The sequence below is a fragment of the Chlorocebus sabaeus genome, chromosome 17 (assembly GCF_047675955.1).
Source record: "Chlorocebus sabaeus isolate Y175 chromosome 17, mChlSab1.0.hap1, whole genome shotgun sequence".
Taxonomy (NCBI): Eukaryota; Metazoa; Chordata; class Mammalia; order Primates; family Cercopithecidae; genus Chlorocebus; species Chlorocebus sabaeus.
The window spans coordinates 26,021,731-26,092,430 of NC_132920.1; the positions used below are offsets into that span (position 1 = coordinate 26,021,731).

General features: G+C 41.3%; 7 protein-coding genes across 12 annotated transcripts in view; 5 read left to right on the forward strand and 2 right to left on the reverse strand.

Moving 5' to 3' along the window:
* Window positions 1–645: 645 nt before the first annotated feature.
* HFE (homeostatic iron regulator) lies at window positions 646–10,234 on the forward strand. Of its 4 annotated transcripts, XM_007973492.3 has the most exons (7): window positions 649–932; window positions 4,274–4,537; window positions 4,746–5,021; window positions 6,115–6,390; window positions 6,549–6,662; window positions 7,615–7,647; window positions 7,823–10,234. In XM_007973492.3, the coding sequence occupies exons 1-7, from the start codon at window positions 857–859 to the stop codon at window positions 7,828–7,830; spliced, it is 1,047 nt and encodes a 348-aa protein (XP_007971683.1). In that variant the 5' UTR covers window positions 649–856; the 3' UTR covers window positions 7,831–10,234. The 4 variants fall into 4 exon arrangements, with proteins under 4 accessions (XP_007971688.1, XP_007971686.1, XP_007971683.1 ...); XM_007973495.3 differs by having other exon boundaries at window positions 648–932; window positions 6,157–6,390; window positions 7,615–10,234; XM_007973497.3 differs by lacking the exon at window positions 4,274–4,537 and having other exon boundaries at window positions 646–932; window positions 6,157–6,390; window positions 7,615–10,234.
* A 5,899-nt stretch (window positions 10,235–16,133) lies between these two features.
* Window positions 16,134–16,556, forward strand: H4C3 (H4 clustered histone 3). The gene has a single exon (XM_073005706.1). It carries the CDS (start codon window positions 16,161–16,163, stop codon window positions 16,470–16,472), a length of 312 nt encoding a protein of 103 aa, XP_072861807.1. The 5' UTR covers window positions 16,134–16,160; the 3' UTR covers window positions 16,473–16,556.
* Window positions 16,557–18,957: 2,401 nt separating this feature from the next.
* On the reverse strand, window positions 18,958–20,400 carry H1-6 (H1.6 linker histone, cluster member). Its single transcript, XM_007973486.3, has one exon. It carries the CDS (start codon window positions 20,139–20,141, stop codon window positions 19,515–19,517), a length of 627 nt encoding a protein of 208 aa, XP_007971677.1. The 5' UTR covers window positions 20,142–20,400; the 3' UTR covers window positions 18,958–19,514.
* A 14,962-nt stretch (window positions 20,401–35,362) lies between these two features.
* Window positions 35,363–35,840, reverse strand: H2BC4 (H2B clustered histone 4). The gene has a single exon (XM_007973484.3). The coding sequence runs from the start codon at window positions 35,803–35,805 to the stop codon at window positions 35,425–35,427; it is 381 nt and encodes a 126-aa protein (XP_007971675.1). The 5' UTR covers window positions 35,806–35,840; the 3' UTR covers window positions 35,363–35,424.
* Window positions 35,841–36,066: 226 nt separating this feature from the next.
* Window positions 36,067–50,777, forward strand: H2AC6 (H2A clustered histone 6). The gene is made up of 2 exons (XM_007973483.3): window positions 36,067–36,650; window positions 49,861–50,777. The coding sequence occupies exon 1, from the start codon at window positions 36,134–36,136 to the stop codon at window positions 36,524–36,526; it is 393 nt and encodes a 130-aa protein (XP_007971674.1). The 5' UTR covers window positions 36,067–36,133; the 3' UTR covers window positions 36,527–36,650; window positions 49,861–50,777.
* Window positions 50,778–68,356: 17,579 nt separating this feature from the next.
* H1-4 (H1.4 linker histone, cluster member) lies at window positions 68,357–69,166 on the forward strand. The gene has a single exon (XM_007973482.3). It carries the CDS (start codon window positions 68,444–68,446, stop codon window positions 69,101–69,103), a length of 660 nt encoding a protein of 219 aa, XP_007971673.1. The 5' UTR covers window positions 68,357–68,443; the 3' UTR covers window positions 69,104–69,166.
* Window positions 69,167–70,097: 931 nt separating this feature from the next.
* H2BC5 (H2B clustered histone 5) overlaps window positions 70,098–70,700 on the forward strand; it is an 18,233-nt gene continuing 17,630 nt past the window's right edge. For all 3 annotated transcript variants that reach the window (XM_007973481.3, XM_007973480.3, XM_007973479.3), the window contains exon 1: window positions 70,098–70,546. In XM_007973481.3, coding sequence (XP_007971672.2) covers window positions 70,157–70,537 — 381 coding nt within the window. In that variant the 5' untranslated portion in view covers window positions 70,098–70,156 and the 3' untranslated portion in view covers window positions 70,538–70,546. The remainder of the gene's footprint in view (window positions 70,547–70,700) is intronic.

Genomic DNA, 70,700 nt, shown 5'->3' on the forward strand with positions numbered 1-70,700 from the left:
ATGATGGTCATGGGTAATATAATGAAGGACAGGGTTTTGTGTTATTGGGCATGTGCCACTTTGGGGAATTTCCACCTGTACCCTCCTTTCTCTTTCTCCAGGATATTTTAGCCACAGACTTCATCATAAACTCCATCCCTTAGGGTGGCGTTAGGGTAGTCTTGGGCCTGAACTTAGGTGAGCCAGTGGCTGTCTTAGTGACAGCCTTTCTGTTCTCTTCTGTCCTCCCTTCCCAGCTGCTAATGTCTAACTACCTAACAATTACCCATTAAATCAGTGTGTCTGGGGTTAGGAGCAGGCCTCAATATGTTTAATCATTTTCCAAGTCATCTCAATACTGCAAAGTTTGTGAAAAACTTGTCAGATAATTCAATTATGAAGGCTGTGGAAGGTGTTTCAGTAGGATCTAATTGGTTAACGTTATGATTTAATTAATTTGAATCAAAAAACAAAATGAAAAAGCTTTATACTTCTAAAACAAATAAGACACAAGTTGGTCTAAGGTCGAGATAAAATTTTTAAATGTATAATTGAATTTTGAAAATAATAAATATTTATATATCTAAAGTTTACATCAGAACATTGCAAAGATACTTTCCCCAATCAGCAACATCCCTTCAGGATTTAAAAACCAAGGGGGACACTGGATCACCTAGAGTTTCACAAGCAGGTACCTTTTGCTGTAGGAGAGAGAGAATTAAAGTTCTGAAGACCTATTGCTTTTCACCAGGAAGTTTTACTGGGCATCTCCTGAGCCTAGGCAATAGTTGTAGGGTGACTTCTGGAGCCATCGCCGTTTCCCCGCCCCACCAAAGAAGCGGAGACTTAACGGGGACGTGCAGTCAGAGCTGGGGAAATGGGCCCGCGAGCCAGGCCGGCGCTTCTCCTCCTGATGCTTTTGCAGACCGCGGTCCTGCAGGGGCGCTTGCTGCGTGAGTCCGAGGGCTGCGGGCCAACGAGGGGCGCGGCGGGGGTGGAAAAATCGAAACTAGATTTTCTTTGCGCTTGGGAGTTTGCTAACTTTGGAGGACCTGCTCAACCGTATCCGCAGTCCCCTCTCCCTACTTTCTGCGTCCACACCCCGGGAGGGAATGCCTGCCACTGAGCTGCATATGGGGGTCCCTCGCCCCAGGACCTGCCCCCTCCCCCGGCTGTCCCGGCTCTTCGGAGTGACTTTTGGAACCGCCCACTCCCTTCCCCCAACCAGAATGCTTTTAAATAAATCTCGTAGTTCCTCACTTGAGCTGAGTTAAGCCTGGGGCTCCTTGGACCTGGATCTCGGGTTTATTTCCAATGTCAGCTGTGCGGTTTTTTCCCCAGTCATCTCCAAACAGGAAGTTCTTCCCTGCATGCTTGCCGAGAAGGCTGAGCTAACCCACAGCAGGATCCTCACGGGGTTTCCACCGCGGAACGAATGCGCTGGATGGTGGGGGCGCGGAAGAGTGGGGTTGGGGATCTGAATTCTTCACCATTCCACCCACTTTTGGTGAGACCTGGGGTGGAGGTCTCTGGGGTGGGAGGCTTCTGAGAGAGGCCTACCTCGGGCCTTTCCCCACTCTTGGCAATTGTTCTTTTGCCTGGAAAATTGAGTATATGTTAGTTTTCAACGTTTGAACTGAACAGTTCTCTTTTCAGCCAGGCTTTATTGATTCGCAATGTGCTGTGTAATTAAGAGTCCTCTAAAGAACGTCAAAGTACTGATAATGAACATGTAAGCAATGCACTCAGTTGTAAGTTACATTCATATCTGATCTTATTTGATTTTCACTAGGCATAGGGAGGTAGGAATAATATGTTTATTTACTAGAAGTTAACTGGAATTCAGATTAAATAACTCTTTTCAGGTTACAAAGTATATAAGTAAAAAGGTTTTCAGATATTATTTCAAGTACTATAGCTGCTTCTAATCTTAGTTGACAGTGATTTTGCCCTGTAGTCTAGCACAGTGTTCTGTGGGTCACACACCGGCCTCAGCACAGCACTTTGAGTTTTGGTACTATGTGTATCTACATTTTACACATGACAAGAATGAGGCATGCACAGCCTGCTTCCCGGCAAGTTTATTCAATGGTACACTGGGCTTTGGTGGCAGAGCTCATGTCTCCACTTCATAGCTATGATTCTTAAACATCACACTGCATTAGAAGCTGAATAATAAAATTTCAGGTTGAGCAGAAATATTCATGTTTACAAGTGTAAATGAGTCCCAACCATGTGTTGCACTGTTCAAGGCCCAAGGGAGAGAGCAGGGAAACAAGTCTTCACCCTTTGATATTTTGCATTCTAGTGGGAGAGATGACAATAAGCAAATGAGCAGAAAGATATGCAACATCAGGAAACGATGGGTTTTGTGAGAAGCAGAGAAGTCAGGACAAGTCACTCTGGGGCTGACACTTGAGCAGAGACATGAAGGAAATAAGAATGAGATTGACTGGGAGCAGTATTTCCCAGGCAAACTGAGTGGGCCAGGCAAGTTGGATTAAAAAGTGGGTTTTCTCAGCACTGCTCGTGTGTGTGTGTGTGTGTGTGTGTGTGTTGGGGGTGGGAAGAGGGACTACCATCTGCATGTAGCATGTCCAGCAGTATCCTGTTGTCTCTACTCACTTGGTGCTAGGAGCACTCATCCTCCCTACTCACTAGGTGCTAGGAGCACTCCTCCAGTCTTGACAACCAAAAATGTCTCTAAACTTTGCCACATGTCACCTAGGAGACAAACTCCTGGTTAAGAAGCTCGGGTTGAAAAAAAAACAAGTAGTGCTGGGGGTTAGAGGCCAAGAAGTAGGTAATGGGCTCAGAAGAGGAGCCACAAACAAGGTCGTGCAGGTGCCTGTAGGCTATGGTGTGAATTCTAGCCAAGGAGTAACAGTGATCTGTCACAGGCTTTAAAAAGATTGCTCTGGCTACTATGTGGAAAGCAGAATGAAGGGAGCAACAGTAAAAGCAGGGAGCCCATCCAGGAAGCTGTTACACAGTCCACACAAGAGATGGTGGAGTGGGCTGGGTGGGAACATAAAAGGGAGTGAGAAACCGTTGTCTCCTGAATATATTCTGAAGGAAGTTGCTGAAGGATTCTATGTTGTGTGAGAGAAAGAGAAGAATTAGCTGGGTGTGGTAGCTCATGCCAAGGAGTAGGCCAAGGAGGGCAGATTCTTGAGCTCAGGAGTTCAAGACCAGCCTGGGCAACATGGCAAAACCCCTTCTCTACAAAAAATACAAAAATTAGCCGGGTGTGGTGGCATGCACCTGTGATCCTAGCTACTAGGGAGGCTGAGGTGTGGGGGATTGCTTGAGCCCAGGAAGTTGAGGCTGCAGTGAGCCATGATTGTGCCACTATACTTCAGCCTAGATGACAGAGCAAGATCCTGTCTCCCTCCATCCCCTGAAAAAAGAGAAGAGTTAAAGTTGACTTTGTTCTTTATTTTAATTTTATTGGCCTGAGCAGTGGGGTAATTGGCAATGCCATTTCTGAGATGGTGAAGGCAGAGGAAAGAGCAGTTTGGGGTAAATCAAGGATCTGGATTTGGACATGCTAAGTTTGAGATTCCAGTCAGGCATCCAAGTGGTGAGGCCATATAGGCAGTTCAGTGTAAGAATTCAGGGCCAAGGCTGGGCACGGTGGCTCACTCCTGTAATCCCAGCGCTTTGGGAGGCTGAGGCAGGCCGATCACTTGAGGTCAGGAGTTTGAGACAAGCTTGGCTAACATGGTGAAACCCCATGTCTACTAAAAATACAAAAATTAGCCTGGTGTGGTGGCACATGCCTATAGTCCCAGGTTTTCAGGAGGCTTAGGCAGGAGAATCCCTTGAATCCAGGAGGTGCAGGTTGCAGTGAGCTGAGATTGTGCCACTGCACTCCAGCCTGGGCAATAGAGTGAGACTCAGTCTCAAAAACAAACAAACAAAAAACCTGAATGAATTCCTCAGGATTTGGGTCTAATTTGCTCTGAGCACCAACTCCTGAGTTCAACTACCATAGCTAGAGACACCTTAACATTTTCTAGAATCCACCAGCTTTAGTGGAGTCTGTCTAATCATGAGTATTGGAATAGGGTCTGGGGGCAGTGAGGGGATGGCAGCCATGTGTGGCAGAGAAAGGCACACAAGGAGAGAGCAGCCAGGACTGTCAAATGGAAGAAAGACGGGACTGCAACTCACCCTTCACAATATGAGGACCAGACACAACTGATGCTATGAGTTGATGCAGGTGTGTGGAGCCTCAACATCCCACTCCCCTCCTATTGCACATGGTGAAGGCCTGTTGCTCTGTCTCCAGGTTCACACTCTCTGCACTACCTCTTCATGGGTTCCTCAGAGCAGGACCTTGGTCTTTCCCTGTTTGAAGCTTTGGGCTATGTGGACGACCAGCTGTTCGTGTTCTATGATCATGAGAGTCGCCGTGTGGAGCCCCGAACTCCATGGGTTTCCGGTAGAACTTCAAGCCAGATGTGGCTGCAGCTGAGTCAGAGTCTGAAAGGGTGGGATCACATGTTCACTGTTGACTTCTGGACTATTATGGAAAATCACAACCACAGCAAGGGTATGTGGAGAGGGGGCCTCACCTTCTGGAGGTTGTCAGAGCTTTTCATCTTTTCATGCATCTTGAAGGAAACAGCTGGAAATCTGATGTCTTGTGGGAGCAGGGAAGAGGGAAGGAATTTACTTCCTGAGGTCATTTGGTCCTTGGGGATGGTGGAAATAGGGACCTACTCCTTTGGTTGCAGTAACAAGGCTGGGGATTTTTCCAGAGTCCCACACCCTGCAGGTCATCCTGGGCTGCAAAATGCAAGAGGACAACAGTACCGAGGGCTTCTGGAAGTACGGGTACGATGGGCAGGACCACCTTGAATTCTGCCCTGACACGCTGGATTGGAAAGCAGCAGAACCCAGGGCCTGGCCCACCAAGCTGGAGTGGGAAAGGCACAAGATTCGGGCCAGGCAGAACAGAGCCTACCTCGAGAGGGACTGCCCTGTGCAGCTGCAACAGTTGCTGGAGCTGGGGAGAGGTGTTTTCGACCGGCCAGGTATGGTGGAAACACACTTCTGCCCCCGTACTCTAGTGGCAGAGTGGAGGAGGATGTAGGGCATGGAATCCCTGGTTAGAGTTTCAGAGGTGGCTGAGGGTGTGTGCCTCTCCAAATTCTGGGAAGGGACTTTCTCAATCCTAGAGTCTCTACCTTATAATTGAGATGTATGAGGCAGCCACAAGTCATGGGTTTAATTTCTTTTCTCCATTCATATGGCTCAAAGGGAAGTATCTGCAGCCCTTGCTTTTTATTTAACCAATAATCCTTTGTATATGTATACCTGTTAAGAATTCAGAAATGTCAAGGCCAGGCGCGGTGACTCATCCTTGTAATCCCAGCAATTGGAGGCCAAGGCGGGTGGATCATGAGGTCAGGAGTTCGAGACCAGTCTGACCAACATGGTGAAACCCGTCTCTAAAAAAATACAAAAATTAGCTGGGCGCAGTCATGCGTGCCTGTAGTCCCAGCTAATTGGGAGGCTGAGGAAGGAGAATCGCTTGAACCCAGGAAGCAGAGGTTGCACTGAGCTGAGATCACGCCACTGCACTCTAGCCTAGGCAACAGAGTGAGACTCCATCTTAAAAAAAAAAAAAAGAAAAGAGAGAATTCAGAGATGTCAGCTATCATATGAATACCAGGACAAAATATCAAGTGAGGCCACTTATCAAGTAGCAGAATGCTTTAGGTTAAAAGTTTATTTCACAGAACATAGCAATAATCACTGAAGCTACCTATTTTACAAGGCCCCTTCTTATAACAATGCCTCCTAGGTTGACCCAGGTGAAACTAACCATCTGTATTCAATCGTTTTCAATGCACATAAAAGGCAATTTTATCTATCAGAACAAAGAACATAGGTAACTGATATGTACATTTACATGTTAGGAGAGCAAGCTGATCTGACTGCGCTCCAACTGACACTGTGTTATAGCCCAATCTTAGGACACAAAATGGTGTCTCTCCTGTAGCTTGTTTTTTTTTCTGAAAAGGGTATTTCCTTCCTCCAACCTATAGAAGGAAGTGAAAGTTCCAATCTTCCTGGCAAGGGTAAACAGATCCCCTCTCCTCATCCTTCCTCTTTCCTGTCAAGTGCCTCCTTTGGTGAAGGTGACACATCATGTAACCTCTTCAGTGACCACTCTACGATGTCGGGCCCTGAACTACTACCCTCAGAACATCACCATGAAGTGGCTGAAGGATAGGCAGCCAATGGATGCCAAGGAGGTCGAACGTAAAGACGTATTGCCCAATGGGGATGGGACCTACCAGGGCTGGATAACCTTGACTGTACCCCCAGGGGAAGAACAGAGATATACTTGCCAGGTGGAGCACCCAGGCCTGGATCAGCCCCTCCTTGCTTTCTGGGGTATGTGACTGATGAGAGCCAGGAGCTGAGAAAATCTATTGGGGGTTGAGAGGAGTGCCTGAGGGGGTAATTATGGCAGTGACACAAGGATCTGCTCTTTGTTAGGGGGTGGACTGGGGGTGGCAATCAATGGCTTTAACTTGCTTTTTCTGTTTTAGAGCCCTCACCATCTAGAACTCTAGTCATTGGAGTCATCAGTGGAATTGCTGTTTTTGTCATCATCTTGTTCATTGGAATTTTGTTCATAATATTAAGGAAGAGGCAGACTTCAAGTGAGTAGGAACAAGGAGAAGTCTCTTAGTATCTCTGCCCCAGAGCACAGTGGGAAGAGGGGCAGAGGGGATCTGACATCCATGGGAAGCATTTTTCTTATTTATATTCTTTGGGGACACCAGTAGCTCCTTGGGAGACAGAAAATAATGGTTCTCCCTAGAATGAAAGTCTCTAATTCAACAAACATCTTCAGAGCACCTACTATTTTGCAAGAGCTGTTTAAGGTAGTGCAGGGGCTTTGAGGTTGAGAAGTCACTGTGGCTATTCTCAGAACCCAAATCTGGTAGAGAATGAAAATGATAGCAAGTGAATGTAGTTAAAGAAGACCCCATGAGGTCCTAAAGCAGGCAGGAAGCAAATGCTTAGGGTGTCAAAGGAAGGAATGATCACATTCAGCTGGGGATCAAGAAAGCCTTCTGGATCTTGAAGGAAAAGCTTGATTCCATTAGGTGAGGTTGAAGATGATGGGAGGTCTACACAGATGGAACAACCATGCCAAGTAGGAGAGTATAAGGCATACTGGGAGGTTAGAACTAATTACTCTACCTTAACCCCGAGTTTGCATAGCTATCGCTCACCAATTATGCATTTCTACTCCCTGAACGTCTGTGGTGTGGGGAAAAGAGAGACAGAAAGAAGCCAGCTCATACAGAGTCCGAGGGTCTTTTGGGATATTGGGTTATGATCACTGGAGTGTCACTGAAGGATCCTAAGAAAGGAGGACCATGATCTCCCTTATATGGTGAATGTGTTGTTAAGAAGTCAGATGGGAGGTGAGGAGACCAGTTTGAAAGCCAATAAGCATTCCCAGATGAGAGATAATGGTTCTTGAAATCCAATAGTGCCCAGGTCTAAATTGAGATGGGTGAATGAGGAAAATAAGGAACAGAGAAGAAGCAAGATGATGCCTAGGTTTGTGATGCCTCTTTCCTGGGTCTCTTGTCTCCACAGGAGGAGTCATGGGGCACTACGTCTTAGCTGAACGTGAGTGACACGCAGCCTGCAGACTCATCGTGGGAAGCACACAACACTAGAGATTCAAAAAGGGAGTGTACTTATGGAGCTCTTCATGTTTCAGGACAGAGTTGAACCTAAACATGAAGAACTCCTTGCTTTTAGCTTTCTCTGTTCATTTCCTCAAAAATATTTCCCCATTTAGGTTTCTGATTCCTGCATGCCAGTGATCCCCAGCTGTGACCTCTCCCCTGGAACTGCCTCTCATGAACCTCAAGCTGCATCTGCTTCCTTCATTTCCTCCATCACCTCAGACACATACACCTATGTCTTCATTTCCTATTTTTGGAAGAGGACTCCTTAAATTTGGGGGACTTACATGATTCATTTTAACATGTCAGAAAAGCTTTGAATCCTGGGACATGGCTAGTCATAACCTTACCAGAATTTTACATATGTATCTAGGCATTTTCTGGACCTGTTCTACTTTTCCTTTGAATCATCCCTCTGTGTTACCCAGTAACTCATCTGTCACCAAGCCATGGGGATTCTTTCATCTGATTGTTATGTGAGTTGTAGGCTGTACACTGCACGAATGGAAGAGGCACCTTTCCCAGAAAAAGCATCATGGCTGTCTGTGGGTATTATGATGGGTGTTTTTAGCAGGTAGGAGGCAAATATCTTGAAAGGGGTTGCAAAGAGGTGTCTTTTTCTAATTGGCATGAAGGTGTCATACAGGTTTGCAAAGTTTAATGGTGCCTTCATTTGGAATGCTACTCTCATATTGCAGACCTGAAGTATAACAATAATTTTCTCCCTGATCTCTCCTTGTTCTGATAATGAAAATTATAAGGATGATGATAATGATGATAAAAGCACTTACTTTGTGTCCCACTCTTCTGAGCACCTACTTACATGCATTATTGCATGCAATTCTTACAATAATTCTATGAGATAGGCACTATTATCTCAATTTCTTTTTTAGATGAAGAAAGTGAAGTAGGCCAGGCACGGTGGCTCACGTCTGTAATCCCAGCACTTTGGGAGGCTGAGGAGGGTGGTTCACGAGGTCAGGAGATCCAGACCATCCTGGCTAACACGAGGAAACCCTGTCTCTACTAAAAATACAAAAAAATTAGCTGGGCGTGGTAGCAGGCACCTGTAGTCCCAGCTACTGGGGAGGCTGAGGCAGGAGAATGGCGTGAACCCGGGAGGCGGAGCTTGCAGTGAGCGGAGATCTCGCCACTGCACTCCAGCCTGAGTGATAGAGTGAGACTGTGTCTCAAAAACAAAAGGAAAGAAAAACGAAAATATAGAGTATCACACAGCTTGCCAGTGATAGAAACAGGTTTCAAACTCAGTCAATCTGACCGTATGATACATCTCACACACCACTACATTCAGGTAGTTTAGATGCCTAGAGTAAATAGAGACGGAAGGAGATGGCTCTTCTATTGTCTCATTGTATTTCTTCTGAGTGAGCTTGAATCACATAAAGGGAAACAGCAGAAAACAACCAGCTGATCCTCAGCTGTCATGTTTCCTTTAAAAGTCCCCAAGGAAGGTCCTGGAATGTGACTCCCTTGCTTCTCTGTTACTCTCTTTGGCATTCATTTCTTTGGCCCCTACGCAAGGACTGTAATTGGTGGGGACAGCTAGTGGCCCTGCTGGGCTTCACACACACTGTCCTCCCTAGGCCAGTGCCTCTGGAGTCAGAACTCTGGTGGTATTTCCCTCGATGAACTGGAGTAAACTCTTTCATTTTGAGATGATAAATGGAAGCCACCAAGTGGCTTAGAGGATGCCCAGGCCCTGTCATGGGGCCACTGGGGTTCCGGTGCACATTAAAAAAAAAAAAAAAAAAAAAAAAAATCTAAGCAGGGCACTCAAGAATTGCTAGATTCTGGGAAATCAGTTCACCATGTTCAAAAGAGTCTTTTTTTTTTTTTTTGAGACTCTATTGCGCAGACTGGAGTGCAACAGCGTGATCTCAGCTCACTGTAACCTCTGCCTCCCAGGTTTAAGAGATTCTCCTGCCTCAGCCTCACGAGTAGCTGGGATTACAGGCATGCACCACCATGCCCGGCTAATTTTTGCATTTTTAGTAGAGACGAGGTTTCACCATGTTGGCCAGGCTGGTCTCGAACTCCTGATCTCGTGATCCGCCCGCCTCGGCCTCCGAAAGTGCTGGGATTACATGCATGAATCACCCTGCCCGACCATCAGAAGAGTCTTAATATATATATCCAGATGACATGTGTTTACTTTATGTTGCTACATGCATTTGGCTGCATAAATGTGGTACAAGCATTCTGTCTTGAAGGGCAGATGCTTCAGGATACCATGTACAGCTCAGAAGTTTCTTTTGTAGGCATTAAATTTTAGCAAAGATATCTCATCTCTTCTTTTAAACAATTTTCTTTTTTGCTGGTTAGAAAAGTTATGTAGAAAAAAGGAAATGTCATTTATGCTCATTGTAGAAAAGCTAAAAAATGAATACAATTAAAGCTGTTATTTAATTAGCCAGTGATAAACTATTAAAAACTTGTCTATTACCTGTTAGTATTATTGTTGCATTAAAAATGCATATACTTTAATAAATGTACATTGTATTGCATACTGCATGATTTTATTGATGTTCTTGTTCATCTTGTGTATATACTTAATTGCTTTGTCATTTTGAGATATTTATTTTGCTTCTAATTTCTTTACATTTTGTCTTATGGAATATTTTCATTCAACTGTGTTAGCCGAATTGTTTTTCTTCACACTAGGGACATTGTCGTCTAAGTTGTAAGACATTGGTTATTTTACCAACAAACCATTCTGGAAGTGTATGACAAATTCTTTCTCTCTTAATATGGTACCATACTGAAAGCAGACTGCTATAAGGCTTCACTTACTCTTCTACCTCATAAAGAATATGTTACAATTAATTAATTAGGTAAGCATTTGTTTTATATTGGTTTTATTTCACCTGGGCTGAGATTACAAGAAACACCCCAGTCTTCATAGTAACACATTTCGGTAACATATTTACTAAACATCAGCAACTGTGGCCTGTTAATTTTTTTAATAGAAATTTTAAGTCCTCATTTTCTTTCAGTGTTTTTTAAGCTTAATTTTTCTGGCTTTATTAATAAATTATTAAGGTCAACTACATTTGAAAAATCAAAGACCTCATTTTAAATTCTTTCTTACTCACCTCTGGCAAAACCACTCACAGACCATGGGGGTAAAGAGAAGTGTGACACCTGGTGGCCACAAGTAAACATACCACGGTGGTCCGGTGACCAGAGGTGCAGAGCTGAGGGTTTTCCTGAGAGTAAAGGAATAAACAGTGGGTGGAGGGATGTGCACTAGAAATCACTTGTAGAGAAAAGCCCCTGACAATTTCAGAAAACAAATAAGAAACTACTTACCAGCTATTTGAATTGCTGGAATCACAGGCCGTTGCTGAGCTGCCTGAACTGGGAACACAACAGAAGGAAAACAAACCACTCTGATAAGAATTCAGTCAAGTACAGCAGATGATTGAGGACTGCTGAGAGGTACAGGCCAAAATTCTTATGTTGTATTATAATAATGTCATCTTATAGTACTATCAGTATTGTATAAAACATTATTCATAAACTCACACACATTTAAAAACAAAACACTGTCTCTAAAATCCCCAAATTTCTCATAAGCTATCAGTTTTAAACGAACATTTTTCAAACCACAATCTGATTTAACCATGACCATCACTTAAATATTACTGACTTTCAAATTAAAGATTTTCACATACAGGCTGATATTTTTAATTGCGATTCTCTCTGTAGGCTTTGGGTATAATGTGTTCTTTTCCTTTTTTGCATCGGTGATCTACACTGTAACACGTAGAATGTTAATACAATATTAAAGTATTTTGTATGACAATTTTATTTGAAAGCCTAGGATGCCTTGACATCCTGCATACATTTATTACTTGATATGCATGCATTCTGGTATCTCAAGCATTCTATTTCTGAGTAATTGTTTAAGGTGTAGAAGAGATAGATATGGTAGATTTGGGGTGGATACTTATATATTTTCTATTTCTTGGATGAATGAATTTGTATATTAAAAGTTTTCCATGGCAGAAATATTTTCAAAGACTTTTTTTTTCCGGTATGGATTGAAGGCCCTGATTTCACCACAGTGTAATATATCAATGTAGCAAAATTTTACTTGTACCCCATGAATATATATAATTAAAAAAACTATTTTTTCCAGCCAATTATTATTACTTACTAGATATTAGGCTCTGTTCTGAATCTTAATTTAATTCCTTCAAAGAATCTTATGAGATAGGCAGGAATAATGACTTCTATTCTGTTATCCTTATGTTGCTGTTATGAAACCAAGGCACAGAAACGTTAGTTAACTTACTGAAGAAGATGATTGTGCTAGATTTTTATTCTAGCCATTCTGGAATAACAACTACATAACCTTGTCTGAGCCAAGGAAACATATGGTGTGGCAACTGTTACCATCTTTTTAGGAATAGCAGCACTCCTAATGTTTACTGCAGGGAAAAAGGAATCTCAGAATTTGCCTGATCCCTATGATTTTTTTCCTAAATATTTTGAAATATCTTTTAGATGTATTTTAAAATTTAAGGATGTTTTGTTCCATTCATACAGAATTTTTTTTTTTTTCTTTCTTGAGACAGAGTCTCACTCTGTCACCCAGGCTGGAATGCAGTGGCATGATCTCAGCTCACTGCAACCTCTGCCTACTGGGTTCAAGCGATTTTACTGCCTCAGCCTCCTAAGCAGCTGAGACTACAGGCACACACCACCATATATGCCTAATTTTTTTGTATTTTTAGTAGAGATGGAGTTTCACCATGTTGGCCAGGCTGGTCTCGAACTCCTGACCTCAAATGAGCCGCCCTCCTCGGCCTCCCAAAGTGCTGGGATTACAGGTGTGAACCACTGCTCCTGGCCAAATTTTTAACTTGTTTTGTTATTGTTAAGACAGGTCTCAGTCTGACACCAAGGCTGGTATGCAGTAGTGCCACCATGGCTCACTGCAGTCTCAACCTCCTGAACTCAAGTGATCCTCTCACCTCAGCCTCCCGAGTAGCTGGGACCACCACGCCTGGCTCATGTTTTTCTGTTATTTATTGAAACGAGTTCTGGCTATGTTGCCCAGGCTGGTCTTGAACTCCGGAGCCCCGGTGATCCACCCGCCTCAGTGTCCGAAAGGTTTATCAGGCGTGAGACACCATCCCTGGCCAGATTTCTAACTTTTGAATTCACATATTCATTTATTCTTTTTGTCATTCAGGAAGAAATGTGGGGATGGGTAGCCTTGAAGCATCATCCACCAAGTTATTTTACACACTAGATTTAGATACAAAGTATTTTTTTATTTTTATTTTTTAAATCAAATTCTAACTTTTACCCTGAAGATTCTAAAAAGAATTTTGGAGTCTTTAATTCATACTTTGGGGGCAGAGGTATAAGTACCAATATTTGTTTAACTTTCAGTGCAAGTCAGGTAAGCTAACGTTAGTCTATTGAGTTAAATATCCTTGATTTATTCCTTAAACTGAGTCACCACATGGGCACTTTTTTTTTTTTTTTTTAGACGGAGCCTTGCCTTGTTGCCCAGGCTGGAATGCAATGGCGCGATCTCGGTTCACTGCAACCTCCGCCTCCCGGGTTCAAGTGCTTCTTCTGCCCCAGCCTCACATGTAGGTGGGACCACAGGCACACGATACCACGTCCGGCTAAATTTTGTATATTTAGTAGAGACGGGGTTTCACCATTTTGGTCAGGCTGGTCTCAAACTCCTGACCTCGTGATCCGCCTACTCCGGCCTCCCAAAGTGCTGGGATTACAGGCGTGAGCCACCGCGCCCGGCCGAATGGCACTTCCATAAAACAGCAAATAACCAACTTCACTACTGCCCCAAGAGATTTACTATTTATATGAGGGCATCTGTTTTAAGTATGAGTATAATGTTACACAAAGAAGTGTAAGTTTGGGTTCACAATTTCATCATTAAAACAAGTATAAAATACTTTGTGCTTTCTGTGTGCTATTAAGGAAGTATTCAAGGGAATTTTGAAAATCATATTTAATTACTATCATGTTTGTAAAATTTTTGAAACAAATGTTTAAGAGAGGATAATGTTAAAAATTATCTTTCCAGCCAGACCTGATGGCTCACGCCAGTAATCCTAGCATTTTGGGAGGACAAGGTGGGCAGATCGCTTAAGCCCAGGAGTTCAAAACCAGCCTGGACAACATAGGGAAAGCCCATCTCTACAAAATACACAAAATTAGTCAGGTGTGGTCGTGCACAACTGTAGTCCCAGCTACTTGGGAGGCTGAGGTGGGAGGATCACTTGAGCCCAGGGAAGTGTAGCTACCATGAGCCATCATGGTGCCACTGCATTCCAGTCTGGGAAAACAAAAACAAAACAAAACAAAAAACAAGAAAAGAAAAAGAAAAGAAATTTTCTGTCGAAATATCTTTATTTTTAACAAATCAAAATGTATTAATACTGTTTATGGGAGAGTGCCCACACAAGTACAGCAAGCCTAGGAAGTTCAAGTTAAGAAACCTTTAGTAAAATAATTTAAACTGAAAAGAAAAAGCAGAGATTTTTTCCTAGAATAGTAAGGAGTGGAGGTAAAAAAAAAAAAAAAACCCAGCAGAGACATAGGTTATGCTACAGAACCAAAGATGTGCCAATGGCAATGATAGTTTAATTCAGAAAAAAATAAACCAGAAAAATGGGTATTTTAAGATTGAGTATGCCTGAATTCTTCCCAGAGTGGAAGAATCCATTTTAAATATATATATATACACCCTTTAATATTTGTTCTAACATTCATTGTTTTTGAGTCACTGTCATTGAGAAAAGTTTAGAAAGGAGATATTAGGAGCAGGAAATAGAAAGTAAACAAAGTATCAAAATAAAAATGGGGTTTTATAAATAATATAATAGGCAAAATAAAGAAAAGGCATCCCAGACCTCTGGTTTAAATGAAGATGGCACTTGGCGAGATGAGTTCCAGGGTAGTTCACATGAGGTATGTTTTCAGAGAATTGTCATATTGCATATGCTGCTATATTTTTTATTTTCATGAATTAAAAGGCATGTTGAGATTTCAGAGTTTTACTTATGATCTCGGACTCTGCACTTTTTCTCTGTAATGTTTGACATTTGTTCCTAGCTAAGTCTCTAGTTATAAGGTATGTGTTATGGCATGTGGATAGTGAGTGGAAAAATCTAATAACTCAATTTGGGTCAGAAGAATGTAATCAATTATTTCAGAAGTGATAGAAACAATATGACATTTAGAACATTCTGGCCTTTCCTGGGTCTTTATTCTCCATTTCTGGATTTCTTTTCATGCGAGCAAGTCTGAGGTTACTATATGATGTCTCTCACAGGCCACAGTTCATTATAAATATTACCAATGGATATTCATTTATTAACCAGGAGAGATGAGTGGGGTTGGGTTTTTGTTTTTTAAACAAAAGCGGATCTTATGGGCATTCTGGAAAGCTCTGGCAGGAAGCTAAGAATAAAATTTTGAATTGAGGAGTCCCTTTCTTCAAATCACATTCAGACCTAATTCTGCTATTCTATTTATTTTTCAAGGGGATTAGCCTTATTTTAACACCAATAATCTTATCACAAAAACCTCCCAGAGGAAGACCCTGTAGACTTTGTAATGACCTTAATCAAGTATTAGCCCTACACTTCAATTAATCCCCAACTGTACAAAACGTATGTTCTTTTCTCTAAAGCTGGAGCAAGTTGAAAGGGGATTAAAAATGGTGGGAAGGGAAGAGTGTTTGGAATTTCAGGCACACCAGACAGGCACAGCAGGCCAGGAAGAGCGTCCCGGGAAAACATTTTTTCCAGACTTAAGTTTATGTTCCCTATCTCTCTCACAGACTTTTGCACAAAAATGAGTCATTCAATAAATATTTGAATCGAGAGGGAAGGTGACGAGGAAGAAGTTTGCACTTATGAGGTTTTAATTTGCAATTATTTGGCTATCTTTTTGCCTTCTCAAACATAGGATCTTTAGGAGTGAAACTTCATAGCCAAACTTATACTTTGTCCAGCACAGAGAAGACCATCAAAATGCCTGGTATAAATAAAAATATTGAAATGATTGGGAGGTTAAGTCCCTTGACCTATAAATCTGACCTCCTTTAAACATTATACTTTTCTCAATAAACTATTGCGTAATTTATTAGTTATTAAGTGGAAATAGAAATTTGGAATGGGGCTGTGCTTAGCGTCATTAAGCTGACAGGAATGCAGTGCATTCAGCTTGTAGAGACCCTTCCAGTCCCACGAAGAGCGAAGTCTCACTGGCCAATCAAAACAATGAACTCTTAATGAAAGTTTTCTTGCTCCACCCACTTGGTGACCTAATTTGAAAAATAAAAAATCCGCGCGCCAACTCATATTGTTTTCAATCAGGTCCGCCAAGTTTGTATATAAGGGACTGTGTGCGTTCATAACTTCCAATGCTGTGGGAATCATGTCTGGTCGAGGCAAAGGAGGAAAAGGATTGGGGAAGGGTGGTGCTAAGCGCCATCGTAAGGTGCTCCGGGATAACATCCAGGGCATCACAAAGCCGGCTATTCGTCGTTTGGCTCGGCGCGGTGGCGTCAAGCGCATTTCCGGTCTCATTTATGAGGAAACTCGAGGTGTGCTGAAGGTTTTCTTAGAGAACGTTATTCGAGACGCTGTTACCTATACAGAGCATGCCAAGCGCAAAACTGTCACAGCCATGGATGTAGTATACGCTCTAAAACGTCAGGGGCGCACTCTGTATGGCTTCGGTGGCTGAATCTAAGAATACGGGGTCTCCTGGAACTTCAAAAAAAAAAAAAAAAAAACAAAAACAAAAAAGGCCCTTTTCAGGGCCGCTCACAAAGTCGTCTAAAGAGCTGAAATGCGTTGCGAGAATGTGAGTCTGGATGGCAGAATTCACTGATAAGTTGCGTAAGAATGATCTATGTTTACAATGACCGGCCACATTCTGAAAATTTTGAAGCAGAAAGTAGGCATAGAGAGGTAAGCGCTAGTAAAGTGTCTCCAGAAAAGAAGCATTTGCTGGGCACAGTGGGCCACAATTGTAATTCAAGCACTTTGGTAGGCCAAGGCGGGTGAATCACGTGGTCGGGCGTTCAAGACCAGCCTGGCCAAGACGGCCAAACCCCAGTCTACTAAAAATACAAAAGTTAGCCGGGTGTGGTGGCAGGCGCCTGTAATCCCAGCTACTTGGGAGGCTGAGCCAGAGAACTGCTCTCTCCCTCCGGGAGACGGAGGTTGCAGGGAGCGGAGATTGTGCCACTGCACTCCATGCACTCCAGCCTGGGTGACAGCTGGGTGACAGATTGAGTCTCCATCCAAAAAAAAAAAAAATGTGGTCTAATAATCCTCAGAACTGGAGGAAGAACCATAACTGGTTGATTTTGTTTTTAACCTTATGTATGCCAGGCATGCTAGCCTTGTATACATACAAGGCTAAAGGAGCAAAGGTGCAGGAAGCCATCTTGAGGGATTCGCATATTCTTGAGAGACTGGCCAGCTGCTGAGAGAAGTCAGTTGTTCATCCTCACTGTATATGATGAAAATCTGGTGACAGTCCATTGCTGGGCACAGAATTTAGACAAAAGGGCTCTCTGCTATGTCAGGCAAGTGAGGCATATTTTTGCACAATCCTTGTAATTCTAAACTCTTTGGGAAACAATACAATTACATCCAAACAGGAAAGGTCTGTGGTTGATTTTATCTATACAAGTTTAAAACATAATGTTTAGTTGTTTCTAATTATAGGACACAACTTAATTTTTAAAAAGATTCCAAACTATACAAATAAGTTCAGAAAAGTGAAGTACTATTGAACCGTCTGGAAAACATACATGTATGTGAAATAATGCAATGCATAGTTTTGCAGGGGACTTTGTTCAAAGTTTGTCGAAATACCATGGTCCAAGATAGACTAACATTGACCGAATATTTTTGATGGTCGGTAAGAATACTAAATCACAAATCAAGGGAAAATTAAAATAAACTATGTTTAAAGAGAAACGTACTTTAGCTCAGACCCCGAGACTTAAAACAATTTTGTGATTCAGGAAGGTTGAATTCAGACCCTAACTGGGCAGCCTCCAACATTTTCATTAAGGTTTGGATTCTTAAAATTTTTCAGTCTTCAGAATCCTCTGGCAGTCTGATGAAACCTACACTTTTTTTTTTTTTTTTTTTGAGATGGAGTCTCGCTCTGTCACCTAGGCTGGTGTGTGCAGTGGCGCAGTCGGCTCACTGCAAGCTCCATCTCCCAGGTTCATGCCATTCTCCTGCCTCTGCCTCATGACTAGCTGGGACTACAGGCACCCGCCACCACGCCCGGCTAATTTTTTTGTATTTTTAGTAGAGATGGGGTTTCACCGTGTTAGCCAGGATGGTCTCATCTCCTGACCTCGTGATCCGCCTGCCTCGGCCTCCCACACTGCTGGGGTTACAAGCGTAAGCCACCACGTCCGACCCAGATTATTTTCATAAATAAGATACTTAAAGTAATTCATAAGGTTACAACTGTATTAGATCAATAATATTAAAATAATTATCAAACCACTTGACAGTGTGTTTTTGTTGATATATCAAATATCTAATAATAATAGTACTTTGGAAATAAGCAAGCACGATTTTCAAGATTCTTGCAACAACTATAACCTACAAACTTGTTATTTCTATCAGTCACACTCAATGGAAGAAAATTCTAAATTTCAGCTAGTTAATGAATAGATGAAAAAAAAAAAAAAAAACTCCCCTAATCCATATTCTGGGACACCTTGATTCCTATTTATTGATCCCTTGAAGTCGGTGGACAGCATATTAAGAAACAATAGTTATAATGACACCACAGAAAGACTAGAATGTAGTACTTGTGTTTAAAAATAAAAGTATCAGCAAATTGTTTGGATGATGAATTGCTCTCCACTCCCTTCCTTGACACTGGCATTTCCAGAACTTAGATGCTCTTATATGTAAAAGCCTACTCTAGTGCACCATTGAGTTTTTCAGGATTGGACATCAGATTTTGTAGTTCTTGGACCTCTAGGTATACACCACGTCTCTGACAAGAAGCCCTTTTTCTTTTTTAACTTTTTTTTTTTTTAAGTTTTGAGACAAGGTCTCACTGTCATCCAGGCTGGAGTGAAGTACTACGATCATAGCTCACTGTATCCTTAAAAGCCTGGGCACAGGGACTAAGGGAGCGTGCCAACCATGCTTTACTAATTTACTTTTTTGTAAAACCAGTAGTCTCCAACATTTTTGACACCAGAGACTGGTTTTGTCTAAGACAAATATACTACGGACGAGGGGATGCAGGGGCTGGGGGCGATGGTTTCCAGACTAAAACTGCTCCAACCTCAGATCATCAGGCATTAGATTGTCACAAGGAGCCTGAAAGCTAGTTCCCTTGCATGCGCCATTCACAATACGGTTTGAGCTTATGAGAATCTAATGCTGCAGCTAACCTAACAGGCAGTGGAGCTCAGGTGGTTAATGTTCACTCACCCCTCAGCTGTGCGGCCCAATTCATAACGTGCCACTGACAAGAACCGTACCGGTGGGTGGCCAGGGGAAATGGGGACCTCTGGCATAGATGGTAGTCCGGCTATATTGCGCAGGATGGTCTTGAATCCTGGACTGAATTCTCCCACCTCAAGACTTTTCAACTCAGCTGTATCACAACTTAAACCTATAGTTAACTGTCATAGAAATTAAGTTTCCAGTGTTACGCCATTTTAAAATAATGTGGGTGGCTCTTAAAAGAGCCTTTGGGTTCTTTCGAAATCGGCCTCCTGGAAAGTTCTCTTTACTTGCTAGATGTGGCCTTTCTAATATTAGCTTTATGATGTTGAGTCAATTTTGGCTTCGTGGCCCTTGCCTTCACTGGGCTCTTCTGCTGTTGCTTACTCTTGGCTCCTTTAGCCTTTCTCCCGCTCCTAACAGCTTTTTTAGGAGCTGTCGCCCTCGGTTTCTTGGCTCTCTTATTGGTTTTAGCAGTCTTTGGTGACTTGGAGTCCCTGGATAAAACCAGCTTCTTGGTCTTGGCAGAAGCTGACTTGTTAGCCTTCCTCCTGGTAGATTTAGGAAGGACCTTCTTACTAAGCTTAAAGGAACCGGAGGCACCAGTACCCCTGGTTTGCACCAGAATTCCCTTGTTCACTAAGCTCTTGAGGGACAGTTTGATGCGGCTGTTATTCTTCTCCACGTCGTAGCCAGCAGCGGCCAGTGCCTTCTTGAGCGCAGCCAGAGACATACCTACTCGTTCCTGTGACACTGAAAGGGCCTCGGTGATTAACTTGGACACAGAGAGGTTCGGTGCTTTGCAACTTGCACTTGTCAAGCCAGCCGGCTTCTTCCCTCTCTTCTTGGTTAGAGGTTTCTCCATGACGGCTGGAACAGCACCGGCAGAAGCTGCAGGCACGGTTTCAGACATAACAGCAGAGAAACGCTAAATGTAATAACCAGCGAAAAGCGTAAAACGCCACAGGGCCTCGGGGCCTTATATAGGGTAGGGCGCGCTGTGATTGGTGCATCACCTAGGCACCGCCCCCGCCCCTTGGAGGAGGAGTATTTGTGTTTGTTTTACCCGGAAAAGTTGACTATAACAAACCCCCTCTGTACAGAATCTCCCAGGGTCTAGTGCTGAATGACCTGGGGAGATTCATATTTCACATGACTTTTCGCTTTTTAATGAAAAATGACCCTGGATGCCAAAACTATTCGAGAAAGCCCTCGATTTTCAGTCAAATCAAGGAGAGGAACAAAACTTCCCCTTTCCCTTGTAAATTAATAAGTAATTTTTGGCAGAAGACTTATTTCATCTCTTCAGAGTGGTCTTCCAAATGAATAGCTTCAAATCGGTAGAGGACATAAATTATTCACGCCATGATTTTTATTTAAAATTATTTATATATGTGATGGAAGTAACACAGATCTCTTAGTTGTCTAATTGCAGTCACAAAATGCTTATAGAATTGTCAAAAGACTGCAGAGGATGTCTTTATTCAGGCATGTGCAATCTAATAAACCATAATCCACAGGAACATGGGTTGTCTGTGATTAAAGGTGCTCCTAAGTCCCTGTAGCTTTATAGAAAACTCTCAAGGATGGGGTAATATCAAGATCTCAAACATTACGTAAGATTGGCCATAATCAGGCCACTCTCATGACCGGTGTCGTCAACTGAGTTTTGCTTATGGTTTCATTAATTGAAGTCCCCTCTATCCCCCTGCCCACCCCTACCTCCCCAGATAAACCAACACAGCCCCTCCCCTAAATTAACTATAAAACATGAGGTAGGAACCCTAGACTCAAGAACCTACTGGAAACTACAGACCCCATGTCTAACAAGACTGGGCAGGTTGGCTGGGTGCAGTGGTTCATGCCTATAATCCCAGCACTTCCAGAGGCTGGAGGCCGGGAGTTCAAGACTAAGTTGACCTGGTCCCTACCAGAAAAAAAAAAAAAAAAAAAACATAGCTGGGTGTGATGGCACATGCCTGCAGTCCCAGCTTCTGGGTAGACTGAAGAGGATCACTTAGAGCCCAGGAGTTTGAGGTTGCTACTATAGTCCAGCCTGGGCAGACCCCCATCTCTGAATTGCTTAATTAATTAATTAATTAACTGAGCTGGCAGATTTGGCTGCATAGCTGTGGGGAAAGGGTTGTTGGAATAATGTCCACTATGCTCCCCTGAGCTTCTACTGGAACAGGTCTTTGTGAGAGGCCTGGAGATAAGAGATTGCTCACAAAGGCCAAGGCCTTTCTGGGATGCTGAGTGAGTTTACTGTGGTCACAGCCTAGGGTCTCAGCAAAGGAAAACTCCATAAGGGCCGTTTTGTGAAGATCCCCAAATACTTGTGTGAGACATTTGGTAGACACTGGAAGTTTTTGTTTTGTTTTGTTTTGTTTTGTTTTGTTTTGTTTTGTTTGAGACAGAGTTTTGCTCTTGTTGCCCAGGCTGGAGTGCAGTGGTGTGATCTCGGCTCAGTTCAACCTCCACCTCCCAGGTTCAGGCAATTCTCCTGCCTCAGCCTCCCAATTAGCTGGGATTATAGGCGCCCACCGCCACGTCTGGCTAATTTTTTGTATTTTTAGTAGAGATGGGGTTTCATCATATTGGCCAGGCTAGTCTCGAACTCCCCACCTCAGGTGATCTGCCCGCCTCTGCCTCTAAAGTGCTGGGATTACAGGCCTGAGCCACCACACCTGGCCGACATTGGAAGTTTTTAAGCACGTAATTTGTTGTATCGTTGTAGTTGTCTTGGGTTTAGATTTATTACATAAACAATCATTATTGAGAAGGGCCCACAGTCAGAGGTTGGGAGTCTGCTGCAATAGTCTCAGAAACATGGCAAAGATCTTGCCTAAGGGGACAGTGTGGTAAAGGAGAGAGTCTACATTTGAAATATTTCTGAAACAAAAGTCAAAAGATAAGACTTCAAACTTCTGATTGCAAAGTGAGGTAGAAAAGTTTCTTTCTCTCTCTCTGTTATACCCATACAAACACACATATGCACAAACACCTGAAAAAAAAAAAAAAAAAATTCAGGAAACAGGCCAGGTAAGGTGACTCACACCTATAATCCCATAAATTTGGGAGGCTGAGGCTAGTGAATCACTAGAGCCCAGGAGTTCAAGGCCAGCCTAAACAACATAGCAAGACCCTACCTCTACAATTAAAAAAATACCTGGGTGTGGTGGCATGTACCTGTGATCCCAGTTACTCAAAAGGCTGAGGTGGGAGAATCACTTGGGCCCAGAAGGTCAAGGCTGCAGTGAGCATGATCGTGCCACTGCACTTTAGCCAGGGCAACAGAGTAAGACCCTGTCTCAAAAAAAAAAATTTTTTTTTTTCCGGAAAACACCAGCACTTTAGTATATTCTATTGTGGACTAGTTCATTTTTAAAAGAACACTGGCTTGGAAATCATGAGATTGATTTCACAACTCACTAAAGCACTGTGTCACTCAGTTTGGAAAATATTTCTCTTTAGAGAGATTACAGGTATATATTTCTGAGCACCTGTATGTTTTTACATTTGTTTGGCTTCTCTGACCTTTGATATTTTCTGAGTGTTGTACCAGTAAATATTAGTGGCTAGGGGTCAAATTGTGGATCAGGTTGATCCATATTTACAAGTTGACAGATATGTTACTCCATTGCTTTAAAACTAACACAGAATTAGAGAATTTAGAAAATTCTTACATTCCGTAATTTAAGACCCAGAAAAAAATGATTCATACTTTGCATTAGATAGCTAAAAAGGTACCATAAAAACAAACGATATCCACATATATATTGTATATAGTGCTTCTCTTGTGCCAGTCACTATCCTAAGTTTTTCTCCCCTCCCCCAAAACTGTAGGAATTCAGTTTATAGGTGAAAAAACTGAGGCACAGGAATGTCACATGACTTGCCCTCGCTGTGTTGCCCAGGCTGGTCTTGAATTCCTGGACTCAAGCAATCCTCTTTCTTCATCCTCTCAAAGTGCTGGGACTACAGGCATAAGCCACTGTGCCCAGTCAGGAAATTCAGTCTTCTAAACATTCATTATTGAAATCATACTTCCATAAACATTTTCTTAGATAAACTTTGGCATCTCTAACTTCTAAGTAGCAAAGTCATGGAAACAGTCACAAAGAAAATAACTATTCTCTTTTAAAAATAATAAATTCTTATCTCTGGTGACAAGAAAAGTATACAGCCCATTTTTTAAAGTATTAATTTTACATTCTAGTTTTTTTTAATGTTTACCATATATTTCTCTTTCTACATATGTATGAGAGTGAATAAAATAAAGGCATCTACAGATTTTTACATGTTCAGTGAGATCAGCAGGATTTCACTTGACAGCACTCTTACCATACTCACTTCTTGGCTTTTCCTGATATCTAACATTTTTAAAACAAGTACTCCCTTTCCATACGATTCTTCCTTTTTCAAGAACTATTTTTGAACTTCATATTTGATTCGCAATAATTTTCACACATTATTTTACCATTAACCTTAACTCTCTGTTCAAATGATTTCTTCATTTTCAAAGTATTTTATTTGAACTGCTTTTTTTTGTTCAACTACTGAGTATTTAATTTGTCTGTTTTGTAGAAAGGGTATGTAGATAATTCCATGTTTTGTAAAAGTTGTCTCTAAAAATCTACGAAGTGCAAGTATGATGCTATTACAGGGCTGAGAGACACAGAAACAAAAACAATAAAAAAAATTTTTTTAAAGTATTATTTGGTCTCTAAAGAATTTATCTATTTTGGGAGATAAAATCCAAACATAAGCAATGACAACAATTATTTTGTGCTTAAATCAACGTCCAAGACAATAATTGACCCAGGATTTCAAGGCAGGGTGTCTTGAAATCACTGAGAGAGTATAGCAAAGAGGGTGTCCTCTCTGTTCAGATGAACCTGAATAATTTGCTCAGTAGGTTTCTGCTGCTCATTTATAAACTGCACATCTTCTGTAGTCCTGGAAAATGTCTAAGAGGAGAGGGGAACTAACATCAAGGCCACCATTTAATTAGGAAGTTCTGCAAGTACCTGACCTGGAAGAAAGATTAACATAGCTGAAAATCACCCATAGGGGAAACATCTAGGTAATCTTATTTCTGTTCCACCTGACATTTCAACCTCTCTTTTCAGCTCTATGTATATAAGCACTTATATGTAAGTATAGAAATGTACCCACATCGTGTTGTTTTTTAAATCTATGCTTAACATGTATAATGCTAACAACACAGACTGATGTCCAAAACATTTCTATGAACAGCTCATTACTGGATGACTGAAATAATTTTTCCAAGCCACTTGGAGGCTAGTGAGTCAGTTTTCAAAAGCAAGGAGAGAAAAACATTAGAATTTAGGTGATGTTTCTCTTGCATTGTAATCCAGAATACAGAATAGTCAGAAAAAAGCAGAAAGTCTTTCTTGTTAAATTTTCTGAAAACCAAGGTGTGAATTAAGATGGTACATGCCTACTTCCCTTTGCCTTTAGCCTTTTTTCCTGCATGGAACATAGATATGACCCCTAGACATGCTGCAGATGACCATGAGGTTGAAAGCGATATGGAAGATAGCTAACACAGGATGATAGAAGAGACCTGCATACTTGGGCAGCCTAGACAGCTCCTGACAGCCCCCAACAAACCACCCTAGCCTTCTTGCCAATTGAGAAAAACAAATCCCTTTCTGGCTAATCCACTGTAAGTGAATTTCTGCAAAATGTGGCCCAATGTATCCATAATTGATATATAAATATTAGTTTAGTGGGTGGCACCTCTCCATGAGCATGTCGACTTCATAAGGCTAAAATTTTTGTCTGTCATGTGCAATTGTCCCATTACAGTGCCTGGTACATGGGAACAGCTCAACTGTGCATACCCACTGAAGAAACAGATGCATGGCCAATCAAATTTCCAGGTATATCTCATATCTTTCCATTAAAAAAAAGTAAACATACAGCATATCTCCTTCCAGTGTATTTATTTTTCTCTCTAGGACCAATTTACAGTCTATCAGCAGTGCATGAGCACCTGTTTCAACACATACAAACCCCTCCAAGACTATAAGGATATCATTAAGCTTTATATCACTGTCAGTTAAGTGGTAAACAGTTTTGTACATACTTTGCATTTTTGTTTTTCATGAGGTTCAATGTTTTACATGGGTAAGTTGTTAGAATATATTTATTCAAGATGAGGCATTTCTCTCCTGGTGAGACATCTTGGTCTAATGCTGACTCTGGGGACATTTGGCTGTTGACTGTGAGGTGGCTATCTACATGTGGAGTTGAAGAGTCCTGACCTGGGATTGAGGAGAACAAGGTCAACTTCTCACCTCACTTGTTTCTGGTCTTTGTGACCTTGGACAAGTTTAACTTTTATCTCTCCTAGTCTTAGTTTTCTTGTCTGTAAGTGACAGCAATGATGCTGTCTTAGTTGGCTTGGGCTGCCAGAACAAAATACCATAGATTGTGTGGTTTAAACAACAAAATTTTATCACAGTTCTGGAGGCTGGAAGTCTCAGAGCAGGGTATAGCATGGCTGGATTCTGGTGAGGGCTCTCTTGCCGGCTTGTAGAGTGCTACCTTCTCACAGTGAGCTCACATAGCCTTTCCTCAGTATGTGTGCAGAGCTCTCTTTCTCTTTTTTTAAAAAAATAATTTAATTTGGAAGACCACGTACAGAATCTTCCTCTTCTTATAAGGCCACCAATCCTGGCCAGTTAGGAACACATCCTAATAACCTCATTTAACCTTAATTACCTCTTATAAGTCCTGTCTAGGAATAGAGTCATATTGGGGCTCACGGCTTCAATATACGAATTTGGGGGGATGGGGAGACAATTCAGTCCATAGTAAACACTTTCTCTAAGAGTAGTTATAATGTTTATAAGAGACAATGTAGGTAACAGTAGTTTCAGTTGCATGCAGCTAAGTGCAGTTTAGTATCCCTTCAGAGTCCTCCGCAGAAGAGGCACCTGATAAATATTATTTATTTGGCCTTAACCTAAGGTATTATTCTTTATATAGTGCCTTCCCATGGAATGATTGATATCATGTTTATTATTTTGTAGCACAGTTTATTTCTAATAAGGTCATGGCTAACAAGAAACATGGGAAAAATGACCCTCACTAATAAAGTCATTAAAATAAAGAAATGTAATTTCAATTTTTTTTCTTTTTGGGGGCCTATTAGGTTAACAATGCTTTTAAAAATCTATTGTAACTATGAGTGCTATAAAACAGGAATTTCCATATTATGGTGGGATTATAAATTGGCATGATGCTGATAGCAATTTGGCAATGTACATGTTAAGAACCTTAGAAAATGTTTTTCACCTTTGATTTAGTATTTCCACTTCATGAAGTCTATCTTTAGGAAATAATACTTGAACAAAGATTTATGTAGAAAGATGTGTGAGCTTTATAATCTATAATGCATAAAATGGGAATCAATTGAAATAGTCAATAACGAATACATAATTATCAGCATATCCATAAATTATACATCCATAAAAAATGTTTCTAAGTATATTTATCTAAATATATATATCATATGCATCTAAATTTATTTTATATATGATACATGATGTGAGATATAAATATATATGAATATTAATATATATGCTATACATATAAAAAGAATAGGAGATACTAGGAGTTATTTTAATTTTGTCTTTATGTTTCTCATTTCATAAATGTCTATGAAGAACATTTTAATAGTTTTATACATAGAAAAAAACAAGCTAATTTTTCTTAGCCAGGTGTTCATTGGTCTTTTTTTGATTGTTCAAAATACCTCCATTTATCTTCTTTTAGGATCACTCATTCTCATTGGTTTATTTGCAAGATGAAACAGTGTCCAGCAGTGACGACTGTTGGAAAAGATGTGTCTAAAAGCTGTTGTCTCCCCTGGAGAAAAGAGAGTGATTGATTCACTTCTGTAATTTATCAGATATGAGATATTATATTTGACTCTGAAAACAATGATAATGATGATGGCTAAAGTTCATTGGATGTTTGCTCTCTGCCAGGCAGTGTTTTAGGCACTTCACATAATAGATACCAAGGCATTTAGTCGTCACAACAACCTTATAAGACACCTACTGTCATTCTCCTTGTGTTATAGATGAGGAAATTAAGTCACAGAAAGGTTAAGTTTCCCAGGTAGCACAGCTGTTGGATAGTGAGCCTGTGCAGTAAAGCCACACCCTCTAGCTCTTGAATTTCTGTATGCTCTTAAAAGATGAACATAACCTAGTCATTGTCCTAAGGTTCCATTTGATCTAACCTTGAAGGATAAGAATTTGTCCAGCGAGGAAAACGACTTAGTGTTTATGAAAAAGAAGATATAGTGACAAAGTTCAGGTCGTGGGGAATGTCTGATTTTGAGAGCCTAGAACCCTCAGCACTCTCTCTAAACCCTCCAAAACGCCCTTACTCTGTTGCCTGTTGAGCATCTTTGATTCACTCTTGAGGCTAGCAGTTTTCCTTCCATTCAAGATCTCAGAACCTGTATTGTCTCTGCAGAATTTTTAAACATGCAATTTTATTTTTTAATTTCTAAAAATATATTTATTTCAGTGCACTGAAGCTCAAATGTGTGTGTTTTAAAATCTAGTGTCCAAGGTTCATTACCCCAATTGTTTAAGCAAGTCTAACAACAAAAGGGGCACATTTTAATTTTCAATTTTTTTTTTTTTTGTTCTATCCTACAGCTGAATTTGATCCAATAATAGTAGACAAAAAAGTGAAAAGAAAACTAAGGACAAGACAATAAAGGAAGGGAGAATGGGGGAAGAGGAGGGAGAAAAGTGAAAACAAAGTTTATTCATATTTATCTTGAATCCAATTCTTTTACCATTTGAAAACTTGATATGGTCAGAGAATAAGTCTAGAATTTTAAGTGATGAGGACAAAGTTTTACCACAGGTGGCCTCCTCTACATAGGTCTATTTCCTCATAGAATGAGAGAAACCCCATCATTTCTGTTCTTTTACCCTTCTGAGCCAGCAGCAAGGAGATCTAATATCAAGGCATGAGCAACTGTAGAAACATGAGACCAGATGTCTCTATTAATTATTCTACAAATTGTGCATTGGATGATAAGGTTACATGAATCTTTAAATCAGCAAACCAGACTCTCATTATTATTACATATTTTTTCCTCCTCAGAACTGAGGTGAGGCAGGGTACAGTGACTCACGCTAGTAATCCCAACAATTTGGGAGGCTGAGGCAGGAGGATCACTTAAGCCCAGGAGTTTGAGACCAGCCTAGGCAACACAGTAGGACCCCAACCCTACAAAAAACTTTTTTAAAAATTAGCTGAGCATGGTGGTGTACACCTATTATGGTTCCAGATATTCAGGAGGCTGAGGCAGAAGGATCACTTCAGCCCAGAAGTTGGAGGTTACAGTGAGATGCGATTGCGCCAGTCCACTCCAACCTGGCAGCCTGAGCAACAAAGCGAGACCCTGTCTCTGAAAAAAAGAACTGAGGTCAGGGAGTAGTAACAAAGCAGCTCATCTCCAGATTTACTCCTTTTCTTAATTATAATGAACTCATGATACTTGAGGATATGTCAAACTGATCTTCAGACCCCAAAGAACTGACTCAGAGCCTAGAATACCTTTCAGGAAATGTTGCAGTGGTATACTCTACTCAATTTAATTTTATGTTTGGTCATCCAGCATTACACAGGCTAAAGGCAGGAAAAGGTTTACTAATTTTTAATGTCTTTTAATTTAGGACTACTGGGATTGTCTGGTAATGTGCTGGATATATATATCCTTCCAAATCTAGAAGATTTAAGAGAAATGATAGTTATCATTCTTTAAGTCCTTAAGAATATGCCTAGAGAGCTAATTTCATATAAGCGGGGAAAAACAAGTGTATTTTTTCTCAACATGTTGGACGCAGGTAAACATATTATGATCAACTGGCATTTTTATATCAAATAACTTATGAAATTCTTATAATGTATAGAAGGCCAACTCCTACCAAAGTTATCAGTCATAAGCTGCTTCAAGTCCTTTTAGGAGTGTCAAGATGGTTATAAATAAAATTTGTCAAACAGCAGTAAATACAGTGGTTTATATGCATTAAGGATCTTTAATCCTCACATATTTCTAGAAGGTAAGTGCTATTACCATCACCCATAAGGTATAGAGAAGGATACTAATGCACAGAGAGATTAAATGACCTGCCTCAGAGTCCCACAGCTGATATGTGGTGATCTTAGAGTCAAACTTGGAGTTGGTCTCCAGAGGCTTCAGTTTTTGTCATCATTGAGCAATGCTGTGCAGCCATTTTAGTAACATGATACCATGTCCAGAACTAGTGTTCTATAGTTGCTATTTCATTTAATCCTCACCTCATCTTTATGAGTAGGGCAATTATTACCACTCTATAGGCTCAGGGTAGTTGAGTTTGTTAAACTGTGACTCAAAGACATTTAATTATCGGTATACTATTTACTTGTGCACAGGGTATATCAAGCAATGGACTGATCTCACTCAACAAAGTATTTTAAAAAGATGGTTTATAAAATAGAAATGTGAGAAAAAAGCACCAAACTGTCTAGGAATAGGATGTTATGTTTGCACATTATTTTCAGTAGAAAAGAGTTTAGTATGGATAGTCTCTTCTTGTATAAACCAATACTGTTAAAAGAAAACAATTACTGATTCTCTAGAAACACTTAAGATTGGCTGTGCAGCACTGTGGCTATCTCTGTGTAATATTTTCCACTAACAATCAACATTTCCATGTTAGGTAGGCCATGTCTTCATGATTTCTGGTACCAGAGTTTTTCAACTCCTCCATTTTTGGTAATAACAGCTCATAAAGGAGCAAGTATAACCATGTGAGTTTGTTTATTTATTTATTTTTTGACAGTGACTTTGTAACATCATTTAATCATTTGCATATTAGAGAAGCAGAGAAGTAGGGCAAAAAAAAAAGTTATGAGGGTAATTGCAAATATTATAAGAATTCCTTAAAGTCCAAATTGTCTCCAAGAATTTAATTGACTTGTCTTAGTTAGATGAATAGGTCTCAAAGATCAGTTTGGTCAACTTTAATTAAACAAGTTCATTTTTCCTAATTGATTTTTTTGAATCAAATGTGGGCCATACGCAGAAATAAATTATCTAGTAAACATTCTTAAATAAATTATCTAGTAAACATTCTTATTTAGGAACTTTTAGTCAAGGTATAAAGGTCCTTGTTACAAACCTGCAAAAAGTTAGCACGCCATTCTCATAGTAAAATATAACTGAGATTTGTTTATTTCCTTGTTTTTTAATATGTGGGAGGGCCAGATCAAAATTTAATAACTGGTAAGACAGATAATGGAGAAAAGGACAAAACAGAATAATACCACAGGTAAAAGAAGGAAGAAGCTGTCTCTTTCAGACCTAATCTTCATCTGTAGACTTTGAAGAGGAAACTTCCCACTTCCAGAATTCTGGAGGTTTTTTAATGAATCTCAGAACTGTATTTTCAGTGACAGTGTATATCTCAGTGGGATTCCAAATGGGTTTACACTGGGAAGCACATGTCCATCTGCTCTGAAGTATAAAAGCAGTATTTGTTGTTTGAAGTACTGAAAATGGAGGCTCCAGCATTGTTATTATGTTGTCAGAGAAGATTGGCTATTACATTAAGATATGAATATAAATCATGGCTATATAAAAATAAGAAAAAGATTGAAGTCTTATTTTAGAGTGGCAATCCACAGTGAATTGAATGTACCACATTAATAAACAGTAACAACTTTTTAAATAAGTAAAGGCTCAAGGTAGTCATTATCTTGAATGCTTACTTGTGTTTCTCTGTAGCTACAGTGCTTGGTAGAGTCAGAGCTGTTTGGATTAACCATAGCCCTTAAATAAAGCAGGCAATTGTGTTCCCTCATAGGCATGAAGAAAACAGAGGCAGTCATCCAAAACCTGCATGGTCCTCTAGGCCCACAGGTATACAGTACGTGATTTACAAATCTAAAGTGGCAAAAGCAAGAGTATCTACTCTAAGGCTATCGTATGTTCTCTTATCTGTTTATCAATGGTTATTCAAAACTGTGTAAAAATTTTATTTGCATAAACTACACAGGTTTTTGTGATTTGTATTTTGTACCCTCCAATTTAGAAATTGTATAGGTATCCTAAGATTAAGCATTAATTTACTCAATTTAATAATATTCACCTAAATTCTTAAAGTTATCACACATTGTGAATTCAGTACTTAAGCTCACACATTGAATCCTTATAATTAGTAACATAAAATTTAATTCCATTTTTTCAAATGACATTATCTATTATGATTTAATTTGGTTCAATGAATAATTTACAATTTTAAAATTATAAATAAAGTGATGTTAACTCATCTCACCAGTACAGCTAGTGGAAGAAATATAGTACACTCAAATTAAATTAGTTTTTGCTTTTTAGAAAATGAACCCTAAACTTGTGTATACTATAATATTATACTAATATTATTTTTACATTATGATAAGAAGCCATTTTCAAAATGAAATTAAGCCAATTTGTCCAAAAAATAATCTTGATTAGATATGTTATGTATTTTCCCTATAAAAGAACATACCTAATAAAAAAGGTATTAACATTTTTAAGTTATGTAAAAATTGTGAAGTATTTTTTTTTAACAAAATACTTTAACCTGTTAACTAAGAACACTAATGAAACTCACACTTAAACTTCTTTTCTCTGAGTTACAACTTAAACAGGCAGCACATTTAAAGCACAAGGAAAATTTTTAATTTTTTTAGACAAATGAATTTTTATTTAAATTGATGTATTTTAAGTCTTTATGTAAGCCAACTAAAATTTAAGATTATATTATAATTAATTAATTCCCTGAAGTGGATAATTTCACAGTTATTTAAATTCATAAAATAAGATAGTCTTTTCTGGGCACGGTGGCTCACGCCTGTAATGCCATCACTTTGGGAGGCTGAGGTGGATCACCTGAGTTCGAGACCAGCTTGGCCACCATGGCGAAACCCCATCTCTACTAAAAATACAAAAATTAACCAGGCGTGGTGGTGTGCCTGTAATCATAGTTACTGGGGAGGCTGAGGCAGGAGAATCGCTAGAACCCGGGAGGCGGAGGTTGAAGTTAGCTGAGATTGTGCCACTGCACCCCAGCCTGGGCGACAGAGCAAAAGTCTGTCTCAAAAAAAAAAAAAAAAAAAAGATAGTCTCAATCTTATTGCCAATTAGAAAAGCTAACTGTGCTAATACAACAGAATTTAAAGTGGATTAAAAACAGAGCCATAGGTTTTCTATTTAGTATGTTGATCAGTTAAAGAAATAAAGGTATGTAATCAAGATCAGATGTCCCTCAGGTGGCACCATTGCTGAAAATATGAATAATTCTCTGATCCTCAGTTTAGTAAAAAATTCTAGTTTCCAGTGTCATATCCCTTACAATAAACTCATTAAGGTTTAGAAAATATTAAATCTTTGTTTTATTCAGATATTGAAAGCAATCTTTTTTTTTCCTGACTCAATAGTCCAATTTGTAACAACATGATGTTTCTTCTATCCTCTAACCTTACTTAAAGAACCTGAAGGGGCAATAATGTGAAATTAGTAAAATTAATAATAAGCTGTAGAGCCTTTGGCATAGCAGTTACTGAGACCAGACATTCGGTTTCCTTGATTTCCTTTTTGTCTCCTGTTAGTCTTAACACTTTCTTAAAGTCAAAAGTTACAACAGGGCAGCTATTTCATATTCATATCATCTTAACACAGGAATACTGGTTTTGCAGATATCGACAACTATTTGGACTCAAAAAAGACAAGTTTTCGAAGGTAGAAAGAGGCATACAAGCACAAAACATCAAATCTCATATAAAGCCAGAAAGAAAAACACCAACTCTCTAACCTTGTGTTCTCAGAGAGAATATCGACATCTTCAAACAAAAACACCCCAGAAAAAGGTTAATAAATAAACCAGATTTCCTGTCCTCTCCACTGACTAATCACTTAATGATGTGACCAGAAAACCATAATTCAAATTCTACTACTGCTACCAATATGCAACCAATCAGCCAAGTTCAAATAGAATAACCAAAGTTTATCGCGGACGATAAACTTTCAGGATGCAAAAGCCAAAGGAATGTGAACAGAAAACTCAAAGGGTTCAGGGCTAGACAAGATGTTTCCACGACACACATTTCTGTTGGTTCTTATTGTATGACTCACATAAACACTGTCTTGGTGGAAAATTCAGAAATAAATGACCGAGAAGTTAATGATTTGCTTACTGTGTACTTGTACAGAAGAGAGAACAAGCAATAGAATTATTTCATCTAACACAGGCAAAAACATAATTTACGTAAGAGAAAGGGGGAAAGGCGGGGAAAGAATCACCTTGGGAATACTGAATTTTGCTTGCAGATTTTGGTTACACTGATTAGTTAGTTGGCAGGTAGAAGAAAGGTCAGTCTGAATGTGAATAAGTCTTTGACCAGGTCCATTAGAGGCATAAAAAAATAAATTTAGGTCCGGCGCGGGGACTCACACCTGTAATCCCAGCACTTCCGGAGGGCAAGGTGGGCGGATCACCTGACGTCCTGAGTTCGAGACCAGCCTGACCAACATGGAGAAACCTCGTGTCTAGTAAAAATACAAAATTAGCCCGGTGTGGTGGCGCATGCCTGTAATCCCAGCTACTCCGGAGGCTGAGGCAGGAGAATGGCTTGAACCCGGGAGGTGGAGGTTGCTGTGAGCCAAGATCGCGCCATTGCACTCCAACCTGGGCAATAAGAGCGAAACTCCGTCTCAAAAAAAAAAAGAAGAAGAAGAAGAAAATTTACTTGTGAGAGACTCTGGAAATTTCATTTTTCATCAGAATTTCTCAGATAAGTTATCTAGGCAAGGCAGCCTGTGATTGCACAGCAGGGTTCAACTATAAGACCTTGTCTGAGACCAGAGAGGCCTTAGTTTATTTTCCAGTTGTGAAAGAAATTGCAGATTTAAGATCACACAGTCCTTATGTTAAATAACTTTGTAACCTGAATTACATGGTATTTAAATTTGTAAAAATCTGCTTTAACACTAATTTTATTTATTGTATATTCCCAGTTTTTAATGGAGAAAGCAAACTTCACTTCAAGGTGCTACAAACGTGTTCTAGACTTGAATAAAAAGATAGGTAAACTACTTCTAAACTTTCATCTTAAAATCTTTGCCTGGAAAAGACCATGAGTAAAATACTTAAGGGAATGTGGTATTTCCCAGGCCATAAAGCGGCCTGCAGTTGTCTAGGAAGGGAAGGTCTTCTAGGAGACACAGTGTATGTGCTAAGTTTAATGGCGTCTCCTCTTCATTCTCCCAACCAGCGCCTAGTCCTTACTGGCCTTCAGTTCAGTGTTCGAATGCTTGTCAATTTACCCAAGTTAGAGTTGGCTTCTTCTAAAGCAATTTGCAACCTTTTCTGCATGTTACAAGCCCCCTACAGAGATTTTAAGTTTCAATCAGGCAACACACCATTTATGGCTGAGCCCTGGGATTCAAGTAAAATTTGGTTTGAATCTTGAATAAACCAGTTGAACAGAATAAAATGTATGAAGCAACATCTGGCGCGGTGCTTACATCTTTAGGTTCTTACTGCCTTATTCTTATCAAAACCGACACGTATTATGTTAAAGGACTTTATTACCGGGGCAGTTGGAAACCAAGGCGACACAGCCTTCAGTATATTACGAAGGTGTGCGCCACGAAAACAGAGGGGGTGTCCTTAGCCAGTTACTCCCCAGGTTTCCACTCCGGTCCGCTATGTAAATAAGGGTTTCAAACCAGCTTTCTCTCGATTGGTTAATACGGCAGCCGTTGATCCAGGCGACGTAAACAGGGACAGACAGACAACTGGGTCCGAAACCTACGCGAGCCTGAGGTTTCTTCCGGGAACGCGGGGTTAGCAAAATGGCCGCTTGTCTCCATTTTAAATTTAAGCGCAACGAATTGACCCCAAACCCATTTTTAGTGGCTGGTTTCTTCCAGGCTCATGCCCCTTTGTCCCTAAGTTGCAGTACTTGTCCCCACCCTTCTCCAATCCCTAATATTCTTCCGCCGCCAAATAAAAATTTGGCGTCTGGCCACAGCTCTTTTAGTGGGTATGTGGGTGGCTCTTAAAAGAGCCTTTGGGGTTAAGTGTTAAGACGCTTACTTGAAAAGTTTACTTGGAGCTGGTGTACTTGGTGACGGCCTTGGTGCCCTCCGACACGGCGTGCTTGGCCAGCTCTCCGGGAAGGAGCAAGCGCACGGCGGTCTGTATCTCCCTGGAGGTGATGGTCGAGCGCTTGTTGTAATGCGCCAGGCGGGAAGCCTCCCCCGCGATACGCTCAAATATGTCGTTAACGAAAGAATTCATGATCCCCATCGCCTTGGAAGAGATGCCGGTGTCGGGGTGGACCTGCTTCAGCACCTTGTACACATAAACAGAGTAGCTCTCCTTGCGGCTGCGCTTGCGCTTTTTCCCATCTTTTTTCTGCGCCTTGGTCACCGCCTTCTTGGAGCCCTTCTTCGGGGCGGGAGCAGACTTGGCTGGCTCAGGCATCTTTAACACCAGAAATGTGTCGGAAGTAAACAACGGATTTCTGCTACTTATAGGGCTTTTATGCTAATGAGGGATGGAGAGTACCTCTTAGTTAATTGGAAGACAAACTGCAGAGTTGTCATCCGTGGGCCGAGCTATGCAAATGAGGTATGAAAGCGCAGCTTTTCTATTGGCTACCTGACTAGTATTTGCTACCGACCAATCGAAAAGTCGGATTTACTCCCTAGCAACTACCTATAAAAGCAGCCATGTTTTACACATTTCTTGATTTTGTTTGTTTTCTCCTGAGCTTGGACTGCTTGTTTTGGTGCTGTTTTGTGTTATTGAGATGTCTGGACGCGGTAAGCAGGGAGGCAAAGCTCGCGCCAAAGCGAAATCCCGCTCTTCTCGCGCTGGTCTCCAGTTCCCGGTGGGCCGAGTGCACCGCCTGCTCCGCAAAGGCAATTACGCAGAGCGGGTCGGGGCCGGCGCGCCGGTGTATCTGGCGGCGGTGTTGGAGTACCTGACTGCCGAGATCCTGGAGCTGGCCGGCAACGCGGCTCGCGACAACAAGAAGACCCGCATCATCCCGCGCCACTTGCAGCTGGCCATCCGTAACGATGAGGAGCTCAACAAGCTGCTAGGCCGGGTGACAATTGCTCAGGGCGGCGTCCTTCCTAACATCCAGGCCGTGCTTTTGCCTAAGAAAACCGAGAGTCACCACAAGGCCAAGGGCAAGTGATTTGACAGGCATCTGAGCTTCCGGAAACGCTATCAAACCCAAAGGCTCTTTTCAGAGCCCCCCTACTGTTTCAGAGGAAGAGCTAACCTCACTGCTTGTACGTACGAGGAAAAAAAGCACTAAGGTAAGTTAATTTTATCCCAATCTGGAGCAACGTGTATTCTTGCTTTTCAGTTTTTTGGGGAACGGTGTTACTAAAGGTTGGTTTGTCTGTATTAGGTCAGTTAGGATCTAATATTCGCATGTGCTATCATTATATTCTAACTAAATAGTCTAGTGTTTTGTAAGATCGACCATAGTTGGTGCCTAATTAGTTTACATGTCAGGGATACCTGGTGATCTAAAAACTGATTACTTTTAAAATGTAAATTCAAGGCAAACTGTAGCGTGACGGTAACCTTGTTCGGCCCTCCAACTAGTCCCCCTTCTATTTCTCAATTTAGGCTGTAGGCAGCCTCACTTAATTCTGTTAAACTTCTAGGTTCCATCCCTGCTAAAGTGCAGAGTATACTGTCTAAAAGTTAACCAGGAAGTTGAAAGGTGTCTAAAAAACAGATTAACGTCCCTAATGTAGAACGATGCCTGACATGCAACGTGCTGTTTTATTTTAAAAGACTCAAGCGTCTAGGTTTCCAGCACAGCCAGAAAAGGAGACTGGGGCCTGTGGCCACTCAAAAACCTTTGCTTTCTGCTCACCTCTCTAATCCGAGGCCGAGGGGTGCGGATCACCTGAGGTCACGAGTTCGACGCTAGCCTGGCCAACATGATGAAACTCGTCTCTACTAAAATTACAAAAACTAGTCGGGCGTGTTGGCACATACCTTTCAATTGCAGCTACTCTTGAGTCTGACTCAGGACAGTCGCTTGAGCCTGGGAGGGAGGGGGAGGTTGCAGTAAGCCGAGACCGTGCCACTGTCATCCAGCCTGGGCAACAGAGTGAGACACCGTCCCCAAAAAAACCATTGCTTCTGTCTGGTAACAGCTGCCCCACCCACAAGAAATGGAGATCTGGGACCGTGGGCAAATTTCTAGGGACCTGTTTTCCTGGATTCTGAGTCTCGCCGAGGTTTTCTTCCGTATCTCGGTTTCTGCGCTTTTTGAAATCTGTTTGCTTTTTTGAAATGGAGTTTTGCTCTTGTTGCCCAAGCTGGAGTGCAGTGGCGCGATCTCGGCTCACTGCATGCAAACTCCGCCTCCCGGGTTCAGACGACTCTCCTGCCTCAGCCTCAGCCTGCCTAGTACATGGCATTACAGACGCCCGCCACTCGTAGAAACGGAGTTTCACCATGTTAGCCAGGCTGGTCTCCTGACTTCAGGTGATCCGCCGGCCTCTGCCTCCCAAAGTGCTGGGATTACAGGCGTGAGCCCCCGCGCCCGGCCGGTTTCTGCTTTGATCGGAATTAAGTGAGCAGGGAAGTCTAGGCGGGCTGAGTCTTGCCTACGCCTCAGCGCCCAGCTCCTCAGACTAGCCAAACAGACCCCAGTCGTTTAGTCTAACGCTTCTGGAATTCCACTGAAACGTTTTGCATTGTTTGTTTCGAGCCTTCAAATCCGAGTGTGTGGGCAGGAGATAATAATCCAAGCAGAGGCTGTTTACTGCTGACGCTCCTCCCACTTCCCAGATACTGACACTAGTTTGGGGCGGGTCCAGCCTTTTCCGCTCTTTCCTCCTTCCACCCACTCCTTTCCCTACAACTACCCTCAAAGGAAAAGGGTTGGATGTCCTGTTTGGGAGAAAACAAAGTGGCATAAAAGCAAATGATCACCTTTGATAGCCACATGTTAGAATTTTCCGAGGATATTTTTAAATTACAACGATCCTAATGGGCAGTTGGGCTGAGAGTCATCAGATTTGAGGAAGGTCTGGTTTCACATGGCTCTTGGGCTGAGAGGACCGGATTTTTTCCCCCTAGCATTTCCTGTATGTCCGAGAATTTGGATCTTAAGGTTGGAACGGCTTTATATGGGCCTTGGAATCCTTTTCATTCCCAGGCCAAATTGCCTTTGATTCCAGCTCCCAATCGGTGTGTGACCTTGGCCTAGGGCTTAATTTCTTCCTGCCTCCTCTTCCTTGCATGCTTTTGCTCACCTTGAAATGAAAAGAATCTGGCTCAGCAAGTGTAGATTCTGAAATCAGAAAACAAGCTAAATAAAAGAGATGGTTTATTAGGCACTACTGTGTGCCAGGCACATTTCATGAGATTCCAGTATGTTAATTCATTTAATCCAACAATCTTAGAAATAGGTTTTATCCTTATTCCGAATTTTGAGATGAGCAAACTAAGAAACAGCTTTAAAAAAGTTCCAAGGCCAGAAAAACAGTACTTATAACAGCTGGCTATTCTATAACCACACCTCCTTAAGAGATTATTGTCAGAAAAATAAAAAGAGTAAAACATCCATACATAATGGGTAAACTTTGTCCACATACCAGAATGTTACTAATGGCTTTCTAACCTCTCTGAAGAATTTAAGGGAAGGAGGAAAGGTAATTTTCCCCAGGGAATCTACATGAAGAGGTAAATCTTGACAATGTATTAACACTAAATCCAGAAAAAAAAAAAAAAGCGAGTACAATTTTTATTTAGGGTGTGACAAATGAAATAAGGGGACAGGTGAGAAGATGGCTCAGTAAAGAGCTACAGGACTTGATGCAACTGACTTATAGTGGTGACTGAGAAAAGGAGAGAGAGAAAACTTGAATTTCAATTCTCTCTGGGCACCAATGACAAGATTTTGTATTTGGTCTGTTTAGTAGTGAAACATTGTGTTAAGTTTGTTAACCTAGAAGCTTTCATCTTAAGCAATACTTAAGATCTAGACCCCCTCTTATTCAATTACTGATAATCAGCATAGAACTTGGCATATAAGAGACACTTGGTTGTTGGGCATTGAGAAAATGTGGAACCGAATGAATCAATGACTAGGCAGCCAGGAAGCACTTTGCTCTAGACTTAGTTTATTACTAAGGAAGACATTAAGTATTAAACACTAATAGGTTGCTAATCGTGTTTTCTCTTTCCAATAGAAAATATCTTCTAAGGCAGGTATGGTGTCTCACATCTGTAATCCCAGCACTTGGGGAGGCTGAGGTGGGTAGATCACCTGAGGTCAGGAGTTCAAGACCAACCTGGCCAACATGGCAAAACCCTGTCTCTAATAAAACTACACAAATTAGTCAAGCATGGTGGGGTTCACCTGTAGGCGCCTATAGTCCCAGCTACTCAGGAGGCTGAGGCAGAAGAATCACTTGAAACCCGGTAGGTGGAGGTTTTAGTGAGCCAAGATCATGCCACTGCACTGCAGCCTGGGCGACAAAGTGAAACTCCATCTCAATTAAAAAAACCAACCGCATCTCTAAAAAAATACAAAAATTAGCTGGGCATGCTGGTGCACGCCTATAGTCCCAGCTACTCGGGAGACTGAGGCAAGAGAATCACTTGAACATAGGAGGGGGAGGTTGCAGTGAGCCGAGATGGCACCACTGCACTCCAGCACTCCAGCACTCCAGCACTCCAACCTGGACGACAGAGTGAGACTGTCTCAAAAAAAAAAAAAAAAAGTAACAACAACAAAAAAGCAAATCTACTCTGAAAATCCAAATTGCGTTGGCAGTTTGTTCTGGAAACTTCAGAGAAACAGAAGGTGCCAGTTAACCAGTTCATACCTAAGAGGTACTGCTAAGGGCCTACTCCCTAAACAAAGGACATTCCTCATAGCTCTGTCCTGTCTCCTTATCTCGGAAATACTTTACGTTCTACTTTGAAAAGCCACTGTTATATCCAAAAGCCCTAGTTACTTCTGGGGAAAATTCTCTATTGAGCAGTGAATTTCCGTAGCTTAAATTGGATTCCAACTCTTGAGCAAGTTTTTATCTACGTTGCCTGAATGGCCCTGGGGAGGACTATTTAAATTGGGGCGAGTGGATGAGAATGCTAAACCTAGAGGTCTCCCAATTACCAAAGGCACCAGGGACAAAAGTTTATCTCAGGAATTTACTGAGATGTGAGGCTGAGATAAAATCATTTTTTGGTACATAAGATATCCTGAACAAAGCAGATCAGTTTAACACAAAATCAGCAGTTGTAATTTCCCTTTTTAAATTTCCAAATAATCTATGTAGCAATATCCTTTCCTTTAATTCATCCGTCATCTCTATTCACTTTTTGTATTCTGTAAATCATTTGAACTCTTTTTTACAAGAATTATATTTTCCCCTTGAGGTCACAAAAAAGAAAGTATTAGAAATTTTATAACCAATTTTAAAAAATTGTATTTTAGGGTTAAATACAAACCTTCTAAAGGTTTGCCATCTGTTGATCCTAAATTATAATTATAAATTTATATATTCCTGTTAAATATAATGCATGTGTATCATAAGATTATTAGCAATTTGAGAATTTCCCATGTGTATTGGAGATGAGCAAATGGAATAAGGGTTCATATGTAGCGACAGGATTCTCTATTTCAATACTTAATATTGTACCAAACCAAGTAAGAGGAGCATCATGAGAAAATGTACTCAAAGACAGTCATTACCTATATTTACACCTAGAAAAAAAAACTATATTATTGATAAACTGAGAAATCTATTTTATTTATTTATTTATTTATTATTTTGCTCTGTCGCCCAGGCTGGAGTATATTGGTGCGATTTCCACTCATTGCAACCTCGTGCTCCCAGGTTCAAGCAATTCTCCTACCTCAGCCTCCCTAGTAACTGGGACTACAGGCGTGCACCACCATGCCCAGCTAATTTTTGTATTTATACTGCAGACAGGTTTCACCATGTTCACCAGCCTGCTCTCAAACTCCTGACCTCAGGTGATTTACCCACCTCAGCCTCTCAAAGTGCTAGGATTACAGGTGTGAGCCACCGCGCCCAGCCTGATAAATCTATATTAAAAAGGATAAATATAACCATTGCACCTTAAACAGAAATTGGAATATGGCATGTAGATTTCAACATAAAATGAATTTTCTGGCATTGAATTAGTGTAGTCATGTTAAAGAAGTGTCAGAACTTCATTGGATGTGATTATATTACAGGTGTTTGATTTTGATTTGTAGTTTGGGCAGAGTAAAGGAGCCAACATGTCTTAGGATTTAGAACTTGTGCACATTGCCTACAGTTGAAAGAAGAAAGTGTGCTAAATTCCAGCCTCTTTGGTATGTGGTTGGGACCTAAAGTTTTACCACATCCTTCATTGTCTTAGCCTATTCAGGCTGCCATAACAAAATACCAGAGACTGGATCGCTTAAACAACAGAATATTTTTTCCCATCTCTAAGAAGCTTGGAATGGAAATTCGTTTTCTCACACTTTTGGAGCCTGGAAGTTTAAGATCAAGGTGCCAACATAGTGTATGGTGAGAATCTGTTCCTGGCTTACAGACAGCTGCCATCACTGTGTGTTTATATGGTGTTTCCTTGCTTCCTGAGTGGAGAGTGAGCTCTAAGTGTCTCCTTACCTTCTATAAGGACACCAGCCCCAGTGGGATTAGGGCCCTATCCTATGACCTTTAGTTTTATGTACCTCCTAAAGGCCCTATCTCCAAATACAGTCACACTGGGGTTTAGAGTTTTAATAAATGAATTTTGAGGGACACAATTTAGTCCATAACATTCTGTCCCTGGCCTGCCAAAATGTGTGTCCTTCTCCCATACAAGACAAATTTATTCCATCGCCGGGCATGGTGGCTCACGCCTGTAATCCCAGCACTTTGGGAGGCCAAGGCGGGCGGATCACAAGGTCAAGACATTGAGACCATTCTGGCTAACACGGTGAAACCCTGTCTCTACTAAAATACAAAAAAATGAGTCGGGCCTGGTGGCGGGCCCCTGTAGTCCCAGCTACTCAAGGCTAAGGCAGGAGAATGGCATAAACCCAGGAGGCGGAGCTTGCAATGAGCTGAGATCACGCCACTGCACTCTAGCCTGGGCAACAGAGCTAGACTCCTCAAAAAAAAAAAAAAAAAAGAAAAATTATTCCATCCCAACAGCCCCCTGAAAGTCTTAACTCATTCTAGCATCAATTCTAAAGTTCAAAGTGTCATCTAAAAAATCATCTAAATCAGGTTATGGGTGAGACTCAATGTGCGATTCATCCAGAGACAAAATTCCTTTCCAGCTTTGAACCTGTGAAACCAGAAATGTTACATGCTTCTGAGGTACAATGCTGAAACAGGCGTAATAGACATTCCCATTAGAAAATGGAGAAATAGGAAAGAAGGAAGGTGTAATGTGTCCTAATCAAGTCCAAAACCTGGCAAGGCAAATTATGTTCGGTCTTAAGAAAAACCCTCTTTGGCTTGATGCCCTGACTTCCAGGCCCAGTGCTGTCGCAGTGTCACCTCTGGCTCTGTGGGTGGCCTACTCCATCTGCCCTACCTGAAATCTCGCTCTTTCAGTTTGGTGGGGTCCCGCCCAGGCAGCCATCTGTGAGGGACTCTCCTGCCCAGTTCTTCAAGGCATCTTTGAAGAAGATGGTAGTCATCTTCTCTACCCTACCTTTGAGGTAGAGTCAGCCTTGACTACCTGTTCCCACCCCCACCCTATCCCATCTATACTCTCTGAGTCTTAGATCAATGTGGCAGCCCTGGCGGCTCCTGCCTGTAATCCCAGCACTTTGGGAGGCCAATGAGAGTGGATCACTTGAGGTCAGGAGTTCCATACTAGCCTGACCAACATGGTGAAACCCCATCTCTACTAAAAATACAAAAATTAGCTGGGTGTGGTGGCAGGCACGCTACTCGGCAGCCTACAGATTTAGAGTCTGTCATCCCAGCTACTTGGGAGGCTGAGGCAAGAGAATCCCCTTGAACCTGGGAGGTGGAGATTGCAATGAGCTGAGATCCCACCACTGCCCTACAGCCTGGGTGACAGAGTGAAAGTCTACCTCAAAAAAAAAAAAAAAAAAAGAAAGTGGCAGCCCTAATGATCTCATAAATTACCTTTAGTGGGTCAGTCTTTCCTTTTCTTAAAGAATAGTAGACATTGACAGCCAGATAGCTCTATGACCCTGTTGTATAGAATTCAAAAAGTCGACAATCTTCCTTAGTTCCTTTCTGTTTTTGCTGCCTACTTTAGTTCAAATTGGCAATGTCTCTGCTGGAATAATCCCATCTCTCTTCCTAGCTTCTTCTGAGATGGCTGATTAAATCCTTGTGTCACACCCATTATCTCTTTTATCAAGTGGTTGTTCAGGTCAGGCTCAATGTTTCACGAAAGCCTGTAATCCCAACACTTTAGGGAGACTGAGGAGGGCAGATCACTTGAGCTCAGGAGTGAGAGACCAGCCTGGGCAACATGTCAAAACCCCATATCTATAAACAACAGCAACAAAAAATTAGCCAGGGTGTGGTAGTGCAATTAACTGGGCATGGTGATGAGCTCTTGTAGTCCCAGCTACTTGGGAGGCTGAGGTGGGAGGATTGCTTGAGCCTGAAGGCAAAGGTTGCACTGAACTGAGATTGTGCCACTGTATTCCAGCCTGGATGACATAGCCAGACCCTGTCTCAAAAATAAAAAAAAAAAAAGAAAAAGAAAAGATTGTTAAACCATACCTCTTCAAGAAAAGCTTTCTCAATGTTTGCACTATAGATTGAGAAATCTATCCCACATCTCCAAGTTATGATTGTGTTTTGCTTTAAAATTCCTTCTTTATTTCAGCTATTTCCTTTCACATTTTACTATAAGCAATGAGGAGGACCTAAACCACACCTTCAATACTTTTCTTAGACATCTCTTCTGCTAAATATCCAGTTTTACTGCTTGTAAATTCTTTCCAGTAAACACTAGAGCGTAATTCAGCCAAGTTCTTGACACATTGTAACAAGAACAGCGATTTCTACAGTTTCCAATAACCTGTCCCTCATTTTCATCTGAGTCCTCACTAGAGTTGCCTTTAATGTCCATATATATATATATATATATTTTTTTTTTTTTTTTTTTTTTTGAGGCGGAGCTCTATCTCCCAGACTGGAGTGCAGTGGTGCGATCTTGCTTGGCTCACTGCAACCTCCACCCCCCGACCCCACCCCGGGTTTCAGCAATTCTTCTGCCTCCACCTCCGGAGTAGCTGGGACTACAGGAGCGCATCACCATGCCCAGCTAATTGTTGTATTTTTAGTGGAGATGGGATTTTGCCATATTGGCCAGGCTGGTCTCAAACTCCCAACCTCGTGATCTGCCCCCTTCAGCCTCCCAAAGTGCTGGGATTACAGGCGTTAGCCACCACACCTGGCCTAATTTCCATATTTTAACCAACATATTTAACCATATTCTATTCATGATCGTTATAAATCTAAGATTCTATGAAAATGGAAGCTTTCTTTCCAACTGTCTTCCTTTCCGATCCTTTGCCAGAATTGCCTTTAATGTCCATATTTCTATCAATAGTCTCTTCACAATTGGCTTTTTCTAGTATGAACCTGAAACTCTTCTAGCCTTTACCCATCACCAATTTCCCAAGCCACTTCCTCGTGTTTAGGTATTTGTTGTTGCAGCATCCCGCGTCTGGGTACCAAAACCTGTTTTAGTCAGCTTGGGCAGCCATAACAAAATACTACAGACTGGTGGCTTTAACGGTAGACATTTATTTTCTAACAATTCTACTGGCTGGAAGTCTAAAATCCAAGTTGCCAGCATAGTCAGTTTCTGGTGAGGAACTCTTCCTGGCTTAAATTATTTCACAGACACCAGGCAGATAACCATATCCATTCTTTCTTCTTTTCGTTAATAATCAGAGCTGAAAGTATAGGGCTCTAAATTTACACTTCAGCAAATTGTTCTGTCATTAAGTATTCACCTCAAAATGACCAGACTGTACTATGCTCTAAATTTTAGAAACTTGTAGCTCAGTTCTGGTCCCTAGTCTTTGTTCTGTCTAGTTAATAGATTCATCAATACAACGGTTCCAAAGACTGTCTATATGCAGTAAACTTCCAATTTTACATCTCCAGCCTGACCTTTTTTCTGAAATTCAAATGTGTGTAGCCACATTTTCATTTGACATCTCCATTTAGAACTCTAATAGGTCGTTCACCCTGAACACTTCCAAGACACAGGAATAAACATTGTGCTCCTTAAGCCTGTTTTCCCTTCCAGTTCTTCCCAGTTCAATAACTGACACTACCATTTACTCGAATCAACATTCTAAGAGTGGCACTTGCTACATTTCCTTCATCTCTACAAATCCAAAGTTACCTGTGAGTCACATCACCTACATACTCAATAATTCATTCTCCATACTCCTTACCATGACTTGAGGACCCACTCAGTGACCACCTCTGACCTCTGTTCACCTCTTCTACTGTTCTCCTTTGCTGTTCCAACCACTGTGGTCTCTTTTCCCATCAAGCAGCTAAACTCTGCTGATTTAAGACATTTACCTTATTGGCCTCAGTCTCGGAAATGCCTGTTCTTTGATTTTTCTTCTGGTGAGCTCATTTTCACTCATCAGGTCTTAGCTCTGTTTCAGACAAGCCTATCTAAAATAAACCTACCTAAATGGATTAAAAATCAATTTGTGTGTGTATGTGTTTGGAAATGGTGGTGGGAGAGTGTCTTTACTAAGTGAGGAGGAAACACAAAAGACATTATAGGAAAGGACACAAACTAGATAGGTCCAAAAGTGTTCTAAGACAGAATATATGTAAAGAGAGTTGTAGAAAGAGCAATAAATTGGGATAAAGGATTTCCAAAACATATACAGGGTTAGTAACCTCAATTTACAAGGACGAACTGGAAACATTAGTAAAAAGACAAACAGCATAATATAAAAACTGATTAAACGGTATTTTATATCATGTATTAAATTCAAATGGCCAATACATATGAAAAACAAGAAACAAAAAACCTTTCTAGTAATTCAAAATTATACATATTAATACAACAAGGGGATACCTTTTTTTTTTTTTTTTTTTTTTTTTTTTTGTGAGACATAGTCTTGCTCAGCTACCCAGGCTGGAGTGCAGTGGTGCGATCTCGACTCACTACAACCTCCACCCCCCCGGGTTCAAGCGATTCTCTTGCCTCAGCCTCCCGAGTAGCTGGGACTACAGGCGCCTACTACCATGCTCAGCTAATTTTTGTATTTTTAGTAGAGATGGGGTTTTACCATGTTGGTTGGCCAGGATGGTCTCGATCTCTTGACCTCGTGATCCGCCCGCCTCGGCCTCCCAAAGTGCTGGGATTACAGGCGTGAACCACCGCACCCAGCCTAATTTTTGTATTATTAGTAGAGACAGGGTTTCACCATGTTGACCAGGCTGGTGTCAAACTCCTCCTGACCTCAGATGATCCACCCACTTCAGGGTCCCAAAGTGCTGGAATTATAGGCGTGAGCCACCGCGCCTAGCCTGGGATACCATTTCTTACCTATGAATAGACAACCACTAAAGCCAGTAATACTCAGGACTGTGAAGGATGAGGAAGAATTGTCATTGTCATATAATTTTTCAGAAGTTTTCCTGGCAATGTCTATTAGATTTTATTAATAAACATTTGGAAAGGGAGAGTGTCAACAATAGAATAAAGGCCCCACTAGGTAAGGTTACATATGTAAGGTCTCTTTCAAAACTGTCATGAGAGGTCGGGTGCAGTGACTCATGCCTGTAATTCTAGCATTTTGGGAGGCTAAAGCGAGTGGATCACTTGAGGTAAGGGGTTTGAGACCCTCCTGGCCAACATGGTGAAATCCTATCTCTACTAAAAATACAAAAATGAGCCAGGCATGGTGGCACATGCCTGTAATCCCAGCTACTCGGTAGGCTGAGGCAGGAGAATAGCTTGAACCCAGGAGGCAGAGGTTACAGTGAGCCGAGATTGCGCCACTGCACTCCAGCCTGGGCAACAGAGTGAGACTCCGTCTGAAAACAAGACAAAAAAAACAAAAACTGTGATGAGAAAAAAAAAAAGAAAACTAATTATACATGTTAAACATTTAAGTAACTATAAATAAGAATACTGATGACATAGTGAGACATCCATTTATACTATGGAATGTTACACAGCTACCCACAACAATAATCCGGTGAAACAAAATCACACACACAACTGATGAGAGTAAATAGAGAACTGTATGGAAGAAAACCTATCACATTAATTATCTCAGAGAGCTGAAACTAAGTTGGTGCAAAAGTAATTGTGGTTCTTACCATTATTTTCACTGGCAAAAACTGCAATTATGTTTGTACCAACCTAATAGAATGGGGTGAGGAGAGGTTAACCTTTATAAACGTCTCTGTGTGAACTGTTAAAATGAGCAAGTATATTTTTTTAAAGTATAAAGAGAGAAACAAAAAAGTAAGCTTTCTCCATTTCCCACCTCAAATTATGTTCTATCGCTCATTCTGTTTAGATTCTTTCAAATGCAGTTTGAAGTTTTATCAGATTCCTTGTTGTTTGCCTCTTTCCATTAAACCTAGCTCCACAAAGTAGGGACCTGGTCTAGTCATTCACTGTTACGTCCCAGCATCTAGCAGAGGGCCTGACACTTAGTGGGAACCCAAGTATCTGGTAAATAAACCAGAGAATAGATACTTTTTAGCCCAGAAATAATTTCTATATAAAAATGATTATATTTCAGATATGCACAGAGTGATTATCTGAATTTCTGTATAAAAATGTCTTCCTATAAATCATTGTTAATACATTACCTACTCACCTTACCCAGCTACTAGGAACACAGTGAAGTTTAGAATCACACCCCATTTGTTTTCCACACTCTTACCATTTTCCCAGTTTCTACACTAACCTTTCCAGACATGTATACTGATAATTCTAAGTTGTCTAGATCGTTAATTCTTTTAAGGGCCAGTTCTCTGCTAGCTGGCATCATACATAAAATAATTCTCTTTAATATACTCTGGGTCTAGGGTTAATAGATGTTTGCTTAAAATCATGGAAAGAAAATGGTCACACAACTGGTGGGTGTGATCAAATTTGTGCTGTTTCATCCACTTAATGTTTGCTTTGTGATAATGGAACCTCCCAGCTTTTATTTTCCTTCCTTCCTTCCTTCCTCCCTCCCTTCCTTTCTTTCTTGACAGAGTTTAGCTCTGTTGCCCAGGCTGGAGTGCAGTGGTGCAATCTCAGCTCACTGCAACCTCTGCCTCCAGGGTTCAAGCGATTCTCCTGCCTCAGCCTCCCAATTAGCTAGGATTATAGATGCGTGCTGTCACACCTGGCTAGTTTTTGTATTTTTAGTAGATGGAGTTTCAGATGTTGGCCAGGCTGGTCTCCAACACCGGGCCTCAAATGATCTGCCTGCCTTAGCCTCCCAAATAGCTGGGATTACAGGCCTCAGCCACTGTGCCTGACCCCAGCTTCTATATTCTAATGCTGAGATTATTCAGTTAACACTCTTACCTACTAGGATAAGTTTGTTGAAGAATTTACCTTACCTTATACCCTATATCTTCACATCTACCTGTACCCTGGTCCTTCACATCCTTTCCATATAATAGATCTTGTAAATACAGGGGGAAAAAACCCAGAATGATTATGTTGACAACAAAACATTTTTGTGCAAAAATGAAGTAGTCACTATCTAAGCTACAGAGACTTAGGATTGTATTCCTGAGTTATGTGTCATTTTAGCCATCACCAGATCTTAAATTCCAGTTGCTAAATTGAAGGGAGATACATTACTCTTTTTAGAGCTTTGCTCTCCGATACAGTAGCCTTTAGCCACATGTGATATTTTAAATTTAAATAATTAAATCAAAAATTCAGTTTCTCAGTCTCACCACATTTCAAGTTACTGGTGTCTACTGTATTGGATACACATACATAAAACATGTCTATCATCATGGAAAATTCTATTGGATTGCACTGGGCTGTGTACATTTTGTGTCCCTGGGCTAATAAGTTCAAGTGCACTTAACTAGCCTCCTCCAGGTGGAATCAGAGGATAAATTTACCATATAAAATACAGGACACCCAATTATATTTGAATTTCAAACAGGCAACAAATAATGGCTTAAGTATACCCCTCGCTGCACACTCAAATACTACATAAGACATCCTATACATTAAATATATATATATATATATATATTTATGCTGTATATCTGAAATTCAGATTTAACTGGGCATTCAGTATTTTTAATGTGCCAAATCTGTCAACCCTATCTGAAGAGCAACATTGAAGTGTCTAGCCTGGATATGTCCTTTTACACCACAGGGAGTTATTTGAGAACTTGAGAAGGGCTGGTACCTGTAAAGAAGCTAACTCATTATGAAGAAAAGGATCTGTTAGTTTTTCTGTATGTGTAAGGAAGGCCAAGAAGGAGGTTTCCAGATAAATTTACTTTTTCTTCTCTCTCTTAGGTTGCAAAAACTTCTCATTTCAGAGAGATGCCAGGATCCCGAGTGCCTGCCAAACCTACCAATTCTAAGGAATAAGTGGATGGATGGTGTCAATGTTCCTACATCACTGATTGATTCTGCATCCACAAATTTTTTTATTAAAAACATTCTACATCATGTGTGGGGGGATAAGGAGGGTAAAATGAAGAGAAAGAAATTATTGAGGGGAAGTTCTTCTGAGTACAAAATGTGTTTAATTTTTTAAATAAGTATTACATTCACAGGGTTCAAACGATTTGAAGTAAAAAGATAAATAGAAAGAATCCACCCCTCAACTTACCCCAGGTGATCACTTTTCTTTTTCTTGTGTATCTGCCCAGTATTCATTCCTGCTAATATCAGTCAATAATGAATGATACGTGTTATCCACTTTTTTCATCCTTGCCCAGATATCAGACTGTATACACTGTTCTGCACTTGCCCTTTTCATAACAATCTATCTTGGAGAACTTTCCCTGTGAGAACATACAGAGCTTCCTGTACATAGTTGCATGTATTGCGTTATGCAAATGCATTATATTTTATGTAACCTGTCTACTGTTGGTAGGCACTTGAGTTTTTTAGTCTTTTGCTATCAAACAGTTCTGGGATGATTAACCCTGATTTACTGCAAAATTGAAATTGCTGTGCTATTCTGCTGGAATAGTGGTGGTAAGTGAACAGGAAATTCCAGTCACTCTTGGGCTAGACTCAAGGTTCTTCTTAAAAATTATGTGGCCATCACCAAGTTAGTTGTTTTGAACCTTAATTTCTTCACCTCTAAAATGGAGGTAATATTTACCTTAATAGACTATGAGAATGAAGATTATGTATGTGAATTGTTTGGTGCTCTAAAGACCACCACAAATAAAATTATTTTATTTTGAAATTAAATTTAATTTTAATTGTACTGTGTGTAATTTCTTAATTTTGAAATAATTTTATTTGTAATGTGCATAATCTTATTTAATGTATAATGTATATACTACATTGTAATAGAAGCAGATTTCCCAAATTCCAGCCTGGCATGAGGTAATAAAAGGTAATGCAAAGGGAGAAGAAGGCATGTGTCATTAATGTTCTGCCTAGGTTGCCTCCTATTTCCTGCCTTCCTTGCATAGAGATTAGGAAACATCCTCCTGACCTGCCTGCCCTCTTTTGCCTCCTTTTTCATTTGCCTTGTCAAAGTCTTTCAAAACTTGTCAAGGTCTGGTTTTAAGACTGTCTGTTACTCTTACAAAATCTGTGTGTATTGGTGGCTAAGGGCCTGTATGGTCCACTGCTGTATTCCAGCTCCCAGCATGGTGCCTGACGCTGTGTGGCAAATAGTAGTCACTCGAGAAATGGCTGATGAATTCATGAGGCCTACTCTGGATGGAAATTTCAATTCTGGCCCTGAATTTTCAGGAACTGACAAGAGAACCACCTTAATATCATAGGCTGAGTGGAAGAAGGGAACACCCAATTTATTCTTAAGAAATACCTTGCCAGTTACTGTGGCTTAGGCCAGTAATCCTAGCATTTGGGGAAGCCAAGTTGGGCAGATGGCTTGAACCCAGGATTTCGAGACCAGCCTGGACAACATGGCGAAACCCCATCTCTACAAAATATGTAAAATTTAACTCTGCGTGGTGGGCCTGCACTTCTGGTCCCAGCTACTCCAGGGCTGGGTGGGAGGATTGCTTGAGCCCTGAAGGTCAAGGCTGCAGTGAGCTATGATTGCAGCACTACACTCCAGCTCTGGGCAATAGAGCGAGATCCTGTTTCAAAAAAAAAACAAAAATGCCTACACAATAAACCTATAAAAAGTGGGTTTTGTGTGTCTACACACACACACATACATACCTGCATAGACAGGCACTCAGGTATTCTGGAAAAACACAGGACTCTGAAGCCAAAATACCTTTGATTTTGTTCCAGCTTTGCCACTCACCAAGTGTCTGATGGGATTAGCTACCTGCCATCTCAAAATTTTTCTTTTGTAAAATAAGATAATAGTACCTCCCAGAGTTGTGAAAAACTATCAAATGAGATGGCAGATGAGAAAACACTATATTCCTTATAAAACCTGACATAAATATGTGCAAAATTATATAAAGACCATCTTCTGTCTGATTTTCAAATGTGGAAAAGTGAAAGCAGGAGAGAATGTTGGGATTCCTGTCAGATTGCTGGCTTCCACCTGCAGAAAATGAAGTAACTGGGGATCTTACACCTAAGTACTAACAGATTCTGGTTGCAGTTTGCCCCCATGGCTAAATGAAACTTGTAGAAGAGTCAGCCTGGTAGACATGGAATGTTGAATGGTGGTGGAGTGTACCTACTCACCTCTCACCAAGTCAGCTCCAGGTTCAGAAGCAGCAGTCCCTGTGGACGGCATGCGTATTTGTGACTCAGCTGAGCCACCTTTCCAAACAGGGATGCCCCCTACTCTGCCCATTCTGCTTTTAGTTCAACTTGACTTCCTACCTTCAGTGAGGACATGGAGAATTCATCCCAACTGGGTACCTGAGCAAACTTGGCAGAGCAAAGAGAAATGAGGAAAGCCCTAGGTAGATTGACCTTGGGGAAGGAAACAATCAATGAAAGACCACAGAAAGAATCTTCCATTTCCTTTAGCACAGTCCCTTCAGACTGAGGATGAAGAGGCTGGGGCTCTGAATCGGTTGGCCTTAGGTATGGTCACAAAAACAAATCAATGGCTTTTCCACATCCACACACTGAGTTATATTTCTGCCTTTTGTATTGTGATTTTCTCTGATCTCCAATTAAAGATCTATGTGTGATTTTAAAGCCTTCCTTCCTTTCTACTCTGCAGTCAGTGTAACATTGGTAGTTTGAAACTGGCCATAATGGCAGCATTTACACCATGGGAACTAGCATATGCTAGGGTTTTTTTTGTTTTGTTCCTCAAGAGTCAGTAAACATATATCAGCACACCACTGCCTTAAATATTCGCTGCTCCTTCCTGGTAAGGATATCCTTATCTCTCTCTCTCTCCACTCCCCAACTCCATCCAGCACATGCACATTGGGTCACTCTATTGTGCTGTTTTTCTACCCAGAAGGGCCCTATCTCAAATGACCCCTACACTTCTGGTCTCATTTAAGTTCCATACTCTTTCCTATGATCTGTACCCACTGCATATATTTCCATATTGTTTCCCACCTCCCCTGTTTTCATGTCTGCTCTCCAAATTTTACGAGGAAGCCTAGAACACTCTTTTTGCAGATACCCGCTTAAATGTCACCTCAGTGAGGCCCTCCATTGACCATTTTCCCATTCCCAGAGGGGCAGGGAGGCCTTCTGAGAAAGTGACCATCATCTGGTGGATGGTGATGCTGGCAATGTGAACTGTCAGCAACAGCATAGCTAGGAAAGCAGTGAGCAAAGGCACTGTGAAGACACAAGCAGAGCTCTTCAACCAATGACCCCAGGGACTTTCTCTGGGTTGCCTGGCAATGAACTGGGAACAATGGCTGCTTCTTTTCCTGTGGGAGGATCAGCCAATGTTCCCAGGTGCTGGAAGGCTGGCTTTCTCAGCTGACACCCACACAGAAAATGTTTATTCTCTTTATCAAGTCTGCTCTCATGCTTTCTCTATGAAAAGGAACAGCCGGGGCTGTGTGTGGGTCCCTTTCTGGAGCACAGCCTCTCTGTGCATCAGGCTACCCCCTTCCTGGGCTCAGGGCTCTGTAGGCTGCAGGAGAACAAGAACTGTGTATCTGCAACCCTCTGCCCACTAGTTCCAGCTGGCACAAGCAACACTGTGCCTGCTGACAAGACAGGCAGAAGCTACGAGAGGAATTAAATTACCTCCGAAGGTGGTAGACAGTGGAAATGAGTGGATATAGGCTTTCATTAAGGGACTAGGATTTAACTTCTTAATCATTATTCAAATCACCTTGTATCTCATCTTCTCAAATGCTCTTAATGAAAGTCACAAAGCAATAGCTCTCTGTAATTTTCCATTTATGCCCCGCTTTCTGTTGTCCATTCTTTGCCCACTATCTCTCTTTCCTCTCTATTTAACATTAGCTATTTTTAAAGGAGCAAAAGAAACTTTTCTAAACTTTTGCACTGGATAGTGTTTAAATATGCGTAGGCCCTACTGCCACATGCCACAGATGCCCCAGTGGCACTCAGTCATGTAGGACCTGAGTTGAGCTCCTAGTTTCTGGTGGGCCCACATTTGTGTCATGGTGCAGCATATGTGGACTGGTCGTCTGGCTCTGTGATTAGGAATCTAACTTTTAGTTCGGTTCTAACCTTCAGCTCAGAAGCTGAGCCTCAGGTTGAGATTGATATTCCTTGTTGCCCAAACGTACTGTAGTTTGCTATGCTATCCAAACTACATGTAATTGATCCATTTCTAAGCTCATTCACATGATTCAGTGAATATAATTATTTCCAGGGCTGTTAGACCAAAGACCTCAAATCCCTATGTGGGCCTCTCCACAGGACAATGCACCACATGGCAGCTGACTTTCTTCCAAAAGAATGAGCCAGAGAGAAGGACCAAGAAAGAAGCCGTAACCTTATGTAACCTAATGTCAAAGGTGACAAAACATCATTTTTGACATATTCTATTTGTTAGAAGCAAGTCCCTAGGTGCAGCCCACAGGAAAGGAGATAATACCAGAGGATGAACCCTCAGAGGCAGGGATCATCCTAGAGAATACCTACCACACTGGGTAAATCACAATCTGTTTAAAATAAGGCAGAACTGTCTTCTTGATCTGACATCCTTAAAAATGGAAGTGCACCTCTGTGTTTCCTAGGGCACTTTGTTAAGTGCACATACATGGTCACATGCAGGTACAGGGTCACAATCTAAAATTGCAGAAATATTTGTGGTGTTTGCATTTCTGTTTGTTTCTATCACTTGCCCATTTACTCTCTGATGCTGCTGTATCTCACTGGAAACTACATTTCCCAGGTTTCCATGCTGTCAAGTTTCCAGTACATTTGGCCAATGGGTGGCACTGATGGATGATGATGGTGGGGCAGAGTATTTCTCTTCTTCTTTGTTTCCTGGGGCTTCTCCAGCCTCCTTGGTACTTTGACTTTAGTCCTACCACAGAGCCTTTCTCCTGGTGGTCTCAGTTCCTGCCTTACCAGCCTGCGCTCTTCCTGCTTGACTCCAGCATCACCTCTCCCCTTTGTTCCTAGAGGACAGAGGTGGCAACTTTCTGCTGCAGCTTATCTGTGGGTTGCCCTCACCCCCTCTATTGGGTTTCTCAACTCTTTCATCACCTGTTTATCTAATTACCTCTATTTAATTCTTTCTATATGAAATCCCTAGCGTGGACTATACTTGTACACTGACAAACAGTAGGATTGAATGAACATTGCCCTTTCCTGAGCAACTCATGTACAGAGAGCATGGTTTGGAGTGTTTGCTAGTCCTAAATGTCTGACCTGGTGCTCATGCTGCTGGAAATTTAGAGGATAGTCACTTCTTCAGGTTGTACCTTCACCACTCTGGGCTAAAGTTTGTTGTTTTGTAAAATGGGAGGATTTGTGATATCTGTGGTCCCTCAAATCTCTGAATATTGGGGACTCTAGAATTTTTCCATAAGGAAGGCATAGGAACTGCATGCTGATTGGGAAATGGTGGAAGCATTTTATATGAGACTAGCATGGAACAGTGAGGCGGAATAGTAAAAAACAAGAAGAAAGGAAAGGAATAGAAAACCCAAAACCTTGAATTGTCCATATTCCAGAAGGTGAGTGCCACTGATGGACACTATGAAGAAAGCTAACATTAATCATGCCATGACTTCATAAAATAAGTACATTATCTCACAAATCGCTTCCTGTTTTATATTCCACTCCCTGCTTTCTACCTCACCCCCAAATCAAGGAAGCATGCTTAGGAATAAAGTTCCAGCTTGGGCAACATGGCAACACTCCGCCTGTATAAAAAATATAAAAATTATTTTGGTGGGCCGGGCGCAGTGGCTCAAGCCTGTAATCCCAGCACTTTGGGAGGCCGAGACGGGCGGATCACGAGGTCAGGAGATTGAGACCATCCTGGCTAACACGGTGAAACCCCGTCTCTACTAAAAAATACAAAAAACTAGCCGGGCAAGGTGGCGGGCGCCTGTAGTCCCAGCTACTCGGGAGGCTGAGGCAGGAGAATGGCGTAAACCCGGGAGGCGGAGCTTGCAGTGAGCTGAGATCCGGCCCCTGCACTCCAGCCGGGTCGACAAAGCGAGACTCCGTCTCAAAAAAAAAAAAAAAAAAAAAAAAATTATTTTGGTGGTGTTCACCTGTGATCCCATTTTCTCTGGAGGCTAAGGTGGGAGGATTACTTGAGCCCAAGGGGTGGAGGCTGCAGTGAGCCGAGATCATGCCACTACATCCAGCCTGGGCAATGGGAGTGAGACTCTGTGTCACAGGGGAGAAAAAAGAATAAAGTTAACAAACAGGAAAATAACACTTTGTTGAACTTGGGATAACAATAATTTACAAAGAATGGTAGAATTCGTTACTAGAAAAATCTCAGGAAGAGAGGCAGCTATCTTAGCTGTAAGACCATGGGCAAATGACATCTTTGGGCATCATTTTGTCTTCTGAAAAATGGTTTTAAGAGTATAAGGGTTATTATAAGGACTACTTGTCAAGTGCTTAGAACAGTATCTAGCACATAGTATCTATTCTATAGTAAACTTCATGAATATATTCCAATAGTCTGAATTGTCATCCACTATACTTATATTGTAACTGACATAATTTTTCTTTTTTTTAAGATGGAGTCTTGCCCTGTCACCCAGGCTGGAGTACAGTGGCACAATCTTGGCTCACTGCAACCTCTGCCTCCCAGATTCAAGCAATTATCCTGCCTCAGCCTCCCTAGTAGCTGGAATAATAGGCATGCACCACCAAGCCCAGCTAATTATTTTTGTATTTTTAGTACAGACGGGGTTTCACCATGTTGGCCAGGCTGGTCTCGAACTCCTGACCTCAGATGATCTCCCCACCTCGGCCCCCCAAAGTTCTGGGATTACAGGCGTGAGCCACCGCGCCTGGCCATAACTGACATAAATTAAACAGGTATATTATACTTAAAACATGTTCCTCCGTTAGCAGTTCTAAGCAAACCTGCCTCCAAAGGTCAAGGAAACTGAAATGCAGAAGGATGATGACAAATCAAGAAAGAAACTTTTAATAGGGACTTATAAACAGAAGCCATGTCTTCCATGGCATCTAGACAACTTCGTGAATCTGTCCACCTGCCATTACCCCACCCCAAACCCCAGGGCTTATAGATGTAGGGAATTTGCCTAACGGCAGGATTTATAGTAAGTATGTGTTTACAATAACATCAAGATTGTTTTGACTTAAGGGCAGGATTTATGATAAGTACTGGGAAGTAGAAATCTTAGAGGCATTCCCAGAACTGGGATTTTTAGAAGTCAATACAGCAGCCGGGCGCGATGGCTCACGCCTGTAATCCCAGCACTTTGGGAGGCCGAGGCGGGCGGATCACGAGGTCAGAAAATCGAGACCATCCTGGCTAACACGCTGAAACCCCGTCTCTACTAAAAATACAAAAAATTAGCCGGGCGTGGTGGCGGGCGTCTGTAGTCCCAGCTACTCCGGAGGCTGAGCCAGGAGAATGGGTGAACCCGGAAGGCGGAGCTTGCAGTGAGCCGAGATTGCACCACTGCATTCCTGCTTGGGTGGTAGAGAGAGACTCTGTCTCAAAGGAAAAAAAAAAGAAGTCAATACAGCAGATTAGCATCTTAGATTGAGTTACTTTAGTTTCCACACTACAAATACAGAGAGTTCATGTAAGAGCAACCATGATTTAAAAAGAAAAAAAAAAAAAAAAAGGCCAGGCGCGGTGGCTCAAGCCTGTAATCCCAGCACTTTGGGAGGCCGAGACGGGCGGATCACGAGGTCAGGAGATCGAGACCATCCTGGCTAACACGGTGAAACCCCGTCTCTACTAAAAAATACCGGGCAAGGTGGCGGGCGCCTGTGGCCCCAGCTACTCGGGAGGCTGAGGCAGGAGAATGGCGTAAACCCGGGAGGCGGAGCTTGCAGTGAGCTGAGATCCCACCACTGCACTCCAGCCTGGGCGACAGAGCGAGACTCCGTCTCAAAAAAAAAAAAAAAAAAAAAAAAAAGTCTGGTGATCACCTAGAAAATGAAGAGTTCATAGAATGGTGAATTGTTCATTGTATCTTTTCCACAGTGCAGAATGCAGTACTCAAGTGTCCCTGGGATAGAGGAGCCAATTGATCAGGAGACCACTGCTTGATGAAAATGTATTTTATTACAACTCTATGCTCAGAAATTATCTTCTAATTTGTATCTTTGTCTGTAGACCAGAATGTAATGCAATAAACATACCTCTGATAAGTATTTTTAATATGTAGTATATCTTTCATTATAAGTTGATAAAGTAATGGTATGGCTTATAAACCTATCTCATGTGAATTTAGGTTTGAATAATCATAGTAATAGATATTCTTACTATGTGTCAGACATTGTTATAAGCACTTCAAAAATATTGTCTACTCCTACCAACAATCCTACTAAAGTAGGTAATAGTTATAACTTAAGTTTTTGCCCAGTTATATAACAACTCCCCACATCTTGGTGGATAATAACAAGAAGGGTTATTTCTGGCCCAAATTCTATTTCTATATGGGTCAGCAATGGCTCTGCTCCACATTTTCTTCATAGACAGACCCAAGCTGAGCTAAACTGACATAAAGGGATCTCAATGCTCTCAAAGATTCTGCAGGGAAGTAGACACATGGTACTTCTACTCATATTTTATTGACCAAAGCAACTCACTTGTAAAGACTGATATATAGATAGTAGGAAAGAGTGCTCCTTACATGGAGAGGAATATAGTAAACCCATATCAATGGGCAAGGATATATAATACTCCCCAAAAGGGCAGTAAAATCATGGGAGCAATAGTACAATTTACCGCAATATTCTTATCTAAATTTTAGGCATGAGAAAATTGAGAAATAGAGTTTAGTTAGTTTCTTAAAGTCACCTAGTAAACGATACAGGATTGAGATTGAAATGGAGTGGTCTGTCTCCATAACTCTGATACCCAGACTCCAAGATGGCTCAGTGAATTCTCACCTTCTGGCATTCACAGACTTGTGTATCTTGAGTATCTCCCTCCCAAATTGGATAGCTCTGACCTATGAAACTAACAAATATTGTGACTCCCGAGGTTAAGTCATAAATGATATTGTGACTTCTGTTTTGCTGTCTCTTTAATCACTCTGGAAGAAACCAGCGGCAATATACTGAACCCTTGTGTAGCTCTACAAAAGGTCTCATGTGCCAAGGAACAGAAGTCTTCTGCTGATAGCCAACATCAACTTGCCAGCCAGGTAAGCCATCTGGGAATTTTCCAGTCCCATTCTTCAGCTTAAGTATGCAGATGACTAAACTCCATGCAAATAGCTTGCCTCCAATCTCATGAGAGATCCCATATTGAAACTACTGTTCACTCACCCTCAAATTCCTGAATCATGGAAACCGTGTGACATAATGAATTTTTTCTATTATTTTAAGCCACTAAATTTTAGGACAATTTGTTTTGTAGCAATAGAGTCCATATCAGAGTCGATCTGTTTAAACACTATGCCAAGCTGCCACCGCATATAAATTAGTGATCATGTGTAAACAGATAATCCTTACATTTACAAACCAGCAAATTCGTGTAATGTAAGGGAAATGGAGAGTAAAAAGTAAAGAGATATTAAGGAAACAATTATAGGAAGTATCATAGATAAAGAGAGAAACAGAAAAACTGAAGATACACAAGAAGGCCAAATACAATGTGTTCATTAAACCACCTCTTCCAAAGACAGTGGCCAGAACTTTGAATAAATAGATGCTGAAGAGATTCTTTGAAAAAATGATTATAGGTTCAATGTTAAAGAAAATGGAAAGGTTGCTAATATCTCCAAAACCAATGTTTTTCACCCTGCCGCCTATAACATAGTATTTCTTCAGTATTCTGATTGCTATTCATGAAGTCCAATTAGTTGGTTGTGATCAGCTTTACTGAAATTAGAGAGGGGAGGGGAGAAGAGGGAAAAAGTGAGGAAGGAAGGAGAGGACTGCCCAAACATGGTCTCCACATGCTTCTTGGGTTTCACAGACTACAATGGCCTCAGAAAAATAAAATTTCTTATGAGATAGTTTAGAGACACAAGGCTGAAGAGTCAACAAAATTAAATATGCCAGCTTTTACAACCGAGAGAATGTCCATGAGGAGTAGACTAGATAAGTAAATACATGGGGCCAAATTCATAATATGAAATAGCAATGCAGATCAACAAACTTGAGCTTTCTGCATCAATATAAGAAAGAGGAATGAATCCTAGTGAAGGAAAAAAGAGCAAGGCACACAATAATACACTATGATTTCACATACATGAATTTCAGAAAGAGGACAAACTGAATCATACTGTTCATGGATACGTATGTACAAAAAAAACCTAGAAAATGATTTTAATAAAAGTTCAGATAATTGAGAGAAGGAGAGTACAAAGGGAATAGTATCTGGATATCCAGGGCCACTAAGCAGATATATTTTAAAAAATAAACTTTATCATATTTTTAAGAAAAACATATTGTTTGTTTTTGGTTTTTGTTTGTTTCTTTGAGACAGAGTCTCACATTGTCACCCAGGGTGGAGTGCATTGACAGGATCTCGGCTCATTACAGCCTCCACTTCCCAGGTTCAAGAGATTCTCCCACCTCAGCCTCCTGAGTAGCTGTAATCCCCACCACCACACCCAGCTAATTTTTTTGTATTATTAGTAGAGACAGGGTTTCACCATATTGGCCAGGTTGATCTCAAACTCCTGACTTCAAGTGATCCATCCACCTCAGCCTCCCAAAGTGCTGGGATTATAGGCGTGAGCCCAGCTCTAGAAACATGTTGTTTGCTAATAAAGAAATCCATGCTGACAGTAGAAATTTTGAAAACACATAAAGGTTTAGATACAATAATAAAAATAATTTGTATTTCTACCACTATGGAGACTCTCTGTATCACAGTTTGGTGTTTTGCATTTTTTCTTTTTCTTTTTACCGCCTATGAAAAGCATTCTTTTTTTTTTTTTTTTTGAGATGGAGTCTTGCTCTGTCACCCAGGCTGGAGTGCAGTGGCACAATCTCGGCTCACTGCAAGCTCCACCTCCAGGGTTCACGCCATTCTCCTGCCTCAGCCTCCCAAGTAGCTGGGACGACAGGCACAGGCTGCCACGCCTGGCTACTTTTTTTGTATTTTTAGTAGAGACGGGGTTTCACTGTGTTAGCCAGGATGGTCTCCATCTCCTGACCTCGTGATCTGCTCGCCTCCGCCTCCCAAAGTGCTGCGATTACAGGCGTGAGCCACCGCGCCCTGCGAAAAGTGTTGTAACATGGTGAAATACTAAGAGAATTATTTTTGCAAAAAATTGTGAAAAAAAAGTTGCAAATATAATATACAACGTTTCTTATTTTCAGCAACTGTTTTCCTCTAATGTTAATGTTTTGTATAACCATATATAATGATCAGAAATAGGAAATAGACGTTGCTAAAATGTTAACTAAACTTCAGACCTATTCAAATATTACACATCTTCCCACTGATGTTCTTTTTCTGTGTCAGAATCCTGTTCTGGATGCCACACTGAATTTAGTCACTATTTGTTTCTTAGTCTCTTTAAGTCTGTATTAGTTCTGCGGTCTGTTCTTATATTTATCATGTTGACACTTTTGAAGAGTGCTGATCGGTTATTTTGAAGAATATCCCTTAATGAATGTCTTTTTTTTTTCCCACTGGAGTGAGTTTCTGTGTTTTTGACAGGAAATACTACAAAAATGATAAAATGTCCTTCTCAATGCAATGAGTTTATGATACATAGATGCCTTCTTACTTTGTGATGTTTACTTAGCTAAGGTGGTGATTGCTAGTATTCTTCAATGTAAACTTATTATCTTTTCCTTTGTAGTTGATAAGGTAACTTGGAGAAGCAAATCATGCTTCCTAAAATTTGCCCACTAATTTTAGCATCCATTGATGGATTTTATGTGAGACAAGATCACTATATTGTTTGCCTAATGACCATTTTCTGTTTCCCTCCTTCCTTCTACATTTACTAATTGCAATTATACTGGAAGGAAGAATTATCCCTTCTTTTTATTTATAAACATATAAGTTAAAATCCAATACTTTTTTTTTTTTTTTTTTTGCGACGGAGTCTCGCTATGTCGCCCAGGCTGGAGTGCAGTGGGGTGATCTCGGCTCACTGCAAGCTCTGCCTCCCGGGTTCACGCCATTCTCCTGGCTCAGCCTCCCGAGTAGCTGGGACTACAGGCGCCCGCCACCATGGCCAGCTAATTTTTTGTATTTTTTTTTAGTAGAGACGGAGTTTCACTGGGTTAGCAAGGATGGTCTTGATCTCCTGACCTCGTGATCCGCCCGTCTCGGCCTCCCAAAGTGCTGGGATTACAGGCTTGAGCCACCGCGCCAGGCCCTTTTTTTTTTGTTTTTTTTAAAACAAGTTCTTGCTCTGTTACCCAGGCTGGAGTGAGTGATGCAATCACAGCTTACTGAAGCCTTGAAATCCTGGTTTCAAGGGATGCTTCTACCTCAGCCTCCCATGTAGCTAGCACTACAAGTGCAAACTACCACACCTGGCTAATTTTTTTTTACAGGGTTCATTTTAGTTAATATTATTTTTCCACCAGTGAGAATACTGTCATTATCTACAAAGAGATCATTTTACTTATTTGCTTAATAGTAATGTGCACATAAAGTAGTTTCAGAATTGATAACCCATATTAATAACAAATACTTTAACTAAATTTAGTATATACTATACTAATCCATATATACTAGATTACAGTGTGTATATATATGTATATATGGGTGTTTTTTTGTCTTAACCTGAAAGTATGCAAGTAAATTTTTTTTGTTTTTCTTTTTTTTTTTTTTTTTGACGTGAGGTCTTGCTCTATCACTCAGGCTGGAATACAGTGACATGATCTCGGCTCACTGCAACCTCTGCCCCACTAGTTCAAGTGATTATCTTGCCTCAGCCTCCCAAGTAACTGGGATTACAGGTGCGTGCCACCACACCTGGCTGATTTTTTTTATTTTTAGTAGAGACTGAGTTTCCCCATGTTGGTCAAGCTGGTCTCGAACTCCTGACCTCAGGTGATCTGCCTGCCTCGGCCTTCCAAAGTGCTGAGATTACAGGCGAAAACCACCGCGCCTGCCCAGGGAGTATGAAATTAATATTGTATTCCAATGTTACTTAGGTTAACTTTTATCTCCTTCCCTCCCTTAAGTGTTACTATGTTATTAAGTTAATACAGCTTGGTTTATTTGTTTAATTACTTGTATTCCATTTTGTATCCCCCATTTCTATCAGTTTTAATAGTTTGTATAATAGTTTATTTTGCTGGTATATGAAACATTACTATAGTTGTAAGAGTTACTTATATGAAAAGGTATACCCAAAAAAGTTTCAATCCCTTCTTATCCTTACTGTTTTTTCCCATTCCTCCTTCTTTCCCCCTGTTCCTTTCTCATTCACCTCCCACAGGTAGCCAATGATTTTTAGTTTTTGGTTTATCCTTTCTATATTTCTTGTGCACAAATGAATAAAAAATTGTGTGTTTTCTTATATTCCCTTCTTTCTCAGGAAGGGTCATTGTATTTTGTATATTCCTTTGGACTTTGCCTTATCACTTAAATGTATATCCTGGAATTTATACTAGTTCATAGAGATCTTAGTTAGTCATTTTTGTAGCTGCATATTACTATACTGTGTAAATGCATCCTACTTTATCCAACCACTCTCTTATGTAGGGGCATTAAAGTTGTTTGAAATATTTTATAATTCTAAATATTGCTGTGATAAATAACCATGGATGTGCAAATCACAGCTTTAATTATTGACTTAAGTAAAAAGAAAACAATGTTGAAGATAATATATAGTCCATCTATCTAGTATAAAGTACTTCTTTTCCAAACTCTGTCTTTAATGAAACAATCATGGTAACATTATATTAAAATACAGAAATTCAGAATTAAGCTCTTCAAGTGAAGAACTGTGAGGTAAAAGCAACCAAGCACAATCTTCTCTTTTCTCTCAACTTTTCTGCAAAGCACATTGTTCTCCTTAGTTCATAGTCATATTTGTAGCTGCATATTACTGCTATCATGTCCCAAATAAAAACAATTAGCGTGTCCCCCATTTTCCAATACTCAGGGTACCTTAGAGACTTTAAAAATGCCAATGATAAGAAATTACTTTCTTAGCTCATTAAAGAATAACATACTTGATAATATTTTATGACTATAAAAGCTCAAGAAATTGCACAACGAAGACATACTATCACTGTAGACATGTGAATAGGCACAGCAGAAATGTCTTTTACTTAGGGGCCTAAAACAAAGAATTGTGTATATAACTAAAACAACATGCAGTGAAAACTGGTATTTTATATTCTATTCTAATTCACTAAAAAGAGAAATAATTTGGCCTTGACAACTAAATTGATTTCACAACTTTTCATGCTTGTTCAGACCTGAAGTTTGAGAAAACACTGTTTAATAAGCATACATGCTTTGAAGTAAAACCAATGTGCGCTGGAATCTGGAATGTACCTCTTACCATTAGTTTTCTCAAGATAACTTCTTAACCTCTGCATGTCTATTTCCTCCTATATAAAGTAGAGATACTATCCATAACAGAGGATTCTTACACTGATTAAGTAAGAATGCAGGTAGCTCAGGCTGCAGCCCAGTTGTAGTGGAAAAAAAAAATTTTGCAGATAGCACATAGTACAGTAGCCAACAAATGGAAAGGATAACTATCATTAAAAATGATAAAAAGGATAAGGAATGTAGATGCTGTACTAGAGGATTCAAGTAGTTCACAGGCAGCCAAGGTTCAGTCTACCTTCTGTGGTTGGAAAATAATGACTTATTGGATGATTACTTACTCTCCTTTCTCCTTCTTCAGCCCACTATAGTGGCCAGGCAGGTGTGAATTAAAGGAAGTCAAGATTGGACTAATGCTGACCCGTCTTTCCAATATATGGTCATATTCAGCATGGAAATCATTTCTAAGATCTCCATAAATCCATGGGAGAACTCACATGACAGGAAGCACATTTGCCCTGTTGGTCATCTCTAGTGAGTTCAGCAGAGCTCCCAAACTTGGCCCGGCATAAGACTGACATGAGAAATCTGATAAATATTCAGATTCTGAGGACCTACTGAAGAGTTATGACATCAGAATAATCTTGAACAAGGTCTCATAATCTGTTTAAAACACATGCATGACTGGGTGGCTCATGCCTGTAATCCTAGCAGTTTGGGAGGCCAAGGCGGGTGGATCACTTGAGGTCAGGAGTTCGAGACCAGCCTGACCAACATAGTAAAACCCTGTCTCTACTAAAACTACAAAAAATTAGCTGGGTGTGGTAGTGGGTGCCTGTCATCCCAGCTACTCAGGTGGCTGAGGCAGTAGAGTTGCTTGAACCCTGGAGGCGGAGGTTGCATTGAGCCAAGATCTTGCCACTGCACTCCAGCCTGGAAAACAGAGCGAGACTCTGTCTCAGTCTCAAAAACAAACAAAACACATGGGCCAGGCCAGGTGTCTCAAGCCGGTAAATCGCAGCACTTTGAGAGGCCGAGGTGGGTGGATCACCTGATATCAGGAATTGGAGACCAGCCCGACCAACATGGTGAAACCCTGTCTCTACTAAAAATACAAAAGTTAGGTGGGCGTGGTGGCAGTCGCCTGTAATTCCAGCTACTTGGGCTTTTGAGACAGGAGAATTGCTTGAACCCCGGAACCGGAGTTTGCAGTGAGCTGAGATAGCGCCATTGCACTCCAGCCTGGGTGACAAGAGCGAAACTCCATCTGAAAAAACAATAATAAAATAAAAAATAAGACATATGCATGAAAATGTGTGTGTGCACACACACCTAGTTCTGAGATAGCCAGCCCACTGATCAATAAGAAAGTGAGGCCTTTTGTTATTTTCATATTTCATCACCAACAAATATCAAATAAATGCTTGATTTAATAGTGGCCAGTCCTCAATCTCTGTCACCCAGGCTCAAGAGCACGTTCACTGCAACCTCCAGCTTCCTGGTTCAAGGAAATTTCCTCCCTCAGCTTCCCAAGTAACTGGGATTACAGGCGCATGGACACCACCATACCTGGCTAACTTTATTATTATTATTATTATTATTATTATTATTATTATTATTTTAGCAGAGATGGGGTTTCAGCATGTTGGTCAGGCTGGCCTCAAACTCCTGATCTGAGGTCATCCATTCGCCTTAGCATCCCAAAGTGCTGGGATTACAGGCGTGAGCCACTGCTCCCAGCCCATGCATTTCGTGGCAGAGACAGTGGTTGCAGTGAACAGAGATCCTGCCATTGCACTCCAGCCTAGGTGACACAGTGAGACTCTGTCTCAAAAAAAAAAAAAGAGAGAAAGAAAACACACCACAGTTTAAGGGGGCAAGCAGTGGAAATTGAAAGACCACAGAATTTGGAGTTTAACTCCTTCCTAGCCATAAGGAATACACTGGATAAAGTGAGGCATGTGAAAGCAAACTTCCATGTGTTGTGTAACTTTCAGCCATTTACAGGAGTGGTTTTTGTTGTCATTAAATAGGTATAATGTTACCATTCTGGAATCAAATGCCCATATAATCAGTTTCCCTAGTATGTTTTGGAGATTTATCCATCTCCCTTTTTATTTCAATAAACACCAAAGGACACATTTATTTTTGCACTGCTGTGCAATAATTAAATTTTATTTATTTACACATGGAGATATTAAAAACATTGATAATTTACATCACTTTTATACCATATTCAACATTAAACAGTATTGTGTTGACACATTTCACTCATGTTATATCAAAATTCTATATTCTCTTTATTTCAGTAGCAGAATTTTTGTCTGGAGATTTTGGGCAATGAAATTAAAATTTAAAGTGATATCCAACGCCATATTACAATCAGCCACGTCCACAGAACAGTATCATATCAACTTATAGCATTGGGCAAAATTTTATTTTGTTTCTATGGTAAGTGGCTTGTAGTTCTACCCATACTGTTCCAGCCATACCGTTATTCAGAAATAATTCTTTTAGTTGGGCTTTCATTGCCAACCTACATACACTCTTCTTGGTTGGGCAACTACCTAAAGAGATTTACTCAGACATTGTTCAAAGGATGTTTTCAGAGGGCAATGATTTATAATAGCTTAGATAGACTCTCAAAGCTCTGCTTCTGAGATCGAAATTTGAACTTGTCATTTAATCACTACATGTCACTTATTTTTCTTTCTATTGCGCTCTGCGAAGCGTTGGGATACAGTCTTCAGGGGGATTGAAACCATACATGGTGAGTGGACTAGTCATTCCTCAACTATTCAGTAATAATAGCGGCTGGGCTTATCTAATAATGGGAGTAGATATGTTTCAATCTACACTTCTTATTTATTTTCCCTTATTATCAATGTTTGAATTCCAGCTCTAAGCTACTTTATTGCAATTTGGTTCTGAAGCATATGCCAAAAGCACTCAGCAAGGCTGCAGACAAATGCTTTAAAGAAAAGTGCACCTCCACTTACAGTGACTTTATGAACATCACATTCGAAAATTAATCTTTTTTCAACTCTGTACCCTGAGTATATTTTGGACTTCCCTTCGTTCCCAAATACCCTGAATTCAAGGTATCTCAATCCATGGAGCAGTTGTCCAGAGGAAGAGAGAAGCAACAGCCCCGCCCCCAACCCTTGGGAGCAGAAAGGGAAAGAATTATCCAAAGGAATTGTTTTAAAACTCAGATATAGCGGACAGATGTAAAACCATGGCTGCATAGATTGATGTCCCAGGAGTCCAAAACTTAATGTCAAATGAGGAATAATTTGTTTAGCATTAAACTAAACCAGTTTGATGAACTCAAATGCCCTCGGCTCAATAGGCAGGACTCTCCGAGGAGCCTGTGTTACTTCCCTCACTTAAGTGCAGATTTGTAATAAAAATCTTAATGCCAGTGGCATGCTTTTTGGATATATCAGAAGCTAACCACTTGGAGAATCATATTTGAGAGGTCAGAAAACTCCACAGTTAAAGATCGGTTTATAATTTACGAAGAAAATAGAAAGTTTTGTTTCTCTGAGTTGAAATTTGCCAAGCACGGCGGGAAATATTGCAAGTTTTTGGCACAAGGCTTTGTGATTTCCTCATAATTTGAGATCTCCGTGAAGCCTGAGGGTTCGGGGATCATTATCTGAGAAAAACCGGGTAGTTCGGTGCAGACAATTTTTATATTTTTGGCTTTTTTTGAGGTGTAACAAACACAACTCGGGATCCGAGAGGACACTCTGCGGCTGCCAGCGAGGCGGGCTGGACAGCGCACCAATCACGGCGCAGCTCCGCCCTATATAAACGGGCGGGCGCAGCGCCGCGGCCCGAGTCCCGGCCAGTGCCTCTGCTTCCGGCTCGAATTGCTCTCTCTCTCTCACGCCTGCCTTCAACATGTCCGAGACTGCGCCTGCCGCGCCCGCTGCTCCGGCCCCTGCCGAGAAAACACCCGTGAAGAAGAAGGCCCGCAAGTCCGCAGGTGCGGCTAAGCGCAAAGCGTCTGGGCCCCCAGTGTCCGAGCTCATTACTAAGGCTGTTGCCGCCTCCAAGGAGCGCAGCGGTGTATCTTTGGCCGCTCTCAAGAAAGCGCTGGCAGCCGCTGGCTATGACGTGGAGAAGAACAACAGCCGCATCAAGCTGGGTCTCAAGAGCCTGGTGAGCAAGGGCACTTTGGTGCAGACCAAGGGCACCGGCGCATCGGGTTCTTTCAAACTCAACAAGAAGGCGGCCTCCGGGGAAGCCAAGCCTAAAGCTAAAAAAGCAGGCGCGGCCAAAGCCAAGAAGCCTACAGGAGCGGCGAAGAAGCCCAAGAAGGCGACGGGGGCAGCCACCCCTAAGAAGAGCGCCAAGAAGACCCCAAAGAAGGCGAAGAAGCCGGCTGCGGCTGCTGGAGCCAAAAAAGCGAAAAGCCCGAAAAAGGCTAAAGCAGCCAAGCCAAAAAAGGCGCCCAAGAGCCCAGCGAAGGCCAAAGCAGTGAAACCCAAGGCGGCTAAACCAAAGACCGCCAAGCCCAAGGCAGCCAAGCCAAAGAAGGCGGCAGCCAAGAAAAAGTAGGAAGTTCCTTTGGCCAACTGCTTAGAAGCTCAACACAACCCAAAGGCTCTTTTCAGAGCCACCCACCGCTTTCAGTAAAAGAGCTGTTACACTATCAGGGGGCGTGGCCGGGAAAGAAACGCCGCTAAGTAGGGGCGGGTCTCCCGGGAACAAAGTCGGGAGAGAGAAGAGCTGTTTTTGACCAGGGGGTCATTTCGCGTTCCGTCGGCCAAGCAGGAGTGCAGCCGCGTCATTGAGCTTTTATTGCGTTTTCGAATACTGGAGTTAAAACCCAAAACCCACTTGACCTCTGTAGTACTTAACACTTAGCGAGATCTGGCCTGCAAATAGCATGGGGAAAAAAAGTCGGGATTTTCCCGGGCTTCTAGGCTGGGACGTATGAGTTCCGAATAGAGGATAAATTTCCGTGCTGGTTCCCTACAGAGCATGGCAGGCAATGAAGGAGTGCAGAGGAGTACGTCTCGACACAGGTGGCATAGTACACTATTTCAACCACTGCCACAACTAAAAAATAGAAATTGACACTGCAGAAAATACTTGGTCCTTAAATGTAGTATTTGCATAGATGAAGGACTTCCCAAACGCAAAACTGCCAGACTTCAGGGATATCCCAATTACCGTGACTTCCGTATGCAACGAGTCCTATGATTTGTTGGAGAAAGAAAAGAGAGAATGTGAGCTCTCCTAATCTGAAGTATCTTTCAGTATACGTTCTGACACCACATAGCTAATAAAAAGTGTGATCTCAAAAACAACTGCTCCAAGAGAAGTGCACAGCTGACTTGTCTAAAGAGGACTATTTATAGTAGCCTCGGGTAGTCTGGTCTGGGCTTTCTGATTGGGTAAAAGTAAAGTAATGAAATAGCCAATGAAAAGGTAGACTTTTAAGTGTCGTTTACATTGGCATTTGTGACGACACACGAAAATTAATCCAATCATAAACGAAATCTGATTAACCTCATTTGAATACCGCATCTATAAATGAACAGGGCATCGGTGGGTGTGATTATTTTCTCAGGTGTTTGCGACAGTGTTGTAATTATTAACGTTACTATGCCTGAGCCTACCAAGTCTGCTCCTGCCCCAAAGAAGGGCTCCAAGAAGGCGGTGACTAAGGCGCAGAAGAAGGACGGGAAGAAGCGCAAGCGTAGCCGCAAGGAGAGCTATTCAGTGTACGTGTACAAGGTGCTGAAGCAGGTCCACCCCGACACCGGCATCTCTTCCAAGGCTATGGGGATCATGAATTCCTTCGTCAACGACATCTTCGAGCGCATCGCCGGCGAGGCTTCCCGCCTGGCGCACTACAACAAGCGCTCGACCATCACTTCCAGGGAGATCCAGACGGCCGTGCGCCTGCTGCTTCCGGGGGAGCTGGCCAAGCACGCCGTGTCGGAGGGCACCAAGGCCGTCACCAAGTACACCAGTTCCAAGTAACTTTGCCAAGTAAGCATCTTTACACCTAATCCCAAAGGCTCTTTTAAGAGCCACGCATGTTTTCAGTAAATGAGTTGTGATTTCATTCAAAAGGGGGATTAGATTTCTCAGCACCATACTACCAATCTTTAATGTTACGTTAGTACTGCAGAGGAAATACTTG

Excerpts from the sequence above, each read along its gene's own strand:
- H2BC4 (XM_007973484.3), bottom strand. The coding sequence starts at position 35,805 with ATGCCTGAGCCAGCCAAGTCTGCTCCCGCCCCGAAGAAGGGCTCCAAG.
- H1-6 (XM_007973486.3), bottom strand. The coding sequence starts at position 20,141 with ATGTCTGAAACCGTGCCTGCAGCTTCTGCCGGTGCTGTTCCAGCCGTC.
- H1-4 (XM_007973482.3), top strand. The coding sequence starts at position 68,444 with ATGTCCGAGACTGCGCCTGCCGCGCCCGCTGCTCCGGCCCCTGCCGAG.
- H2AC6 (XM_007973483.3), top strand. The coding sequence starts at position 36,134 with ATGTCTGGACGCGGTAAGCAGGGAGGCAAAGCTCGCGCCAAAGCGAAA.
- H4C3 (XM_073005706.1), top strand. The coding sequence starts at position 16,161 with ATGTCTGGTCGAGGCAAAGGAGGAAAAGGATTGGGGAAGGGTGGTGCT.
- HFE (XM_007973492.3), top strand. The coding sequence starts at position 857 with ATGGGCCCGCGAGCCAGGCCGGCGCTTCTCCTCCTGATGCTTTTGCAG. Across the intron at positions 6,391-6,548 it reads GCCCCTCCTTGCTTTCTGGG|AGCCCTCACCATCTAGAACT; the intron begins GTATGTGACTGA and ends TTTCTGTTTTAG. Across the intron at positions 6,663-7,614 it reads AAGGAAGAGGCAGACTTCAA|GAGGAGTCATGGGGCACTAC; the intron begins GTGAGTAGGAAC and ends TTGTCTCCACAG.